This window comes from Salvia hispanica, unplaced genomic scaffold, assembly GCF_023119035.1.
Source record: "Salvia hispanica cultivar TCC Black 2014 unplaced genomic scaffold, UniMelb_Shisp_WGS_1.0 HiC_scaffold_650, whole genome shotgun sequence".
Taxonomy (NCBI): Eukaryota; Viridiplantae; Streptophyta; class Magnoliopsida; order Lamiales; family Lamiaceae; genus Salvia; species Salvia hispanica.
The window spans coordinates 1-72,089 of record NW_025952411.1 but is presented as its reverse complement, the minus strand read 5'-3'; the positions used below and the strand labels follow the sequence as shown (position 1 = coordinate 72,089).

At 34.6% G+C, this 72,089-nt stretch overlaps 1 protein-coding gene and 5 pseudogenes across 1 annotated transcript; 4 read left to right on the top strand and 2 right to left on the bottom strand.

Annotated features, from left to right (window-relative positions):
- Positions 1 to 29,028: 29,028 nt before the first annotated feature.
- Positions 29,029 to 36,267, top strand: LOC125199732 (annotated as a pseudogene).
- Positions 36,268 to 38,156: 1,889 nt separating this feature from the next.
- LOC125199731 lies at positions 38,157 to 43,813 on the top strand (annotated as a pseudogene).
- Positions 43,814 to 45,420: 1,607 nt separating this feature from the next.
- LOC125199734 lies at positions 45,421 to 48,008 on the top strand (annotated as a pseudogene).
- Positions 48,009 to 48,040: 32 nt separating this feature from the next.
- Positions 48,041 to 51,920, bottom strand: LOC125199733 (annotated as a pseudogene).
- Positions 51,921 to 61,032: 9,112 nt separating this feature from the next.
- Positions 61,033 to 65,704, top strand: LOC125199735 (annotated as a pseudogene).
- Positions 65,705 to 67,808: 2,104 nt separating this feature from the next.
- Positions 67,809 to 71,372, bottom strand: LOC125199728 (3-oxoacyl-[acyl-carrier-protein] synthase 3 A, chloroplastic-like). Its single transcript, XM_048097651.1, has 8 exons — positions 70,947 to 71,372; positions 70,165 to 70,313; positions 69,493 to 69,629; positions 69,293 to 69,398; positions 69,081 to 69,199; positions 68,653 to 68,717; positions 68,349 to 68,574; positions 67,809 to 68,247 (listed from the first exon to the last, which is right to left on the bottom strand). Exons 1-8 carry the CDS (start codon positions 71,126 to 71,128, stop codon positions 68,026 to 68,028), a joined length of 1,206 nt encoding a protein of 401 aa, XP_047953608.1. The 5' UTR covers positions 71,129 to 71,372; the 3' UTR covers positions 67,809 to 68,025.
- Positions 71,373 to 72,089: the final 717 nt, after the last annotated feature.

Sequence of the window (72,089 nt, the reverse complement as noted above, 5' to 3'; positions counted from 1 at the left end):
CCCAAAAGACGGCTCACGATCCCCATTGGTGTACACTAGCTCCGAGTAGAGACTCACTCCTAGTCATACCCGAATTCGATTATCCATAGATGGCAAAAGCCACAACAGATAGGTTCCATAGATAAAACAAAACACGGCATGACAAATATTCATTTTCACATAAAATATACTTAGGGCATTGCCCTTATTTAAAAAGAAAGCTCACCTTGTTCTCTTAAATCCTCAACTCGTCCTTTCCGTTCGCTTCAAATAGCTTGCAAAAATTCACCCTTTTTATGGAAGAACATAATATGCAAAAATTAGACTTTGCAAAAAGAACTTAATTTAAAAACGATGCATGCATCCTACGGTGTGTGCTCAAATTATTCTTCGTTCTTTCACAGAGTTGAACATATATATTCTCGCACAATCATCCAACGCCTACTCGAAATTATTTCATTAGCCCAGCAGAAGTTACTAAACACAAACTAGCTACAAAACGATTTTAAACAGAAACTTTCCAACCCTATTTGTTTAATCTAAGAGGCTCAACTCATGAAATTTAGATGGCCTAATAGATAAATGAAACTTGCAAAAGGAAAAGAAAGAAAAGTAATTAAAAGACTAAAGCTAAATCTCCCTGCCGCATGTATATACTCCCTATCCATTGCAAAACAATTAAAAGAAAGAAAAGTAATACGCAAACTCCCGGCCATCACAAACGCATTTGTCTCACTCTTTTCTTATACCTCACACCCCAAAATCTCTCTCCTACACTACGGCCGCGCTTCTTACCAAAATTCACGACGACTTCAGCGTCGCTGCTTCTGTCACGCCGTCTCCATCACGCTGCAATCCAGCCGCTGCCCGTGAGACCAATCGATGATGTCCGCCTCCCCTTTTCCCCTTTAATTCTTCTAAATATCTTTATTTAAATTCTATTTGTTCCTGGAGGGTTCATGTTGAATTAGTTTCAAACAAAAGGGCCAAAGATAATATATTGGGAGCAATTACAGATTATTCAAGGAATTATTCAACAAGTTTCAAGGATGAACTAAATTCTCGTGAAGGAACTACCGTGAATGATATGCCGGGAATTAGGGAAAAGAAAATACCTTTGCTGCAAGGAGGGAACTTAAAATTTGTAGGAAAACAACTTGATGAAACTCTCGGCTCTCCTCACTCCATCTATTTCTTCTCAACTTGTGGAAGGGTAGAAATCTGCAGTAGATTGGTGGCTTCTCTCTCAGATTTTTAGATGTGGTAGAATCGTGAATTCGTGGGATATGTGTAGGCAAACCGATAGATATGGTTGGCGGATAGATATAACAAATTTTATAAAGATTGTTTTGTTGGTTGGAGAGATTTTAGGGAGTGGAGATGTTGATGAAACCGTGAGAAGAAAAAATCGGTTCCAAATAAAATTGGGCTGCAAAGAAATAAAGACTTGGTTCTCGGCCTCAAAATGCATTCAAACTAATTTAATGAATTGGGCTTGCAAAAGAATTATTTTCTAAGTCTATATGTAAATTCATTTTCCATCGTCGAAAACACATGTCTCGCTCTTTGGTTTTCCATTCACATCTTTCTCATTGGTCGTAAGTCGAGTCCTTCAAACGTTTATAGAACTTGGGTTTTAATAAAATAAAAAAATTGTACAAAAGATGTCTTTGAGAACAAATAAACAGTAGAAAAAGTCGGGATGTTACGTATGGACGCGGACGTCCGTAGCGGACAAGGGAGATCCGCGGCATTCGCGGACGTCCGTCGCGACGGCAGCGAACGTCCGCCATTGCAGATACCGACGGACGTCCGCGGCGGACGTCCCGATGCGATTTTTAATTTTTTTTTTATTTTTTTTTACAAACTCTATATATACGGCTCGTTGAACTTCATTTCATTCTGCACCACTTGTGTTAACAAGTTTCTCTCTCTCACGTTTCTATTATTATTATGGCAAGTGGTAGTGGTGGTGGTGGTGGTGGTGGTAGTGGTGCGGTGGTAGCGGGCCGGTGACTAGCGCCGATCGTTAGGGACGGGCGCTGGGTCGTTACGTCTAGGGAGATAAATCGGTGTTACAGCGGCCATGAAGCAACAACAACATGGCGGTACCCCGACCCATCCGTCGTCGAACTACGCACTGACCGCATCGCTGCACACCATCGGCTGTACGCGGACTATTTTGCTCCGGAGCCACGGTATGGGGACAACTTATTCCCCGACGTTTTAGGATGAGTCATCCTATGTTTCTTCGTATAGTTAGCGCTTTAGAGCGTCGATACGAATATTTCAGATGAGAGAGGATGCGGTTGGTAAACCCGGCTACACGCCCATTCAAGTGCACGGCAATCAGAACGGGCATACGGAGGTGCGGCCGACATGTTCGACGAGTACCTCCACATCGGCGAGTCGATCGCCTGCAATGTCTGGAGTTTTTTTGTCAAGGCGTTAGGGAGATATTCGGGGATACCTCTTCGGAAGCCTACCCCCAAGACCCACAGATTTGATGACTATGCACGGAGTCGGATGGGTTTCCGAGAATGTTGGGCAAGATAGATCGTATGCATTGGGAATGGAAGAACCGCCCATCCGCTCGGAAAGTGGTTGTACACAACCGTTCAAGAGCAAGAATCCCACGATTGTCCCTAAGGCGGTAGCCGACTACTGGATGTGGATTTGGCATGCATATTTGATTAGCTCTGCAATGATATCAATGTCCTCGCAATGTCCCCCTTTTGAACGACCAAGAACTTGGTGTTGGTCCGTGTCGCTTGCCGCCAACGGCAACCAAGACAAACGGGTTACTATTTGCGTATGAGATTTATCCTATGTGGCCCGTCTTCGTGAAGACGATCGATGCGCCGATGTAAGATAGGAAGAATATATTGCGAGTCGTCGAGGCGCCGCGCAAGGATGTGGAGCGGGCATTTGGTGCTCCGAGTCGATGGAGGTATGGAAGGGTCCATCGCGGTCTGTGGTATACGGACGGATCGCTGATGTCATGTACGCATGTATTATCATGCACAACATGATTGTCAAAGATGAAGGTCCATCACCGATTCATCGGGCCAATGACGATGATGATGGGGCGGGCCCAAGCCACGTGTGGCCACCCCTAGTGGACGATGGGGTTACACCATGAAGGGGCCGAACGGTGCGTGCGCTTGCCGACATGCGCCAACGACAAGCCCATATTCAACTCCAACGATATAATTGAAGAGCTATGGTTGCGTCGGGTCATTGTTGATATGTCCACTTTGTTAATTTGTTTAAGTTGTTTGTTTTTTGTTGTTGTTGCTTTTTTTTTAAACTAATGAAATTATTTTTGCACTTTGTCGTCCGTATGTGATAGGAAATTTTAATTTCGTAAATTGTTTAATTCCATAAATTGTTTAATTTGGTGAATTTGTGAATTTTTTTATTGGAAAGTCCGCACGGGAAGTCCATGTGATGTACGCAATCTGCGATGGGATGTCCTTATGACGTGGCAGTCTTAGGAGGTTCTTATGACATGCAAGGAGGTGTTTTGAAAGTCCGTTAAGGGCAAGGGACATCCGCCCCCACCGGAGATGCTCTTACTTTACTATCAATAATTTAATTCACTAAACCCCACTACCTAAATTCTTGTGGCAAAATAGAAACGTATCGCTTAGGCTCGGGCGAGGGAGTATTATTCTTTTCTCGTCCCACAACATTGGTCATGTTTTGACTCGAAACGAAATTTTTAGAAATGTACAAGAATAGAAAATAAGTTTAAAATATTAATTTGGGAAAATGAGTCTTGTTTTTATATACTTATTATTTTTTATAATAAAAGGTGAATAAAAATAAATTAGTAAAATGTGGTCCACTATAAAAAGGTAATAACAATGAGATAGATGGATATCTATCTATACTACTTAAAAGTGACAGTTTGTTAAAATTACTATAACACCTTTTTGGAGGGAAAATGAGAAACTGATGTGTAATTATTTCTTTTAATTGTTATTGAGTTTTTTAATAAAATTGTGCAGATTCTAAACAAAAAGAAAAGGAAGACACGTCAGACATAGAGGCACAAAAATGATTGACAAAAATTGGTCCAATGAAACATTAGCTTCTAAGAAGATGGAACATTTGTATAAACACACCATTAACTGAATAGTGAATGTGCTTTTTTTGGACTGATTTTTTTTTTTTTTGTTTGTTGTTTGCAGAACGCGGGCTTTGGAATCAGGAAATAGTTGAGGGTGCGGGGCTGGGCGGGTGCCGATAGCTCCGAACATAGAGAAAGAGAGATGGAGGCTGAACATTTGTGTAGGATTTGTAGGATTTTAATTATAAATTTTATGACATATTGTTTGGGTTCAGTTGGCCTTTTTTGGGAGTAAAGTGGGTTTAGTGGGTTGGATCTAAGGGAGGTTTTTAGATTTAAAAATTTGTAATTGTAAATTTTTATTTAAATAGAATTTTAGTTTGGCTTTTGGGGTTCTATTATTATGTATTTTAAATTTTTATGTTCAATGGTTTTGTAAATATTTTTTTAAAAAATTAAATTTTTTTTTTATTAACTAATTAAATTTATATATAATTAGTATTGAAGTTAGACAATATAAGTTTAATATTAAATTTGTAATATTAAAAAATAAATATATTGAGGTAGACAAATGATAATATTTTGTTAGATTAATTATAAAAATAAACATAATATATTTAGAAGAAAAATGTTGTTGAAAACCATTTTGTTACGTATAAATATTTTTCTAAGTATATTATGAATTGAGGAAATACCCCATTTAAAATAATTTATTTTAGTAACAAGGTTTCGATATTCACTATGTGTTATTTAATCCCTTCCGGGAAGATGACAATTGTTTAGTCGGCACGGGGTTTTTTAGAGTTATTTTAAAAGGTTTTAATTAAAAGGAATTGGGGTAGTATTAAAGTAAAAATAAAGAAAGATGGATATTTTAATAGAGTGAGAAAAAATGGTTGAGTGTATTAATTGGAGAGAGAAAATTACCAAAAAAAAAAGTGTTTTTTTGGGACAAAAAAAAAAAACTTTCTTAAAGGGGGGGAAGGGAGTAGTATTATTTAAAATTATTTAATATTTCTTATTTCAATTCCAAATTATTAATTTAATTATATTTCATTGTCTTCGATCCTATCAATATTTTTTTTGTGTAGCTAATGTTGGTAGTTCCGTCAAAGTCTCATAGTTATAAGTGATGTTGTTCTTGATAACACAATTCATGTATTGTAAATAACATTAATTTACATTCGTCGACTTTAAATCAAGATGGAGGTATTTTTATTTATGTATCCAGATTCCTATCATGACATCTATTCCTGGAAGTCCTACATTAGTTGGTGTTCTCCGAAGACTCGAAAAGTACTCACTATGCAGAAAAATATACGGGCATATAATTTAATTTGGATTTTTCATCTTTGATTTTTAGTCGCACTTTTTCCTTTATTTGTATTATATATCTTATTTTAACTAACTCATTCTGTCAAAATCGTTAAAACCGTTTAAAAATTGATGGAATTAATAGTGTGTGACTAATTGTAATCCAAGTTGAAATGTTGAGGATGCAAAAATTTAAAAGATAAAGTATAGGACCAAAACCATGAAATGGAGTATATGTTCAAGCAGTTCAGCCTAGTCTTTATTTTATTTTACTCCACTCATATTATAAAATAAATTGTATAAAATCGTTTGTCGAATGTGAAAATATTTCATTTTAGAGTGGATTTGTGGTGCGTTCTTTTGGTTTAGCTGAGATACATTCTGGTTGAGTTTTTGAATAACTTAAAGTGTTCGGTACACCTAATTATGAATGTTGCTGAAAGTTGGTACTCATGTGATGATGCTAAGGAATATAGATCACTTGAATGGATTATGTAATGGCACAAGATTGCTAATCACACAATTAGGTGATTATGTTTTGGAGGCACAAGTGTTGGCGGCCATAATGGTGGGTATAAAGTTTTGATCACTCGAATATCTTTAATTTCTTCGATCCAAGGTTGCCTTGACTGTGTCGTATGCAATGACAATTAACAAAAGTCAAGGTTAATCTTTGGCTCATGTTGGGTAATTCTTACGAAAACTAGTCTTCAGTCATGGACAATTGTTTGTTGATATATCTAGAGTTACGAGTCATGCGGTCAAGAGAGGGAGAAAACCCAAAAAAGAGTGTTGTTTACAAACCCAAAATATGATGCAGATTCTAGACAGAGTTTGACACTTTTCATTTTTGTCATCAAAAATGTAGATTCTTATTTGTTGTACAAATATTTTTTTGTTGTTGTTTATAATATTACAAATATTTACTACCTCCGTCCCCTAAATTTTTACATACTTTGACCCAGATCGTTTTTAAGAAATGTAATGGAAAATTAGTTGAAAAAGTTGGTGGGATGTGGGTCCTACATTTAAATTATTGGTTTTATACAAATAAAATTTGAGTATAAATGAGTTAGTGTTAATATGTGGTCCACTACCAAAAATAGTAAAAGTGAAGTGTGTCAAATTTTAAGGATGGACCAAAATGGTAAATTGTGTCAAAATTTGGTGGACGGAGGTAGTATTTTAATTAGTTCTTATCTGTAAATATATTTTTATACTCATTTATTCTATTTTCTTTATTTTAAGTTAATATATCTTCATTTTTTAAAAATTTTTTTATTATGTGTATAGCACATACGTTAACACCGAAAAAAAATAAATAACAAACTTCCGGGGCAATATAATAATATTGAATTGTGTATATTGTTTTTTGAGCGGTTGACCCCCTTTTTAAATCTTTTTTTTTTTAATCTTTTTTAAGAAATTTTTTGGTCTTTCTTTTTTTCTAATATTTTCATTAGCTTGCAGATTTTATATTCACAACAATTTTATAAAAGAATTTATTTCAGTTTTTTGAATGAAACTGCTCTTATTTAAGAAATTGTTCTCCGTTCACCATTCCCTTTTAAAAAAAATTGTCATCTTTTTTGTTACTTGCATTGTTCCCATTTAAATGTCCAAGTCAACAATTTTTTTTGCACCACCCCCAAACCTAAAATCCCAATTGCACCCCGGGGTCTAATTTTTTTATGAGGGAAATTTTTGATGAGGAAATTTTTCTGATATTTTTTTTTATGAGAAGGAAATTTTTTATGATTTATGGTGATTCAATGTGAATATATTTATAGGAAAAAAAGTTGTTGTATGAAAAAAATTTAAAGGGATGAATGTGGGAATAAGAAAGGGCTGGGGAAAAAATATATATAACAAATCAATATGTATAACCGTATATACCGATTTAAAAAATAGTATTCCTTCCCCTAAATATTGCACTTTCCATTTTCGTCCATTCCACAAAAATATATGCATTCCATTTTAAAAAGTTATCAATTTAATAATTTAGGGTCTCACTATTCACTAACACTAACTACAAATCTCCTTCTCTTAATTTATCATACCATTCACCTCTTTCTCTTACTTTACTAATATTGGCTTAATTCTCGTGTCATCTCCATCATTTCATACTTTTTATGGACGTAGTGCGTATAATTGCATATTTTGGATTAAATCCATAAATATATCCATTAATTTTTAAATTATTTATAAATTTATTTATATTTTTTGGGTATAAAGTATACGAAACGCTACGTATAACCGTATAGTGTATGTAGTTTGGTATCTCAAAGTATACGATATATCAAAGTTCAGCACTTTATATATCGAAATAACGATACGGTCACGATAGTGATATTCCATACTAAAGTTTGTATACCACATTGATATATATCGAAACTTTCGATACTTGCATCTGCATTTAAATTCTACCATATCGATATTTTCAAGAATGCATGAAATTATTCTCTACATCATTAGTCCTTCTACTTTTACTTCTCTCTCAATTTTAACTATTTATTAATCGGCATCCGTCTCTCGAAAATTTGTCACTATTTTCTTTTTTCGTCTCGTCCGTAAAAAAATTAGTCACCTTCACTTTCACCATTTTTTGTAATGGGATCACGTATTTCACTAACTCATTCTCACTCACATTTTATTATAAAACTAATATTAAAAAATATATACCCACTAACCTTTTCAACCCACTATTCTATTATATTTCTTGGGAACCATGGCTGATCAAATCAAGCGACAAATTATAGGGACGGAGGGAGTATCATTTTTCTAAAATGAATGTTTAAAATGAAACACCTCTTACTAAAGTGAACAGAGAGAGTATTTAAACTATTAACCTTATTATACAATTATTATTTAATTTATATTAATATATTATATTTTAAAATAATAGAATGTCTCGTGCATCTTTTGGTGAAATACTACTAGTTAAACTAAAGCAATACACATATATTACTACTACGCTTGGTAAATTTTAATTTACGTAGTCAGACAAATTAAATGATCATATCTCTATGATGTTTAATTCTATGTCAAACATTTAGATGATTATTATTACGTGCAATACATGTACAATTTATCGAAGAGAAAAAAACATTGGTGGGCCTTGTTACTCTATATTTGCAAATAATAGTCAGTAGATTTGAAAAGTACATCCATTTTGTTAAGAAGCTTGGAAATGCGCTAGCATCTTGCAATGCATGGGTTGTCAGTAGGGTCACGTGGGCCTAACATGGCCCATTACACATTTTGCTTGTGAAATTTTTTAAGTCAAATTTCCATCAAAATTTGTAAATAAATCATTTAATAAAAAAATATCAATATAAATTTTACAAGTAAATGATGTCGGTTTAATGAGGTGTGTGTCACATTTAGTTTTGACGAATATTCCATTCGTGAAACATCATACAACAATATTTGATGTATTTATAATTCATACTTTTTAAAATTTATGTGTAAAACTAAAATACAACTTCGTGTATTTAAGTGCAAATAATCTTATTTTCGATTATCAAATAGTTAAAATCAAACTTTAGCATTTATAAAAAAAATTGAAACCATATTAGAGAAATTTTCAATAAAAAGTGGGAAATTAACTACAAAACGTCCCCGACTGCTGCATATCTCATAAACTCATTCCCTGACTTTAAACATATCACCAGCAGCCTTCCTGACTAAGGGTTAATATAAAAAACGGTCCTTTGGTGACCGTTTAAAGACGAAAACGCCCCTTTGAGGGGTTTGGGGGCTTTGGGCAATTTCCGTCTTTTTATACTTTTAACATTTTAAATCCGATATTATTTCGCTTACGTACTAATTTATTTCAAAATTATCATTCTTCTTCCCTTTTGTCATCTTTCACTTTGTTTCTTTATTTCAATATTAGATTTTTTACAAAATTAAATTTTAAATTTCTTTTAAATATCAAAAAATTTTTTTTAAATTGAAAAAATTTTTAAAAAAAAAAATTAATAGTATAAATAATATTTGATGTGTCTAATTTTTAATAAAAGACATAAACCCCTTTTAGTTTTAATCAATATTTAATATTTAATCAAAATAGATCATATAACCGATTTTTTTTAAATAAATATACATCTAATGTAAGATAATAAAATTTTCATATATTAATTTGAAAACAATCAAAATTACTAGAAAATTTCAACAAAAATACTCCTATATAAAATTTTAGTCAACTTCATAATTTCTATCACAAAAAAGATATGATAGGTTTATATTTAATCAATAAGATATGACAACCCCTTTATTTTTAAATCAATATTTAATAGCTTTAATCATAAATAGATCATATAACACGATTTATTTTGAAATAAATATACATCTAATGTAAGACTAATATAATTTTCATATATTAATTTGAAAACATTCAAAACTACTAAAAAAATTTCAACAAAAATACCCCTATATAAATATTTTAGTCCTTATAATTTTCTTCACGCAATTATAACCCAAACAAGTAAATAGAAAATTTTTTTTTCCATCATGATTAATACCCTCCGTCCAGGAAGATGACCCCTTTCTTGGGCGGCACGGGATTTTATGCAACTTTATTTTGTGTGTTAAATGGAGAGAAAAAAAGGGAAAAGGATAAAGGAGATAAAGGGGTTTCCCTTTTAAGAATGGTATCTTTTGGGAAAAACCCAAAAGGGAAATGGGGCATCTTTAATGGGGCAGGGGGTATTATTTTTTCAATTAAATTTAACATTATATTAAATAACAAAAAATTTAAAAGTTTTAATCAATAGTCCATGAATTAATAGTTTTAATTAAAAAATTTATTGATATTTAAAAATCAAAATTTAAAAATTTAAAATTTAAAATTTAATTTTATAAATTAAATCTAATATTGAAATAAAGAAACAAAGGTAGGATGACAAAAGGGAGAATGATAATTTTGAAATAATATCGATTTAGTACATAACTGAAATAATATCGATTTAAAATGTTAAAAGTGTAAAAAGATCAAATTGTCAAAACTCTCCAAAACCCCTAAAAAGGGGCATTTTCGCCTCAAAAAAAAGGTAAAGGCCCTTTTGATTTTAAACCCCTTTACCGGGACTCTTTGGTGATATTTTTAAAGTCCAGGGATCATTTTTATGAGATAACCCATAGTCCAAGGACCATTTTTGTAGTTCACTCGAAAAGTGGAACCAAGTCTTAACCAAAATCAAAACAAACAAAATATAGCCACTAAATTCCAGACTTTTATTGCGGATTTGCGTAGTAATTTTTGTAATATTTACTTGTGCAGGGTCGGGAGAAAATATATAGTTTGGGATTGGGGGCCCGGGTTGATAATTTTTTTCTATTCTTCAAATTTACTTATTTTCAAAATCCTAAATTTATTTTCAAAATTTTGAATATCATTAAATGCAAGGATTACCAAGGCAAAAAAGGGTTTAAACAGTTCTAGCTTATGCTAATAGCTTTTATTTTAAAAATTTGAAAACCCCTCTTAAAGATTGCCCTATCCCCGCGTACCCAACAAATTATAAACGTTTACACAAAAACCCATAGATTGTTGTATAGCGGGGGAATATTGGGCGAGAAAAAATAATGTTGTATACGGGTTGTATTTTTTTCCAAAAGTTTTTTGGAAATTAAAGGAATGGGTTTTTTTTAAAGAGTTTGTCTTTTTTAACGCACCCCTATATATATAAAAGGGATGTACAAAAAATGACAACACTTTTTATTATGACACCATACCACCATTCCCCAACCAAAAGGTTTAAAAGGGGACCATTGTCATCCTTTCCATGTAGCAACTAATTTCAATTAAAAAAAAAAAGAAAAAATAGGGTAAATGGTAATTTTGACATTGGTTATTCTCACCCCCCCAAATTTCCCTTTTCCCTTTTTCAACAAATTTTGTTTGGGTTTTTCCAAAAACGGTGATTTATTCCCCAAATTTTTTCCCGTTTTCACCCCCAAAATCAAAAGGGGATTTTTCAAGCGATCCAAATCTGGTGATGATATTTCCCCAAATTTCATTAATTCCATTTAATTTTCAACAATTTAATTCCAATTGCCCCCAAATTTTATTTTGGCCGGATTTTTGGGTTTCCCCAATTTGGTTCCATAACCCATCGAAGAAAGATTCCCTCTTCTTTCGGCCCCCATAAATTTTTACCACCGCAAATTCAGGCGACATGGCAAATGATTCGATTATCAGTTTTGATTTGGATGGGGTTTTTCCGAAGGGGAGCAATTATATGTTGTAGACGTTTTAAATTTTTTTTTTGTTCGATGATTATTTTGGGCAATTTTTTTTAGGTTCTATCTTTCTTTGATTAGAACTTGTTTAGTTGAGTATGTTCCCATTTGTGTTGAGATTACATGTTATTTGCTATGAATTGAGTGTTTTTTTTTTTATGAACCCCCTTTTTTTATTGTTAAAAAAATTGTTTTAGTTCGCTTTTGATTAAGTTCTTGTGGTCATATATTGTTTTTTACAAGATTGCTGCATTATATGGTACATGTTGCAGTCCACCATATGGTCAATTGCGGTTGGAAACAGTTCGCAAGCGATTGGTGTCCATGAGGAGAAGGTTGTGAAGTTGATGGCGAAACCATTGCGTCGGTGTGGAAAGTGCGGAGAAATGTGTCCCCGTGACTATAAATTTCGGCAGCCAAAAGGAATAAGAGAACACTTAGTTCGTTTTGAAGTACTTGAAGATTGTAGTCGTATTTGTTTTACCTTACAGTTGCAAGTTAAAGTCATGAATATTACATTGTTACCACGTAGTGTTTGCGTTAACATATTACATTATTGAATTTGTTCATGTTGTTGTAACTCGAAATGATTGCAAATTTGTTCTCACTATATTATTTACTATTGCTTTGTGGTGTGCGTATTATGTGAATTTACATTAGTACTTGCACGATACAATACAATTAATTGGTAATTTTATACTATTGGTCAAACACTGTATTCCTATTAATTGGTTATTGCATCCTAATGAATTCAATTTTGCAAGCGCTATAATTGCAGCGCAATGCTTCACATATTGTAGTACAAAATAGAAAATATTGTTGTTTATTCTTTGACTACCTTAAGCATCCCAAAAATTATAGAATTACGGATATCAAACAAGTCAGAAACAAAGAACATTCAAATTACATCACCCAAAATTGGCTACACCAAAATAAAACCGTCTTGTTTTAAGTAAGAGTAATCACCAAATCAAAACATCAGTCAAATCATCTACACAAAAAAACCCAAAAAAGAAACCAAACTCTATGTTTGAAGAAGAGAAAAGTTCAATAATTGGTTACTATTTGTGGTAGTTCGTGACCATCTTCTCAACATCTATTAGTCTTTCTCCTCTCAAGTACTTTGATGTAATACTCATGACATAGTCAATTACATGAATGCGTTGTTGTACAATATTGTTGTATTGTACGGTATTTGCCACAAAGCATTGGAAGGATTTTGATTTCTTGTTTGTTAGGTAGCATTTCCATTCGCTGACCTTCGTGCCCATATATGTCTCTATATGACATGAAATGCAAATCTCGTAACATAAACGCAAGATTTAGTTTAGTAGCAACACATAAGTTAGACACTTGAATATGGGTGCACTTCATATACAATACTAACAATCATTCAACCAATGATGCACATTACAAAACACACGATGTCGCAATATTGTAAATGATGCTATCGTAATATTTGGTGATAAACAATACGCAATATTGTAAATGATACACTCAATATATAACTAGCAATATCTGCAATATCGTATCACATATATAACCAGACAACTCGGTATAGTTTGGGCATGCAACGAAACAAATTGTAACAACACTATATATGAAACTAGAATTTTCCAAGATGCACATCACAATACACATAAATGGAAGATAGTGTATAATGATGCCTCGCAATATTTGGTGATAAACAATATGCAATTGTAAATGATGTACCGAATGTATAACTAGCAATACTGCAATATAAGTATATCAAATCAATAAAGCAATGCAGCGGAAATAATAAAGCAAGCAGCAAACAACAACCAACCAAACTACACTATTCTTATATTTGCAAAAGTGTTTTTAATCAAAGTATATTGTTCTTATGCAGATCATGTCACAAAGTACTGCAATATGGTATGAATTAGTATGCAACATTAGCTATGGTTGAGTTTTCCTACCTAAACCACCAGGTCCTTCCGACTTGACTTGACTCCAGATCCAGCTCAATTATCTCTATTCCACCATCTGAATTTTTGTTCACTTCCTTGTAAGCAATCGTTTATCAAATAGCAAGAATCGTATATCACATAACAAACAACACATAAACCAAAACAATTTTGAAAATCGTTGAACACAAATTTGAACTAAGATCGTTAATTAGGGTTTCGAAATCATGAACTACCAAAAACTTTGGAGATAACTACCAAAAATCAACAATCCACCAAGCGAAAACGCGATACAATTGTAGAACTCGCCGCGATACATAGAAAATTCGACAAAAAACTGAAAAAGAAAACTAAAAGCATAGAGAGGCGAATCGAAATTTTACTTAGGCGTAATCAAAGAAACGTAGTGCCTGAACGTACTTCACAATTTTCAAGCAAATCTCTTCGATTCGCCATCAAAATTCAGTTCTACGCACCGATCGTCGGTGAAATTAGAATTTCGACGATTTCTTCGAATCGCGCGCCATCAACTCAAGTCAACAATCACCAAGTTTTCCTTCGAATCGCCGGAAGTTGATTATTCAAGCATGTGAATGGAGAATCTGATGTGTTGGTTTTGAATGATGGAATGGATTTTGAGTAGTAAGGATGGAAAGCATCGCGATTGGTAATCGACTCAATTTCCAAATCGATTCGATTTCAATTTTAGGAATTGACAAATATACCCCCACTGATATTCAATATGTTAGACGCAATCCGTATTCTATTTCAACAATTCAACTTAAAGGCCCATCTTATAGATCTAAGGGCTAGGATTAGTTGTATGTTGTTACTCTAAACATGGTGGCACTCCTAATGCTCCTCTATATATATATCATTAATTCAAGTTCAATAATATAGAGGTATCGTGCATACGCATTACGGAAATTAGCTTAGATAATTGCGTATATAATGATATACTCGTGGTATTTAAATAAGTCTCCATGATTTAACATTTTCACTACTAATATATCGCACACAAATTATAAGGCCCAATGTTTTGTGGTTAAATAATTAATGCTCAAGGCCCACCACTTATGCTTGTTTGTAGAGGTGTCAGTGGACCGGCCGTCCTAGCGGACCGGGCCCAATGAGGCCGATGATATTAGGCTCCAGCCCACCCTCGCCCGGATAGGAACGGTTGTGCCGGGCCTTGTTTTGTTTTGATATATGAGCCCTGGCCTTAGCTCGTGCCCTACAGTGGGCCGGCCGATCCAAGCCAAGTGTATATATTTTTATAATAAAAGAGAAACAAATGATAGTCTTCATAATTTAATATGCAAAAATTACAAATTCATAAAGCTTAGCTAAATATACCATGTAGCTAAAATATATCATGTTAGATCTACCAATCTAACACTATTTATTATATACATATACGAATAAAAATTTAACTAATTCATTACTATAATTATGGAATTATTTTTGATAGAGATAAACCAATTAACAATTAATCTCTATAATTATGCAAATCTATTTTAATTCTATAATTCACAAATTTGTAAAGAGAGATTAGTTAACTTTTCACATATTAATCTTGAATTCATAAAATACAAGATATACTAAGTATAAGCATATGGGATAGAATTCATAAAATATATACTAAGTGTAATCCTATGGGATAGATTTAATACTAATTAGATAAGTGAGTTTGATGGGACTCCACGTCACGCATGAGCCAACCGTCATCACCAATTCCGACGAAGCTCCCACATGCGACGACGCGGAAGAAGACGTGCCACGCAAGGAAGTCGAGAAAAGAGTGGAAGGAAAGAAAGGTCCAAAAGGGAAGCTTCCAATCCATGATACTAGGCTATGTATCACACTAATAAGGAAGAGAATATCTAGTTTAGTTAATTATTAATGTTTCTTTATTTTGAACGATATCTTTTATGTTTAGAATAGATTTGTGTCAATCTTCTTGGGTTTTCTTCGATTCTTTCCGAGTCGTAAATCCGAATAGGATGGTATATATTATGAATTCCATAGATCAAGTATTGAGAATTAAAGTAATAAAAACACTTTTTCTCACTCCCGAAACCCTAGCACTTCAACTAGGTGTGTTTATCATATTTTCCGATCAATCTTCGTCGTACGCGTACGAGAGGTTCTATCGATGCAAAAGAGCACCGCACGACGGAGATTGGTCCCAAGCAACTTGTTTGGTGTTCAACCTTTGAATGCTAACGAGAGTGGTTCAAGCAACTTATTGGTAATGGGTGTATGAGCATGGATAACGGGCACAACGCTAAGTGATATGGACTGGTATTTTTGTGGATATAAAACCCGAATGATGTCTATTGACCAACTTATGGCGTCATCACTTTGTGGATATGGACGGTAGTGAGGCATTGAATATTACTTATGGCGTCATCACAACCGCAATATTGAGGACGACGAGTGTGACAAAGGGGCACTCTACACGTTCAAGCTCTTACCGAGGCTGATTTGCACCGATTCACTTTCTCGCTTTAGAATATCACCTCCCGGCGCGGAATACGAATTTTTGCAAAATATAGTGATTGATGTGGCAGCGGATTCTGGTGTTGCTCACGAGAAAATCGTGTCCACGCTGGAATCGGTGGACGAATATCCTGGCGCCACACGCGGCCCCAATTATGGAGTTGTTCGTCTTATTAATCGACACAATCGTAAGCATCGACAATATGGGGCACGTCCTACACTTTCCTATGTGAGTACTATGAAATCTTTCACAAATTAACAATATTTGTTTTGTTTTGGTGATCCCCGTTTCCCCGCGGAAGACTTAGGGGGAAACCCTATCATGCTTCAAAATTTGTGGGGCCCCGAAAGATTTCAAAAAGGCCCAAACGTTGTTCGCGGCAATTGACCCATCATCACCGATTTATATGAAAAAAAGTGAATATACTTTAAAAAGGATGAGCATGGGGCTTATGTTTGTTTTTCAACAAGGTAAGAAGGGGGTTCGGGGTTCGGGAATTATTTAAACCCGTAATGGGGTTTTTCAAGTTTGGTTGTTTAAGGGCGTTTTCATTTTGACCCCTTTGGGTTTGGGGGGTGATTTTTTTCATGTTTATGCTACAACAAGTCAGTTATTTTTAAAATAGGCTTTATTTGGGGAGATTATTGCTTTCCCGGGTTTAACAATGAGCAAAAGTTGGAGTTACTTGGTTAGCTCCTTAAAAAGAATGTGCTATTTATGGGCTTGGAGGCTTTTTGGGGGGTTTTAAAACTAAATTTGGGGATTGTTTTTTTTTAAAAATTCTAGAGATGGATTTCAAGAAAAAGGGGGGGATATTTGGTTCATGGAAATGGGCTCAACTTTTGGGAGGATAATACCTCAAAATTTTAATTTTGGGGGTCCTTTTTCCCTTCTAAATGGGTGAATTCCAAGCAAGTTCTCCCCCCAAAATTTTAATGATTATGGCGAGGGGATATTATGGACTACTTCGGTGTTTTTGGGGTAGTGGGGGTACCGGACCCCAAGATTGTTCCAAGTTTTCCCGCCCACGCTTTTTTTCTCGGCCCCTATTCGATGGTATATTTTCCCGTTTTATCGAAAAGGGAAAAGATTACCCTTTTCCCCGGGATAGAGAAACAGCTGCATATTTGATCTTAATATGGTAGATGGTGTCGTTCTTTTTACCTCCTTTGATAAAAGGTAAACCAAAAATGTCTTTAGGTTGTTTTTGTGAGGAATTTCAATATCTGGAAAGGGAAATAGGGCCCCGAGGGTACCCGGGAAATTGAAGGAAAATGTGAAACCAAATTTGGGCCTGTGACCCCTTTTTCTAGGACACCCCGTAGCGGCGATGTTAGGAAATTTTTATGGACCTTTTGTTGTCATACGGGGAATGGGGCCGGTTTTTCGCCCGGTCCCCCGGCCTTTGGGAACCCCACATTTTTATACCTTCGCCGTGGACAAGGCGATTTTTATGGGAGGGGGTTGATAGGGACTCCCCGTCATGCGCCATCACCCAAATTACGGAAACCCCCTGCGCCTGGGATGGCCCGGAAGAAAAACGTGCCACGAAAGGGAAATCGAAAGAGTGGAAGGAAAAAAAGGCCCAAAAAGGGGAAACTTCCAAACCGGCCGGAGGATGTATCCTGTTTAAAAAAGGAAGAAATATCTAGTTTAGTTAATTATTAATGTTTTCTTTATTTTGAACGATATCTTTTATGTTTAGAATAGATTTGTGTCAATCTTCTTGGGTTTTCTTCTTGATTTTTTCCCCAGTCGAAAATGAATCAACGGGGGGAATTTCGATTATTATAGAATTCTCATAGATCAAATCTTGAAATTAAAGTAATAAAAAACACGTTTTCAAACCTTTATCGAAACCTAGCACTTCAACAGGTGTTTTATCATATTTTGATCAATCTCTTGCGTCTTTTTTTATCATAGAATCCTTTCTATCAGTCTCAGGGGGCGGGTTTTTAAAACAACCGGTGGGCGATTAAACTACTAAGGTTATTGATTAGTTTCTAATCTCGACTTAACAAAATTTTGTGTGTTAGCTAAGATATTAAAAAATGAGGCTCATTTTAAAAAAACTCGCCCATTTGGGCCCCGTGAAAAAAAAGCAATTTTTTTTTAATCAAGTAAAGTTGGTGTATTTGGAAAAATACCCTGGGAAAATTGAAATACGGCCCTTTTTTGCCTTCTTTCCCTGTCCGGTAAGATGACCTTTTTGGCCACACGGATTTAGGGTAATTGGTTAATGTGTTTAATTAGAGAGAAAAGGTGGTGGAAGTATTAAAAAAAAGAGAAAGAAATGTGAATATTTTAATAGGGGTGAGAAAAAGTGGTTGAGTGTATTAATTGGAGAGAAAGTTTCCAAAAAAAAAACTGTAAACTTTGGGTTTGGGGCAAACAAAAAAGGGAAAAAATGTCATCTTAAGCAAGGCGGGGGGAGTAATTAAGTAACTAATTTATAATCTAACAATTTTTTAATTTAATTGATCGGGAATAATGATCAAACAAATTTACTTTAAAAATCCAAAAAATCGGGAAAAATGAATATAGCTTAAATAATCATAAGACGATGTAATAATTAATTCGGATTACCCGGAAAAAGGCATCGGCCTTGGAGACGGCCAAACAAACTCGCCTTTTTCTACATTTCGTTATGTATATGTTATAAATAAATGTGAAATCAAAATTTAAGATGATAATCCAAAAAATCTATTAAATGTTTTAGCAATTTAGAACATGCTTTGGCGGGAATCTAAATGTTCAAATCAAAAATTGAAAGAAATAATCAAAGTTTCGAGCTCAATCTAACAAACCAAACTTGCCCTTATTTCAAATAATATTATGCACGATAAAAAGTGAGAAAAAAGAAAAGAGAGAGAAAAACGGAACAACTCATATGTTGGCTCTCTCCATACCTTTAGATGGTGTTCGGTTAATAGATTAAAAAGGTGGGAGAAAGGATGGGACAAATTTAATCGCGGGGGTAGGGCAAGATAAATTGTTGCGAGATTTGTGAGAAATAAATACTATCAAGATGGGCCATGACTAATGTGACGGCGACGGAGCCGGCGCAAAGCTATCTTAGCAACCGAGACGACGGATTATTCGCCGAGAGAGATTAAGTTGGTGTAGTAGGGGCAGACGACCACTTAATCTCAAGTTTACTATACCCTTAACGAGAAAAAAAGAGAGAAACAAACAAAAACGAAAAAAATCATTCAAGAGGGTTCTTCACCTTAATCTCCAAGTTTTGTTGGCTCTCTCTTCAAAAAGACGACTCCTATGTTGTAACCTAAAATTGGAGGTTAGATAACATTATTCACATAAGAGAGAAAAATGCGGTGTAAAAGAGGTTTCTTATACCTCGGGAGGTGGAAGAAGGAAGAGAAAATGGAAAGAAGGATGGAAGAATGAAGAGAAGAGCTGATGGCTTCTAATGGAAGTAGGGGTAGGAAATTATACCAAAATCAGGAATCGGACTTACGTATCGAAAAAATACCGATAATACCAATTTTTCGGTATCACAGTAGTTTTGGTACGGTATCATATCGTCGAAAGATTCGTACGGTAATGGTATTAGATTTCCTATCTGTTGTATGCTGGTATATCTTAGGTATATGCTACCGCATATCTGCGGCATACGTACTTTGGTATACCACGGTATACGGTATACCGATTGATTATTATATATGTAAACATACATATATATGTTATATTTGTACTAAAATTTATAAAGAATAGTTGTATGAACAAGATTTGATTGTGATGAAGTTTAATTGCTTTGGATTTTTTGAATTAGTTGAACAACTAGAATATTTTTGAATATTAGAGCCATGTAAGCGTCGCTTGTTAGGATTGTCGGCGTCGGCAACATTAGTGTGATATTGTTCGATTTAGATTAACCCCAGTTTGTTTTGGTTCCTCCGAGAAGGCCTCAAACTAAGTGGAATTGGACATGAATTATATACACCTTCCAATTTCCCCTCGTATTTCCGATGTGGAATAGGTTTGTACTCAACAAACCTCTCCCTCAAGCGAGACCACATCGAGACACATATATTACGGGCTCGACTCGGACTTGTCAAGATCGTTGGCCCACCTCGAACTTGGGTCTCTCGGACCGGACCCGACGAGTGAAAATATAACCGGTCATAGATCTAAATCTATCTTCTTAGCTTCAAGTACTTCTCCAATCTACTCCTCATTTCCACCTTCCACACATTGAGCTATAGGTTCCATGTCTTCATAAATCCTCTCTAGCATAATATTAGATAAAATCAATTAAAATTTTATATTAAATTATACACATAACAAACTCTACTTGTTCATGTGTTCCTATAATGCTGATGCACTCGGATCCGTTGTTGAGCCGGTAAACTTTTTGTTTTACCAATTGCTCGAAACTTAGTTATCTTTCCATATACCACTCGTTCGAACCGAGGGGCGATCTCATCAACGAAATGATAGTTATTAAGCTGTAGCTGGTTGACCAAATAAGATCATACTTAGCCATCGTCTTGGACGACAAGTTGATAAACCTCCCAAGTGATGGGAGTTCCTACGGTGCGTCCAAATCTACAATAAAATATAAAATAAATAATTATAAAATATAAATAATAATGTATAAAACTAAAAATTAAAAAATGTCACTTCAATACTGCGCATTGCAAGTCCATAGTACGGGTAAAAATGAGCCGACTCCATGCTTGGTCTCTTTCTCGATAAAAAACTTTAGATAGAGATACATCTTTGAAAAAGACCCAATCCTCCATTATATAATCAGCGTATTACGCAACCATCTAAAATTGTACGTGTGACTTTAAAAAACATGAAATTTTATAAGCTATTACTAATATTTAATTGAAAAAGTAACTTACCACATTAAATTTTCCCCATTCAGCAATTGGGGCTATTTTAGGTTTATCTCTTGCCATAGCATCCTTGAAATCTTGAGATTTTCATCTCGAAATCTTATGAACCTCGAGTTTGATTTTAGTCATAGACCATGAACATAAAACTTAACTTCGATTGTTCTATTGGGGAATCCGATGCTTGAATGAGGCAAACACAGGAGAATTGCAATTGCATAGGTGCGGTGGTGGGATAATATGTGTCTAAAAAGGATCCGTCGGATCTAGGGAATCATGTTTAGCGCGCAAGGAAGTACTGTCAGTGACAAATAAAAAAAGTTTTAATTTAACTATTTTAGACTTTAATTTAACTCTATTTTTTCAATTTAATCAAATAATGGAGTATCGAATTGCAGCCCTATATAAAGTGTTAACAACTCGGAAAACAAATATTATAATTAAAAAGAAAATCATACGATAGATGTCAATAGAGACCGAAATCAATAATCAACAACTAATAACAAAATGTCGATAACTTGTAGTACATGTTAATAACTAAAAAACAACTCGATTGTTGTTGACATGGCTTATGCGTGTAGTTGAAATGACTTAAATTGTTGTTGACATGTTTTCTATGTGTAGTTGACATGGCTTGTCGTGTAGTTGACATAGTATGTAACATAGTTGACATGGCTTGTACGTGTAGTTGACACGATATGTACGTAGTTGACATGACTTGTATGTGCCGTTGACACGATGTGCACCATAGTTGACATAATTATATTAGTTGTTGACATGTCTAGTATATATAGTTGACATGATTTTTTTATTGCAATTAACCTTAAAAACATGAATTGTAATTGTAATTACCCGTCTAGCGGGGAGCGACTGGGACGACCTCATCGTCGAGGAGCATTGAAATGACGACTCCAACTTGTATTGAAATGTCAACAACTTATAACCAAATGTCAACAACTTGTATAAAGTGTGTACAACTCGAAGAAAACAAATCTTAAAATTAAAAAGAAAATCATACAATAGATGTCAATTGAGACAAAATCAAATACCAACAACTAATAAGGAAATGTTAATAACTTGTAGTATATGTTAACAACTAAAAAACAACTCTGATCGTTGTTGACATGACTTGTATGTTTAGTTGACATGACTTATAATGTTGTTGACATGTTTTCTACGTGTAGTTGACATGGTTTGTGCCTGTAGTTGACATAGTATGTAACATAGTTGCCATGACTTATGCGATGTAATTGACACGATATGATCGTAGTTGACATGACTTGTATGTGCCGTTGACACGATGTGCACCATAGTTGACATAATTATATTAGTTGTTGGCATGGCTAGTATATATAGTTGACATGATTTTTAATTGTAATTAACCTTAAAAACATGAATTGTAATTGTAATTACCCGTCTAGGCGGGCTGGGGCAGCTGGACGACCTCATCGTCGAGGAGCACGGAGGAAGCTGACTCAACTTGTATTGAAATGTCGGCAACTTATAACAAATGTCAACATCTTGTATAAAGTGTGTACAACTCGAGAAGACAAATCTTAAAATTAAAAAAGAAAATCATACAATAGATGTCGATAGAGAGCAAAATCAAATATCAACAACTAATAATAAAATGTAAACAACTAAAAAAAAACTCGATTGTTAAAAAAGAACAATTATGTCTACTTTACGCCACAACTTGGCATTATGATCGTCACTTTATGACACTTTCCACAAGCCTATGAAGTTTATTTGTTTTTTTCAATTGCTTTCTCTATGCTCGACTTAATCACCTTTTCTTGTCACTTGCACCTCCTTTGTACTAACCACATTTGGAGCATGTGCGAGTTATTTCTTCAAGTACATCAATACCATATATATTCTTGATTGAATCATTTTTATCAAGCTGATGAAGATCTGTAGTGTCATCGAGTAAAAATTTGAGGACCAATACGCCCGAAGCAAATTATCCAAGCAATCGAGATGATTTTTATTCTTAAAAGCGCATTGATATAGACCAAAGTAACGTCCATGACACACTTTACCAATATGTAGTTTGTCATCTTCGTTAGAACACTGCAAACTTATAACATGTCAATATCTGTATAAATTATATGAACAGTAAATCGTAACATGTCAACATACTATAGTTTATGTCAACAAAAGCTGAAATATACAAAACAAGAGTGTTTTTGTTAGATACATTTTCGAGATAAAAAATCCCATGTCAACAACCTATACAACATATGCCAAATAAAGCTGAAATATAGGAAATAATTCATATACCTTTGTCGGGCAGCACTTTCATCACTCGTGAGACCATGAGCTGCCTTCAACAATTCACTTTTCAGCCACCGGTTACCAACATACTTCTACGGAATATTGTTGACATCTTTGTTTTTGAGGAGGAAGGAAAGGTGGCTGCATAGATAACCACACCTTACAAATAGTTTACACTCACAATCATATGACTCGATCTCTATCTCATGTATAGCTTGTGAAGGTCTTCTTTCTAGCATCGAAACTTTAAATACCTCGATGTTCTCCAAAGTGGACATGCTAATCATCGACAACTCTTATCGAGCCTCGAGAAATCAATTCTTGTAGCACTCTAAATATCCTATCCGTGTATATGAGATCTCAATTGCTTCTCAAATGCTAAATCGGTGGCATATTTTGGAAAGATTATAGAATCATAATAGTCAAGCCTTTCGGTTTGATTCCTTTGAGCATTAATGATATTATTATGCGAAGAGTGAAGTCAGCAAAATTAAACAACATCATAAAACCTTACCTAGATATTAATGTTATCTTATTTTCAGCCTGAAAATTTAATCTCAATATTAGTTATCATGGTATATCAAATCCACGCTATAATACGAGTCTATACCATATATTACCATTAAGCTTGGCTTTAATTTATCGTAGTCAGAACTAATTAAATGATCTTACTGTAATTTATAAGTACAATAGTACAACTTGGTGGGCCTGTTACTTCTTATTTATAAATTATAGTCAGTAGATTTGAAAACATTGTGTTCATCCATTTTGTTATCATATTATGAAAACTTGGAAATGTGCCCAGCATCTTGCAATGCATAGGTTGTCAGTAGGGTAACGTAGGCCTAACATAACCCATTGTATTAATTTTCTTGTAAATGTACTAAAACTAAATTCACAAGTAAATATATTTAAAACAAAGATAGCAATGCTTAAATTTCATCACATTGCAGTATTGCACAATATATTTCATCATAAAATAGCATGCCATGCCTTTAAATTCATGAATTTAATTTCGATTTCTGAACATCCGTGACCAAAAGCAAAATATGCCAAAGCTCGCGTATAAATTTTACAAGTAATGATGTCGGTTTAATGAGGTGTGTGTCAAGTATTTAAGTGCAAATAATTTTATTTTCAATTATCAAGTAGTAGTCAAAATCAAACTTTGGCATTTATCAATCATTTTTATTTTCAAACCATATTAGAGAAATTTTGAACAAAAAGTGGAATTGAAGTTTTAAACCAAAACTGAATACGAAACATATATGCCACTAAAAAGGAAAAGTATTAGTTGTATTGTCCAAAAGAAAGGGAACAAATATTATATCGATATTCAAGGAATTACAATATAGTTTCCTAATGACAATTGAATATAGTACTAATATATGATTCATAATAACAATATAATAACAGTGGGTTTACCATGTACCCAATTTCGCACGCCCCTCTATTGTTATTTATTAAATCAAATCAATAAAACATAGAACTTTCCGTATTTCCCTCCATCGTAATTAAATGTTGAAACATTAATGTGATATGATTATTTGAACTAAATGAAGGCATATAATTCTGTGAATCGACGCATAAAGGTTTTGCATCCTTCCGTCCGGAATTAATTGTACATAGATTAGTTGTAACATGATTCTGGAATTAATTGTAACATGATTCTGGAATTAAAAGTAGACTTTCAACTAAAAAAATACTACTCCCTCCGTTTATTAGTAATATGGGCGTTTTTGATTTCGTCGTTGTAGTAATAGAGTCGTTTTTTTAGTAAAAGTCAACACATTTTTCAGCGCCTTTTCTCTCTTACTTTTTTATCTCATCTCTCTCACTTTTTATTTTTACTTTATTCTCTCTTTACTTAACTACCTAACACAATTTTTCTTAATACTGTCTTGAAAAGTTTTGCTCCATCACTATGGAGCGGAGGGAGTACTAAATTGTGTTAATCGATGGATAAAGGTTTTGCATATTATTTAAATCAATTTAGTACTCTTTCTCTGTAGGAGTAAATGTAGAAAGATTAGTGTAGTAATATGATTTAACTTTTAACTAAATTAAAATTAATAATTATGCGAATCGACACAAAAAGGTTTGCATATTATTTCCAAATTAATTTAATTTAAATTATTCATATTGTTATTTCCAAATTAATTTAATTTAAATTATTCATATTGGACGACACATATATTCAGATCAATTTAATTTAAGTTATTTAATGTCCATATATTATAGTTTTGTCTTCAATTTCAAATTGTTGTGTTTTAATACTAGTATTAATAATGGTTTATTAAGACATATATTCAGTTTTTACATTTAATTTCAACTTTAGTTAATTAAGAACTGAATATTGTATTTGATAATTTTGCAAACGGTATATATAACTTTTTTAACTTCAAGTTTGGTTATAAGTATTGATTACTGGAGTATTAAGTATAATAACTTTATTTTAAAATATACTCAAATTTTGACACTATTTAGCTATATTTAATTTTCTATTTTTCGATGAATCAAGTGCATGTAGTACTTATTTTATTTCTTCTCATTCATGTTTAAATATGGTGTCATTGTATAAAATACGTTCCACACTTTTTTAATTATGTCGAAATTAAGGCACTTTACTTTACTACACTCAAAGTACAAAAACTTAATTTTTTTTTTTTTGGTTTCAAGTCTATGGACCACTCTAAAAGAAGCAAGAGTAGATACTTAATTATTTAAAGTCGACACGAGCATAAATATATTTTTTCTATTAATTTTTATACTACTTAGACTTAGATTAAGATAAATAGATCAATTTTTTGAATGGGAAATGGATTTACCATCCCAATTAGTACTATGGTTTGTAATAAATTTGCATTTAGAAGAAAAACACCAAACATCATTTCCCTTAAACACTACTTATAAATTGTAATTAAGCAACTAAGCACATTTTTAAAAAATGAGTTATGACTTAAATGTTGAGTAATTTGATGGGTTGGAAAGCCAAACTTATCCATAAATCCATCCCAATTGGGATCAACAACTTTTTCGTGTTTTTTCCCTTTTTTCTTCAATATTCCGGAATTCTTGTAATAAAAAATTTTTAAAATACTTGAGGATTCTTTTTTTTTTTAATCCCAGTTTCAATAAAATTGCAAAAGGGCCCTTTTTAGGCCTGTTTATTGGAACCCTTTAAACCTCATAAATCATAAATTCCCCTTCTATCTTTCTCTTTTTTATCACAAAAATTCCCCTTTTCCCTCGGAATTCTTTTTTTTTCTTTCAGTATTCTTGAGGACCCATTTTTTTGGGGGTTTTTTGGGCTTTAGTTGATTTTTTAGATTGGTTTGTTAGTATTCGTTTCAAGTTGGCTCTTCAAATTCTAAACAGAGATAAAAAAAGGAAATTAAAAAGCTTAAGGGGAATCTCTTTTTTTCCTCTACTTAATTTGGCGGTTTCGGTAAGTTATTTGATGTCTGAATGAATGTGGGCTTTTTTAATTGATAAAAAAAATTGAGTTTTGGTAAGGGGAAGCTCTGCGTGATGGTTTTAAATAATGATGCATTGGGACTGGTATTTGATGTTTTTGGTGTCCGAAATCCAAAATGTTAGCTGTTTTGTTTGCTGAATCGAAAAGGGAAAAAAGGTTTGTCTTTACTCATTGGGGCATAAATTCATGATTCAGTGAGTCCCAAAAAATTGGGGGAACCCCGAGAAAGTGGGGGGGAAAGCATTCGTCTGGTACCAACTCAATTTTTTTTTTTTTTTGTGTTGTCTTTTTTGGGGGAGTGCAGAAGAATTGATTTAGTTTAGTTTGCATCCTCCAAATTGGTTTGGGGGATGAACGTTGTAGCTAAAAATATGGTGTATGGAATTTTTAAGTTGTCGACTTATATGATGCGAAAGCACAGAAGCATAGGTAAAGGGGTTTAGTTGATTATGGATTTGTCAGCATCCCCCAAAGGAAAGCACCGTTAGTTAGCCTAGGGAAAAAACTGTCTTTCAATGTCGGATGTAAGTGTTGTAACTTATGGTGTTGAACACTTATTGAACAGAAAGAACCCGGTTTTAAATTTTGAATCCCTGCTTGGAAAAAGACAGTGTTTGAGGAGAGTACCCTATTCTCGGCGATGCAAAGGGCTTAAAGTTTTGGAGAAAGTGCATTAGTTTGCCCAATAGATTTTGGATTGAACCCCCAAATCTCTGGCCTTTAGATACTTTCAAAGTGAAAAAATTATTGATTCCTATTTTGTTGGGGGTGACCTTTGAACTTATTTTCATGTTTTCCCAAAAAGGCTCTTTGGTTAGCATGAAAGATTTGGATGGGATCTTATTCGGTATATTTCTGATGGCGATTTTCCCATATCTTTTTATTTTTAAAGCTAGTTGCTTTGCCTATGTTATTACTATTTTGCTAATAGTTTAATTATTAAAAATTTAAATTCAGAATAATCATGTGCTTTATGTTTTGCTATTCCCAGCACTTCTCATGTTCTTTTTTGATCAGGCTTCCCCAGTAGTTGGTTCTCTAATGCGAGAAAAATCTTTTTAGAAGGAAAACTTGGCGTTTTTCATTTTTCTTGGTTGCCAAACCTTGTAATGCTTTTAAAATTCTGCCACTTTGGCTTTTCTGTTCCTATTTTAGCGGACCAAAAGATTTTAAAATTTTCCAGGTTGATTTTGTGAATCTACACTTATACTAGTTGCAGGAACAATATGGCTTTTCAATGAAAAACTTAGATTTCCCTTTCCCCGGGGTGCCGGACAAAAAGGGTTTTCCCCATGTTAATTTTCTTCCCCTTAAAATACTTATATTGTTTTTAAAACCCTTAAATTAACAATATGCCCTAGTCTAAATTTCCCTGTTAAGTTTTCTTCTGTTGAATATCGTATCAAGGCTCTGTACTCGGTTTTTTTTCCTTAACTTGTCTAGTGGTATGAGAATGGGAATTGAAATTTTTACCCTGTTTCGTCCCAAAATCTTACCGGGAAATTTTCCCGGGGAGTTTCCCTATTGATTTTGAAGGTTTTTGGTTCCTTATCTCACCTCAGAATACCTTAGGGGGTTTTTGCATCTCAATTATTTTTATTATCTCAATCCCCATGTCTGTATGCCTGATTGCTCATCTAATTTTTTTGGGGTTAAGTGTTTAGCTAATTTTTCTTCATGCCCCAATTGGGACCCCTTTTTCTTTTTTTCTTAATTATTATTTTCGAATGTTGAGTTATGTTTCTTCATGCCCCTTTAAGATCCCAAAATCCTGTTTTCTTTAATTTTAAAAAACAAAATATTTCGTGTGTTGCTTCTGGGAAATAACATTTTTATTTAATTTTTCCCTTGTTTTTAACCCGAAACCTAAAACCCCATGCATATGCATTGGACTCAAAAAAAAATTCTATGTTAGATGATGCTACTTCAGTTTTTATCGGGGTTTAATCTTTAAGCTCCTGTAATTGTGATTATCCCCCAAAAGCATCTATTTTTTTCCCGACCTGTTTTTCCCTTTCCAGAAACAGCCTTAAAAACTGGTCCCTACCCACGATATTCTTTTTCCAAAAGGGCCCCAAATCAGGTAAAGTCTTTATTCTATTCTCCTTTACCTCCATTACGGCCTTTTTCCCGGCTATATTTTCTGATTCTTTAAGTATTTTCATCTGCAGGATGAACCCCATTTTACAGCGATCAAAACTATCGAGCTAGATCCCCACTGGGTGGGCTGCTGCTAATCGGGGTGCAAGGTCAGAAACAAGAAGTTCCTTTCTTATTTAAAATCCTAATCCTCAAGAAGGTGGGTCGCCTAAAAGGCGGCCCCCCAAAAAAGGGGGCCCGAAGAACCCCAAAGCCCGTCTGTTTGTATGCAAGGAAAACACGTTGTTCATGTGAAAGAGGTCCCCCCATCCTCATCAGCTTATAATCACTAACGACTTTTCTTCTTAGTACGTACATATGCATCATTTTTTTCTTTTGTGATTGAACAGGTGCCTTTTGCTCGATCCTCATCCCCCCAAGGGCCCTTTTTTCATTCTTGATAAAAAAGTCTAAAATATATCAATTTAATGGCTCTAACTCTTGCTTTCCCAAGAGGGGCTAAAAGCTCTGGAAGTTGTTCAGTACATTAAAGTCTTATCATGATGGAAAATGTGAAATAGAAATTTTTATCTTAACTATCCACTAATTGGTTTTTTCCATAACTGAGTTGAAAAGGGAATCCATATTAAATTTTTTTTTGACTGCAGATGCCCCGGGGAAATTGATGGCTGATGCTGATACTGGAAAATTTTTGGGGATTCTTTGGTGGCTTTGCTCCACTCCCAAAAGAAATCCTCCTCCCAAAACCCCAAAGTAACAATGCAGCTCCATCTAAGCTATTGGGGGAAATTTAAATTTTCCTCTAATAGCTGTCAATTTTTAATATTTGTCATCTTTAGGAAATTTTTTATTTGAAAGTCTATGAAAATAAGCAATCTCCCTTGCAACCATAAATTTTTATCATTGTGTTATGTCAAGGATCGAAAAAAAGGAAAAAACTATGGGGGCTGATACCTGGACAAAAATTTACTGGACACATATTATTGTTTTATATCCTTGATTGTGGTAGTGAAATCTTTGTTTGGAGGGGGAAGAAATACTTCTCTTGATAAAAGGAAAGCTGAAAATAATGTTGGAAGAAAGGGCCCAAACTTCTTGGCTTTTTTGGTTTTCATCTGGACTTGTAATCCCCCAACATTTTTATATCCACTTCGGGAATTACTGAATAGTAAAAGATAGAAAAAAAATTCAGTCCCGTGTGATTGGGGTTTGAGACAGTGATTTTTAGCTAAAAGGGGTTTAACTCAGGCCCCCCCCAACAGGGGTCCCTTGTCAAAAAGATGGTAAAAAGGAAAGTTGCGGGTCAGTGATGTGCATTTCTTAATAGTTAGTACAGAGTATTTGGGTCCTCTTCGTTGGGTTGCTTAACATCATCAAAATTCCCGAATATTTTTCCTTTTTTATTTTTTAGGCCTTTTCATTTGGTTCAATTTTTTTCGTCCCAACACTTCTAAACCCCCAAGGGATTAACGTGAAGGGTCTCCCCAAGGCAGAAAGCCCAAAGGGGAAGGGAAACCCCAACCTCATATAGACTGCACCGGGGAAATTTTCAGGTGATTTGCAAACAGACGGCGGGTAAAATTGTCACAATGATCTTTTTCTTGGGTTCAGTGCTTTGAATAATTTGTTACTTTACCCTTCCCGATTTTTTAGGTTTGGCGTGTGAAGGTGAAAAAAAAACTCTTCTCTCAGCTTCTGATCCTTTCCCAAATTCTACAGTGGAGATTGCTATATTTTCCAATATTCTTATCCTGGTGAAGAAAGAAAAAAATAATTTGGCACCTGGATCGGGGAAACTCAGTGTAAAAGGGGGCATTCATATGGAAAAATATACCAATATCCCCATTATATTATTTGGTTTTAACCTTTGGAAGTATGTATTTATTAATAAAATTACTGATAATGCAAATCTTGCTCTGTAGGAAGATAGGGCATCCCCGCGACTTCCCGGCAACCAAAAATGGGGGGGCTCTCAAATTCCCACCCCCAGGCACATTACCTTTTCTTAATAATTCTATTATGATTTTTCTCGTCCCAAAGCTACTTTCTGTCTCCAACCTGTAATTAATTAATTTTGTGCTTCACTAGGCTGCATCTATGAAGGAAGTGAAACCCAAACCAGTTCTTTGCGATATTTCAGATCTTTATCGTCTTTAAAGGGCTGGGGGTTCATCACCATAAACACAGGGGAAATTATAGTACCTTTTATCCAAATTTTTTCTTTGTGACGTGAAATAATTTTATCTTCCCTTTACCAGGGGGTCTTATTGGGGGTACCCAAAATTTTCCCCGGGGAAAAGGAACCCCGATGATACATACAAGGAGGAAGGACTGCATTATTTCGGGTTCAGGGAAGTGGACCTGAAAATATGCAATCAATTCAAGTCGAACCAGTAAATCCCGGGGGCCCCACTTTTTTTTCATGTGCTTTTTTCAGTTTCTCCTCTTCTTTATCCCTGGCCTGGGGAAATTTTTTATTTTTTTACTGATTTTTGGTGGCTTCTTCAGAAATTCCTCCTACTGCCCCATCCATAAACGGGCCCCCCTGTGTTTACATGGTGGGAGTCTCCAAAAACCCAAACCCCGGAACTTTGAAAGGCAGCTGGATCTTATAAAGGTTTGAAACTTGCATAAGAATGTTTTTTTTCAGTTGCAAGAAATTTTTTTTGGGTTTTTTTTTATTAGGGGAAAAAACCCTTTTAAAATACCCGTCCCAAAATGCCCGAAGGAAGGTGCTGAGTCAAAAAAAGTTTTGGGACTTTTTAAAAGGGGGAAAATCAGAATACCCCGGGGGAAAACTTGCTAGAGAAGCAGAGAGCGATCCTCATCTATTCTCGTGCAAACCCTTTACGGGGGATCTGTTGGATTTTACAACCGTGTTTATTTTTGGGCCTTGTGAATCCATCCCCTTTTTTTTTGTTTTCCCCTTTTCATGATTTTTGGCCCAATGTCCCGGAGATCTCAAGGTACACAAAAATTTCATGGCTATATAGAGGGAAAAAAAGAATTGAAATTTGACTAGTATTTTGATGTGTTAATGAGAAACCCTGGATATATGATCGATCACAAACTATGTTGCAGGTGACGGAGGTGTACAACTTTGGCCAGGGATCTGATGGCCAAAATTATTCATTCCCCGAAAATGTCCGATACTTAAGTTTGGGTTTTGGGGGAAAAAGTGGAAACCCCGAAAAAAAAGTTAAATGCTTTTAATTCCAGATGTAAGCTGTTACTCGATCATTATGAAGTTTGGATCTTTCTTCTCGGGGTTTTACTGAAAACCATTGATACTTTATTACTTCCTGAAATTTGTGGAGCGTGATTTTCTTCATGAGACATTATCACTTCAAATAAATGTATATTGTTATGGAAGGAGGGGAACCCCCATTTTTTAACGTTTTTTTCTTGGGACTCCTCAAAATCTGCAGTATGTTATCCCGCTTTATGTAGACACCTTAGTTCGAATTTTCTCTTGCCTTTCACTCACTTAACTTGTATGGTTACAGATGCCCCGGGGAATTCTTTCCAAAAAAGTTTAGAATCCTTGAAACCCGGGGGCGCTCCGCTGTTGGATGTAAGCAGTTTTTCCCCCTCCTTTGGTCTTTTTTGCTAATGATGGTTTTTAAACTATTTAATAGTATTTAAGAGACAAATTTTTTTTTCTTCCCCTCCCCAGAAACCCAAAAAGGAGAACTCGGTCTCTACGGGGGGTCTGCTGCACCAGAGAAATCACAGCGTTCAAAAACATTATTTTTGCCCCCAGAGAGTTCGTTCGAGGCAGATCTCCGCCCTTCAATGCTCTGGCTGCGGGAAATTTTTAGAACGCCAATGCCCAAAAAAATTCCCCTCCCTCCCAAAGGTAAAAAAAGGTTTCCCAAATCTGTGACACCTGATTCTGGGCGCCCCAGATTCATTTAGCTGCCCCAGGGTTGAGTTTGAACAACCGCCCCCCTGCTCGTCAAGTCTTATTACCTCGTTCCCCAAAAAGGTCTCCCTTTTAGAATTTTTTAAAAATCATTTTTGCTTTTTTTTCTCCCGAGATGTTGGTTGAAATGTTTCTTCCTTGGCATTGAAGGGGAGGGCCCCCCAAGGGACCTAAATTTTAAGAGGCCCTTCAAGGCAGAACTCAAGTAGAACAAGGGCCCAAAAAACTAAAAACCAGAACCCATACAGGAAGATGTGAAAGGGAAAATTTAAGCTGAAAGGGAGGAAGGACTCCCTGTGTATCCCTATGAGCGTCTCAAAGGCGTGGCCCATCCTGTCTCCGACATTGATCTGACAAAGCGAGAAGGGATGCTAGAGATGAAAATAATACAGGCTAATCCATCACAAACTTTTTTTAGGGAGTCTGTTGACAATTTGAAAAAAAAAAAAAAACCTACCCCGTCTTTGAAAAATGAAACTTTTTAAACATGGGTTTTTGCCAAATTTGGGAAAGTAAAAGAAAAAAATTGGGCAAAGTAAGAAAGGATCAGAAAAGTAGTGGGAAAAGGTTTTCCCGGGTTGTGGGGGCCACTTTCTAAATTAGAAAATTTACAAAAATTTCTATTTTTTTAAAGGGGCGAACCAAAATGGAAATAGGTTTTTTTTTAGGGGGAAGGAGAGCTTTCCCATTGGTGTAAAAAAAAAAATGAAACCCACTTATCCCCCAATCAGTTTTAGGATGAAACTCTGTGGTAATAGTCAAACAATTTTAAAAAAATTTGTCATTTACTTACTCGTCTCCTTCCACAAAACCCTATCATCTTAGGCCCAGTTCAAAGAAACAGTTTGGGGTGTCCCCAAGGCCCTTTTTTCAAGCTTCTAAATGGAAAAAGGGGAAAAAGCTAAAGATGTCGCTCCATTTATTCTGAACACCCTCCCCCCACTTATATGGTTGCAAATTCTTACGGTTTTTTTTATCTCTCCCTTTGCTTTGCCAATGGGCTTGTTTCAGCCTTTCCCCAAAACTTAATATTTATAAGGGGTTTAGGGTTTCTAAGGGCGGCTCTGTCGTCTGGGTTCTTTTCCCTGCCTGATATGAATAGTTGGATTTTTTGTGTTTGTGATTTAATTTTTTTGATATTCTTTTTTGGGCCCAGGTTTGTTGTGAGCTTGCAGTTTTATTTTTTTTTTAAAGGGTTTTTATTTTTTTGGGGGTTTTTTTTGATTGTGTTTTTTATTATTTTCGGCCCTTTTTATTATAGGAAAGTGGTGGTTAGAAACCTTGCAAATGCAAAAGTTTTTTTAAATTTTTGGATATTTTTGTGACCAATTATGTCAAGTGTGTACCCGTTTTTATGTAAACCACAAATCACTGATTATTTTACTGCCCAATAAAATATGTGTGTTTTCGTTTATATCTGCGATTGAAGTTTATGTTACAGGTTTCTCTTCTCCATCTCCCTATCTGCGCCAACACTTGTGCTGCTTCCACTAACTAATCCATTATTCTATGGTTTCGCTCAATTAGCATGACTAATTATCATATTATTAATTATTCATTTAGAATTAAATTGTGAAACTCAATCTCATAAATCAAACATAAGGAGTACTATATAGTGATGAGATTGTGGTAAATTATTGGAAAAAGATATTTGATCATACTTATAACATGTTCTATAATTTATAGATTTTTTTTATATATTATACTACAACAAAAAATAAGATCACATGTGTATAACAAATATATTGTTGTATTTAATTGAAGAAACCATGTCATTTTTTTCATAAATATATTGATCCTTTAGGATCTACTTTGTAATTGTTTTGATTTATTTGTCTAAACATTTATAAATTCTTTGATTTGAAAATATTTGACTTTAATTTTTTTCCATTACTAGAAAAAAGATCGACATAAACCAAACTAACGATAAACGATGTTAATTTCAATTAAAAAGTTAGACCACACCTTCTTATTGTATATGTTCAATAATATTGAGTTTTCATAAATTAAATAAAAATTAGATAAAAGTTAAATAAACATGATATAAATATATTATAATGATAATGTGTAATCTATTTATTTTATTATTACTAGGTGCTTATATTTTGGAAGCAAAATACTTATAAATGATGGTGTTAGCAATATACTCCTGTTGATATGTCGATTATCCTAATGATACAAGATTACCTTTTAAGTTTCAACTACATCATTTTCAGTTATTGTATCTCATGTAATCTATCTATCATATATAAAAGGCAGTTTTGATCTTACTTTAAAATATTTATAAATTTTGGATATAAATTTAAATAACTATAAATTTTGGGAAAAATTCATGATTATCATTGCAGTTATTCATGATTATCATTGCAGTTACAGTCATGAAGGTTAATATGGTGTAGACTCTATCATTAAAATACAAGGTTATAATTCATAGTAGGAGTAACGTATATTTAAAGAATTACCATCATTACAAATTAAATACACAAAAGTCATAAGTTTATTGGATGTGAAAGTTTTATTTTATACTATTCCATATTTTATAATATACTATTAAGTATATATAATAAAGGTTTATTGAACAATTAACATTAAAAAATAGTAAATATTACATCGGATTTGTCTCCATGTTTAATTAATTCATAAACATGCGCACCATACTTGAATTGAGACAAAAGTAGTGCTATATTGTAGATCGTTAAGGAATGTTTATTAAGAATATTGACGGCCGCTACACTAATTCAAAAAATTTGTAAACATTTGTAAAAGTAATAAAATAGTGACTGCAACTATGTAATACAACTCATATGAATAGTTATATTATAATAATCCCAATAATTCATAGGAAACATAATTGATTGTTATTTGTAACGGCAATGTTTACGTTTATGATGATTTCTCAATATTTTATGTCTATAAATACGTAGCATTTTTTAAAATTATAATTCACTTCTTCATTCTTTCCTCATTGCATCACATTTTTTTTAAAAAATAAGGAATTCACCTTCCTTAACGATCTACAACATAGTACTATTTTGTCGATCATTCAAGTATGGTGCGTGCATGTTTACGAATTAATTAAACATGGAGACAAATCCAATGTAATGTCATTGGAATGCATTTTCCACGATCCCATCATGATCTAACACCTAGCAATACCAAATCAGTCATTAGAGTCCGATGTGTGCATCCGGTGATGTAACGGCTCCAAAATTGTTTTTCATTAATAGACCCTAATCCGAAAGGTTGGAAATTTAGTCAACAAAATATTTACTATTCATTTAATTTATAAAAATGAATTGTATTCAAAGAAGTCATATTCAACCTGAGAAGAATGCCAAAGAATACTAAATTTCTATAAATTTGACCATTTGGAGCAGTGAAATTCACTCACTCACCATGTTTCACATAGGTTTATATGGATAAAACTCTCCATTTCAGGAACTATAAATATTGGTATTTGGATCTAAAAATTCACCACTTACTACTTTATTTTTCATGGATAGGCGTCGTAGTTCCAGTTGCTGAGTTCTTGCAAGAGGAAGGGTCGTATCTTAAGAGAGGTCTTTCGAAGCAAGAGTGAGCTTCTCAACCATACAAAGTCTCTACCGAAAATGAAGATATTCCTAAGGGTGTGTATTATTTTTTTGTGTTTGTAGAATATATCCGGCTCGAGTTCTCAACCATAAAAAGCAAGAACTATACACACACAATTTTTTTGGAGAAGCTGCGGTTGAACTGAATCCACAACCGAATCAAATGGACCTTGCATAACACGGGTATGATACTAGTAATTGGATAAAATCGAAGTCAATATCAATCATATGTAGTGAATTAATAGCGAAATGGAAGTAATATAAACTAATTCAAGTACTCAATATAACAATACTAAAAGTCATAGTTATTAACAATACATTAGTACTATTATTTCATTTTGTCATTGTCGAAACGTCCATCAATAAACATCTCATTTGTTTTTTTATTTTTAGTAATGAACTCATTTCGTTTACTTTTATCTCATTTATATTTTATTAAAACTAGTAGTATTATAAAAGTTTGACTCATCTTCCACTATTATTTTCATTCAACTTTCATTAATTTTTTAAAATCCGTGTCAGTCGAGTTGAGTTTATTATTCATGGATGGAATATGTACTCATCGGTTACAATATAGTTCATCGTCACACATCGCACGGGGCCTAACTAATTCAATACAGGTACAATTAATTTACACACAATCTTCAAAAAATAAACTATATTAAACATTAAAGTTTTGTAATATAATACTCCATTCATATTTAAAAAATAGAAACATTTGAAATGGCGGATTTTAATGTATTGATAAGTATGTAAAAATTTGGGAAAAGTATAAGAGAGAAAAAAGAATAAAGTAAAAGAGAGGAAAGAAAAAATAGTAAAGTAAAGTTATGGTTTTGGGCCATTGTCCTAAAATAAAAATTATAAAGTTTATATTTTTAAGGAATGACCAAAAATGAAATAGGTTCTATTTTAAAAACCGGAGAGAGTATACTACCTCGTCCCCAAATTTTGACACACTTTTGCCCCGACAGTTTTAAAAATGTAATAGAAAGTGAATTGAAAAAGTGGTGGGGGGGGTCCTACTTTTAAAGCACTCCCTCCGTCCCGAAAATTTGTCATTTATTTTCATCCATCCTTAAAAATTAGTCACCTTTCACTTTTTTTCCATTTTTGGTAGTGGGTTATATTACTAACTCATTCTCACTCCATTTTATTATAAAACTAATATATAAAAGTAGGACCACGTCACTAACTTTTTCAACCACTTTCATTTCATTTTAAACCGTGTCGGTCAAATGGTGACAAATTATGGGCGGAGGGAGTATTAGTTTATAATAAAATGGAGTAGAATTTGTAATTAAATAGTTCACTACCAAAATTGGTAAAAAGTGAAGTGTGTCAAAATTTAAATCAAATAGTAACTGGGCAAAATTTGGGGACGGATGTAGTAAATTTTAAATATATTTTGTTTTAATATACTACCTAAAAAAAGTTTTTTTAAGAGTAATCCCCTCCCCCTTAAGAATAAAGCGCTTTTTTAAGTTTAAAAAAATTGGAGGTGAATTAAAAAGGTATAACGGGAAAATAAAAAAAGGTAGGGAAAAAAGAGAAAAAAAGTAAGAGAGGGGAAAGAGTTTAAAAAATGGATTTTAAAAAAGGGGAAAGTTTCATTCTTAAACACCAAAAAAACCAAAAATTTTCACAACTTTTGAGTAGTATTTTATTGGAGTTTTTTAAGGAGTATTTTATTGTTTATGCGCATATTGAATATGTACGGAGGAAAATTTCCGGCAGACTGAATGATTAAAATACAAAGTGTTGAAGTTGAACATGCAACCATCACAGATATTTTCCACTTCCCAAGTTGAGAAGAAATGGAGTCCATGTTAATTGTTTTTCCCGAAACCAACGCTCTCGTTTTCGTAGCTGAGTTATGGTCGTTTCCCTACTGGTACGTCAATTTCATCGTTTTTTAATTGACTCTTTTATTGGTTGGCGCCGGCCTCAGATGAAGGGGTTTTCATGACTTAAAATTCTCACTTTCCCCCCTTTTTTTTCAATGTTATGTGCTCTAATTTTGATTTACTATTGATTTCGTTACATTTCGTTAAAGGGGTATGGGCTTTTTCTTATCTTGTCCCCTTCTGAAACAAAAACAAATAAAAATAGTTTTCCCTTTTTTTTTTGGGAAACTGTGGATTTTTTTGCCAGAACTAGAATTTATTACTGCCTATAGAGTCACAATTACTATGGAAACTAAACTTTCAAATTCGGGTAGATTCAATAAGAAACTCTGATTTTGGCTACAATTACTATGTGAAGTTAATTGGTTTCCCCGTAGCAGGGAATAATTTAGTATGCAAAAATTTCAGCACTGTAGAAAGGCTTTATGCCCTACCCGAGATTATGTTTTCGGAGGCGAAATTTTATGCACCAACCTGTCAAAAATATAGCTCAAAAAAAGAATTACACTGAACCCAAAGGGGGATTCAAAGTATGTAGTAAACCCATGGCATTCTCTTGAATCCGAACCTTCTAAGAGCCCTTTTCCAACCAACAAACCTTTGAGCTTTCTACAGGTTTTGCGGCCTCATACGGTTATGGAACAGTTAGGTTACCGACTTGATTTATATTTTACTAGCCCCAAGGGTTTTTCCTTCAACCTGCTTTTTTTTTCGGGGTTTTCTAACTTTGCCCTGGCAGGCACTGAGCATCGTTTCAGTTCCCTCCTTGCTGTTGAAAAAGTATCAGATTTTTCTCCATTTTTTTGCTAGCTTGCTTGAGGTATGGTGTAGCCTTTGTAGTTAGTCATCAGTATAGCTAGTCTATATATTCTAACCAGTGCACTATGATGTATCTTGCAGGCTATCATTGCTGCTCTGTTGATGAATATTTATATTGTTGGCTTAAATCAAATATCTGATATAGAAATTGACAAGGTTGGCTTCCAAATATATCATGAAACCATGTCTGCATATAGAATATTTTTTTCCTTCCTTTTATCTGCCAATCCTGGCTTTTGATTTGACAAAAAGAAAATGAAAGAAGAAGTGATATCTAGATTCTATAGTGTTCACTATTTAACTCTATGGAATAAACCATGTGTTGTTTTGATTGGTAATATGGAGCGAAGGTATGATTTGAAGCAGCCTTGATTAAGTTACAAAGATTAAAGTAGCTATATTTACTTGGATAATATCCCATGTCTCTGTTACCTTCTTAGCTCCAAGGATAAGCTTCTTCTAGTTAAATGGGGGGATCTTTTTCTATCAAAGACTGTTCAAACCCAATCGAAGCTCTGGTACTCGTACTTTTATGGGGAAAAAATTTGATAATTGCTCAAATCTCAATAAAATTCGTTGGTATTTTCTGTCTTTTGGTTTTGAGCTCACTTGACGATGATCGGGACAAACTCTAGTTATATCATGTCAGCTATGCCCTTTTTAAGCTTAAAGGATCAGCTTCTTCTCTAAAGGACTGACAGTCATAGTAAATGGGAGGATCATTCTCTATCACGATTGTCAAAATCCCGAGGCTCATGTGCTTGTAGTTTATTAGGATAAAACCCATATTTGAGGCTCAAATCTCAAATAACATCTTTTTATTTTCTATTTCTAGTTTTTGAAGCTCACTATGTGATAATATTAAGTACAAACATGTTAAACTAAATCAATCCTTTTAGACCGAGAAGCTTGAACGGGTGTGATGCAAATTTGCAATGTGCTTTTTTCTAATGGTGAAAGTTCAATTAATTCTTTATTCCTCATCTTAAATAATGTTCGTCATGTTAGATGAAAACTTGACTTTTTCCCATGTCAGGTAAACAAACCATACCTTCTGTTGGCATCTGGAGAATATTCGCTCAAAACTGGTGTATTGATTGTATCCGTTTGGCACCTTGGTGCGTAAATAGATTAAATTTAGTTTGCTTATGTTTAGTACTTTCCGTCCATGAAAAAGAGGCCTTTATGAACGGAGAGTTTTATTTTAGAATTGGGAAAGTAAGAGAGTAGGGAAAAAAGTAAAGAGAAGGAAAAAATGGAATGTGGGGTCCATATTATTAGTAAAGAGAAGGGAAAAAGTAAGAGAGAAATTGTTGAAAACCTTTTTTGAATGTGCCCTATTTTTTAGACGGAGAGAGTATTATTTATGATCCAACATCTCGACAGACTAAAATTGCTGCTTTCCCATCCTCGAGCTTTTGGCTTGGATGGGTTGTTGGTTCATGGCCTTTAGTTTGGGCCCTCTTCATCAGTTTTATGCTAGGAACTGCGTATTCTATTGATGTAAGTTGGTTTTTAATGCACATTTTCCATTCACATGCTTTATAGTATTATGCATATCAGCATACACTCTTTGCAGATACCACTTTTGAGATGGAAAAGATTCGATGCGTTGTTGCGATGTGCATCTTTGTGCGAGCCGTGATCTTGCGATAAGTGCTAATTTCATGCATCGGCTATGTGATGAAAAATCACCATTTACCGGGTCTAACACATTGTTTAAGCTGGTGTGAAGGAATTCGCGTCCGTAGGAAGAACTAAGGCGTGGACAGCGAAGGAAGGAGGCGAAAAGTGAGCGAATCAAAGAAAATGGCTAGACGGGAGTCCGAGTCGAGGCAAAGAAGCTATTCACACAAAAGAGCCCCTTGACCCACTTCCACGCTATATAAGGAGGAGCATGCAACACACATGATATAGACGATATAAGATTTAGCTCACACACACACACACACACTTGGGAAATGGGAATCTGGGGTAGTATAGTGGTTTCATCTTCGGAAAATTTGTGCAACACCGTCCTCAAGGAGGGCAAGATACATATGTTACTTGTTGTTTATCTATGAATTTTATTTTACGTCATGATGGTGTTGATTCTGTGTTGATTTGTGTTGATTCTATGTTTTGAGGAGTTTGTTTTGGAGGTTGATTGTTATTCAATTTGTTGGATGTTTTGCATACTTGATCTAGGAAATATGAGTTGATCGTGGTTGTTGTTGTTGATCGTGGAGAATCGGCGAATCCGAGTTATGGAGATGATTTTGATCGAGTTTGTCTCGGATGCTTGGATCCGAGTGGATTAGCATCCAGTGCGGATCTCGAACATGGAACTGAATTGTGCATGGATTTTGAATTTCTGCGTTTTTGCTTTACTTCATCTAGGAGATGAGATCTAAGTTCCGTTGGGTTTCTCGGCGTTTTCCCACGTCCAGTTGTTGTGTCGCAGTTGCTAGCGTTGTTCTGTTTTCATCATATTTGCTTAAATTCGATGATGCTTTGCGTTTGTAGAGTTAGGCTTAGAGTTGGTTATTTTGCGCTTTTTGGTAGTACATTCTATTTCAGAAAATGGTCTCCACGCATGCATCGAGTCCGCCTAGCTAGATTAGGTAGCAATATTACTAGATCTAGGAAGTTTGTTGAGATAGTGATGATATAATGCCAATCGTGTTACGTGGTTACCGTTTCTTAGATCTAGATATAGTTAAATTTCTTTTCCTTTGTCTAGTATAAGTTCCTCAACCACAAGTTAGCGGCAGCAGCCATACCACCCAAAAGCCCTTTAAATGCATGATTTCGCTCCTCGTGGGATCGATCCCTACTTCCCTATACTAATTCTAGTATACGCGGTTGAGGGTTTTGAAGTGATATTCGTGTGTCCAACGCATCGAGATCTTTCATGTTCATGAGTTCCTAGACCTTGTGATCTAGTGGATTCTCCGGACCAGGAAGCTTGATATTCCTTATTGTGCACGCAGTTAAAAATATCTCAGTATCATCGTGCAAATAGCTTTCTATTTGCACATCCAGGTGATGATTTTGTTGCAGTTTTTCTTTTCATTATGTGATTCTTGATTTGAAAATATGAGCGAGTAATTAGTTTGTTGACTTCTGATATCATAAAGCCCCCTCCCCACTCCCCTGCTTGTTTTAACATCATGTATCTATGCTTGTCGCTTCTGTGTCGCATGTCCTTTGAGGGTTTTCAGTAGTGTAAACTTTTCATTCCCAACTTCTTCAAATTATGTTGTCTGAAAGGTCATTACTCAGTAAAATGTTTATCTGTATCTATTTCCCACTATCCATACTCCAAAGTAGGAATTTCAGCTCTAATTCTAAGGACTGAATATGAAATAGTTCCTTTTTTTACACTTGCTTAAATCTGTGGCCAAATTCAAATGGACGTTAAGCCTGCTATGCAAAAATTTGAAATGAATAGAAGGACTTGCACAAAATGATGGACTCTAGTTTCTTACCTCAACTCTGAGGAATAAGGATTAACACAATTTGTGCATTCTTGTGGGGTATTTCCGTATAATTAATTTGTATCAATCATTTCTTTAATTTTCATGCATTTAATGTCCTTTTCCTTTTCCAGACTTATGTGTTTGGATGACCAGGCACCCTAACAAAGCCTGTGATTTTTGCAACTGCATTCATGAGCTTCTTCTCCGTCATCATTGCGCTGTTTAAGGTGAATTTCTCTATGATACTGTTATCTAAGCTGCGAATTATATTGTGGTTCTTTCACATAAGAGCAAGCAACATATGCACGAAATTGTTCTAAATTTTCAAGTGTGGTTTCTCGATCAACAAATGAGACGATACCTGAAGTCTGAACTTATGCATAAGGCATATGTTAGGGAAACTTGTGTATTTCTGATGTGAAACAAGGTTGAATTGCTTTCTATTGGTGATCGCATGCGTGATATTTCTCTGCACTGAAATTTATCTCCCGACTTCCCTATTTCTGTGTATAGGATATACCCGATATTGTTGGGGACAAGATATATGGAATTCAATCATTTACAGTCCGACTTGCCCAAGAGAAGGTTAGTATATGGAATTGTTTCTCGTCCAACCATTAGATACGAGAATTTTCCAGGCTTAACTTTTTTTTGAGATCTCTGTGGTAGGTTTTCTGGATCTGTATTTCACTTCTTGAAATGGCATATGCCATTGCATTGTTTGTGAATTACATCTTGTTGCACGTGGAGCAAGTGGGTCACGGTAAGCCAACTTTTGCTAACGCTGTTCTTATTATGGGTCGATCATTTGATATGATAATCCAGGAACATGCCAATCTAGACTCAGACTGGTCAAAAGAATCGCAAATGACTACCTACTCATTGCTTTCCCATTGACATTGCTTTTAGGTCATTGGCCATACTGTGTTGGGTTATCTGCTGCGGAGCCGAGCAAAGTCTATTGATTTTAAGAGCAAGGCAGCAATAACATCCTTTTATATGTTCATATGGAAGGTAACCGATCCATTCCTTCTCTTTCTTTAGTGCAGAATGGGCTGACTACGCGCGCTAGCAACTAAACCAAAACCTTAAAATAAGAGTCCTAACGTAGAAAGCTTGATATTCGAGTGTGTTATCTAGTTTCAAAACTCAAGATCACACAATCCATGTTTTCGAGCTGTTGTTGAATTTTGTACGATTCTCACAAAACAGGAGTTGATGAGAGCAATTAGTTAAGCTACTATTTGTTTTTTACTCCTTCCTTCAATCTAAGCAGATATGTGACCTCTTCTTCTGCTTTGCAACTCTTTTATGCTGAGTATTTGCTCATTCCTCTGGTCCGGTGATCTTGGGGTCGTCTTTTATGGCGACAGCGGCATTGGCTGAGGCTTGGTAGACTTGATCTTCGTGTGGTTACTAGTCATAGAATATTCATAATTTACTCTGATGCCCTACTTCTCAATTAATTTTTTTTGGAATTGGAGGATATTTTCATACATATTTCAATTAGATCACCCCAAAGCAAAGATACCAAAACACCCAATGGCGATTTGAATCCTTTTTAAAACAAACACTGACTAATGACAAATAATATTGATGCATCGAAAAAAACAAACGATATGGGGGTTAGATATAACTATCCTTATTAAAATTGATGCAATGGTATACACAAACAATAAATTGCAAACTACCCAGTATAATTCACTTGAGACGACGAACTCCATGAAATTTTTTTTTTTTTCAAAAGGGAAAGAACGTTAAAAAAAGGAAAAAAAAGTTTTAAAAAACTTTCCCCCACACCCTTTATATTAGTTCCTACTGATCTACTGGTTATTTTTAATAATACTATTCCCTCGATTCAATAGTTTGTCAAAAAATCCAATAGTTTGTCAAAAATAAAGGGGTTATTCCGGGGTAATAGTAAAAAAAAATAAGGAATTTTTTCAAAAAACCCCTCCCCAAAATAAAACTAAGTATTGATATCAAAAATTCTATATTTTAGATACTATTAAACCCCAAACCCTAAATGCTAACTACTATCAAATCATAAAATTTTATTTTTTAGCTACTCATAAACATATAAAAAAAAATTATAGTTAAAAACAATAAAAAAAAGAGTAAAAGTCGGTCGATTGAGTCTTAAGTTCTTAATCTTCTCCCTTGCTTGGACTTCCTATGATTGATCTTTGATAATATATGAATATAGACTAAAACACATAATTTTGATTTGCATTAAAAACAATTTAAAAGAACTCTTTAAAACAAGAAAAATTAGGTTTTTATAACTTACTTGATCTGGTTTCCGGTGGTAACTATAATTGTTGTGTACACAGAATGGTTATTGCAAGATTGAAAGGGGCCTGGGTGGGGGGGGGCCAATGTTATCTTGGTATACAATAAATTTCCCTCATGTGAAGTTATATGCTACATCTTCTTGTATGAGAACAAAAGGGAAACATCTCTACACTAGCAAAATTTTATCAAAATGCAAAATTTTTCGTTTGATTGGGACACATATACATGTGTAAAAAAATTTATTTTTAAACTCAGATTATAAATTTGAGTATGATGACGACGAACTAATGACCTATTCCGTGTCAGTTAAAAATGACAATATCACAGGCACATCACATCATCAAGATTGTAAAATGTAAATCATGCAACCTCATAAATTTATTTGTTTGAATTTGCAAATTTACATAATTGTTTGTATAATAATGGAAAGAAGATGCTACAATGAATTTGGAAACCTATCTATAGTAGCCAAAACATTTTAAACAATATTTTTCTGTTTATTTTGATATTCATGTTGGATGCATCTGGTCGCAACAGCACTTCAAAAAATGGAAAATTGTCTGTGTCACATCAAAAAATATTTACTTACTAGTACAAATAAGATTGAAATCAATTAGACTTGCCATATTTTATTAAGAATTTGACAGTTTCCTTTTTTCTTTACAAATTTCAAAATCTCATCACTGAAACAAAAGCCCTAAAATCGAACAAACCCTAACCCCTCTCTTCTCTCTGTGTTCCTACTCGATCCGCCACCATTAATCCCCAATGAAGAAGAGAAGTCGGGAGCCCAAACCCTTAATTCCAGCTCTCGCCGCCGCCACTGGCCCCACCCTCATCAAGCACTTGGCCTCGTGCAGCACCTCCGTCAGATCTCAATCTCTGCGTCTGCTTCAGTCATGGCTCGCCGCCCAATCGCAGCAGCTCTCCGACTCCGACGTCAAGAAGCTCTGGAAAGGCCTCTTTTACTGCCTCTGGCACGCCGACAAGACCCCCAATCAGGTTGCCCTAATCGATCGTCTCATTTCTCTCTTCCATTCGCTGCAGCCCGCCGTTTCATTGGAGTTTTTCCGCGGGTTTCTGGTCACGCTTCGCCGGGAATGGCCCGGAATTGACCGGCTGCGGTTGGATAAGTTCTACTTGCTCATACGCCGTTTTGTTAAAGCCTTGTTTGGTTTGATGAGGTTGAGGAAGTGGGATTTGGGTGTTTGAGGGAATATTTTGGGGTTCTTGAGAGTGATGCTTTGTTGGCGGATGATAACTTGCAGGGGAATGGGGTGAATTATCATCTGGCGTCTGTGTTTTTGGAGGAATTAGCGGCTCTTGGATTTCGGTGCAGAAGGAGGTGGTTGATGTGATTTTGGGGCCATTTTTGCGGTTTTGATGAGGGGAACTGATAAGATTTTGTTAGGGAAGGTGAAGAGTAACCTATTTGATGAGCTGGTAAAGGCGGGAACTGAACTTTTGTCGAAGAAGAAGTTGGGGGAGGGTTGCGATGAAAGCAAAGGGACTGCTTTGTTGGGTGTGGTTGCTTTGAAGATGTGTTTGTCTGGGAAACTTTATGAGGTTACTTGTCTGTCGATTGCATTCAGGGAAATAGGAAGGTTGTATTGGGGCTGCATGAGCAGTTTTGAAGCTGGAGAAGGAATTAGAATCATCTGGTATTGAAATTTGTATACCTGAATACAACGAAGATGATGATACAGAGGTTCCCCAGTTGATACCTGTTGATTTTGAGGATAATGTGGACGGAGGGTCTCAGGAAGGAACTACTGAGGATGTGGTTTGTGATGATCAGTTGGATAATGAAATGGAGAAGAAGAAGAGGAAGAGTAAGAAGGCTAAAAAGGGGAAAGATGGGGATGATAAGAAAAAGAAGAAAAAGAAACGAAAGGGTGTTGAGAATAAATTATCTGATGAAGCTGAACAAAATGGTGATTTGATTAGTGGCTCTGAGAATATGGAATTGGATAGTGGTTGGGCGATATTCTAAGCAATTGCATGGAGAATGAGTTGAATGAAACCGTGATACTGAATCTTCAGAAACAGTTTGAGAAAGTTGCTGCGGAAATGGATCCTGAAAGTGGTGATGATTCAGATTCATCCCCTGTTCCTGCAATTGCTAAGAAACCTAGTAAGAGAGCAAAGAGGGCAAAGGTGGAACACGAACAGGAGCTTGGTGATGTGAACACTAATGAAACTGCAGATAGTGGAGATCATGCTGATGGAAAGAGTGCGGAGAAGAGTTGCAAGAAGGTTAGGTTTTCCATGAAGAACAACTTGGTTTGGAAGCCACAGACTCCTCTGCCTCCGGAGAGTCTAAGGTTACCTCCATCAGTTACTCCTAGGGGTAGTGCATTGAAGAAGGGGTGCCCCCAGGACCCGTTGTGGAGATGCCACCTGCCAAGAAAAAGGCCAAGAAGAAGAAAGCTCAAAATAGATTGAAGGCGAGGCCATCAACCATGATCAAGAAGCGGAAGAGGGTGCAACCCAAATCAAGCTGATGGTGTTGCAGGTCGGGAGGATTATGTTCTTCAAGTGATTATTGCAATTTTGTTGATTTATTTGATTTGACAATTTTGGTTATTCAAATGCATTCTACTGGTTGATTTAAGTGATGGTATTGAAGATAAACTCCTAACTTATAATGACTATTTGCGTGCTCACCTCTGTTGTATTAGACTATTAAGTTCGTTGCACTAACAGTTGATCTTATAAGAACTCATAGCTTGCTTCCAGCATTACTGCTTCCATTCAATTTTTAGGTAATGGAGTATATACTTGGTTGATGTGCATTTTCTTGGTTGTATTCGATGTAAACATAACTGTTCTCAATGTTCATGAGCATGTTGCCGAATGATCAAAATGTTTACATGAAAAGTTTGTAATCAGAATAAGTATATCCATTGAGCCAATGTAAGGCGAAGGTCTTGAAATTGTTGTCGTCAATGCCTATCTTACCTACTCAGTCATCTTAACTTTGTAAACAACTTTCTTGAAATTTGTCATTTCTGCAGATTATTGTGACCAGCCTGTCTAACTTATGGGATTTCCATTCAGAGCTTCGCCCAGGAACTGAAATAGGAAAAAAAGATGATAAAATACCTAGTGTTTCAAGAAAACAGTGCCAAAACTATTTTAGAAGATGTATATGTTCTACTTGCTTTATATCACTTTGTTGGTTGATGACTGTATAACCTGTTGAGTTTAATACGAGTTTGGGTGAAAGTGAAATGCCTTTATTAACATGGAACGAAGAGTATTTCTGTAGTGCAATCTTAAATTTTCCAGCTGTGCTGAAAAGATATAGAATTTGTAGAGCACAAAAGTTATGATCATATCACAAGAAGCCAAGCTCTTATGTATCAAAATACTTTAATTCAATAATGGCTACTTTCAATGAAGAATGATGTCTAAGATATTTTCTAAAATTCAAAGAATAAAGCATCAATAAAAAATTCCCATGCTCATAATCCTTTGAAGCTCTTTATGTCTCTCTATGTCTCAGTGCCAAAGCTTCGAACAAAATCCAGCCGGGATTGTCAAACACCTCTTATTCGAAACCATATCAGAGAAAGAATCAACAAGCTGCCCGCAAGAGACTCGGGATCTTCAACAAACGTATCGATGAATACCTTCACAACGCGTGCCTCCTGTGGCGTTGCTCTCAGGCTGTACCATGTCAAGAATTTCTGGCGAAACCCCATCTCAATATGGCCCTCGCGCTCCAGCCAACGGATCACCTTCACGTAGTACTCAAAGTCCTTGTCTCCTATGCCACTGCATTCCTCATCTCTCCTCTCACCATTCCTTTTCCTTGATGTGCTCCCTGCTTGAGGCTCCGTGTCCCTCTCACCTCTCGTTTTGATGTCTTTCCAGCCAAATTTAGGCCAGCTGCCTCTGCCAGTGTCCTCTTTTGCATTCTCAAACCTGCAGGGAGTGATGGGCAGGCCGGCTTCCGAGCTGGGGACACATTCTAGGCCAGTCCGAGGAGGGGTGTTAGACCCATTGTCAGTGCTCGTGTCCTCAGCCATTTGCACATTTGAAGACTCCTTGTTGCTTTCTTTCACCAATGTGCCTGCCTCTTGTAGGCTGCAGCTGGTCTTTACCATACTGCACTCCTCGTGCAGCAGAGATATTATATCCCCAGCCATCGTCGTTGCCTCCTTCTGGCTCTGATCCGAGACGTTGCTGCAAGGGACAGTATTGTTTGTCTCGTCTTCAACAGAAGAGGGATTAGACAGACTGCTGCAGTTGGTGGTCACTGGGCTCTCACTCCTTTCCACTTCCAAGATTTTAGACTTTGGCACCTCGTCTTGAGTCTGAAACCGAAGTTCACAGAAGCCTGCCTCTTGATCCGTGTCAAGGGCAACAACCTTGAGAACATACTTCGTTGCAGAAGCTAGACCGGAAAGCAAGAACTTAGTGTTTGGTTTAAACAATCTGCAAGTAGGCTCTACAGGATAGTCCGCATCATCAGCTTTCCGATGCCACAAGGTGTATCCATCGACATCTCCCATATCTGAATCGTCCGGATTCAGAATCACCATGAGAGATGAAGCACGGATATCAGCGAACCTGACAAATTCTGGGCCAAGTACATAGCAACCTACTTTGTATAACCATGCATCAGATGGCAACTTGAAAGTATATGGGGGGGGGGGGGGGGAGAGAGAGGGAGAGAGAGAAAGTACCAGAAGACATATCAGAAGCTCTGTTAGACAGCATGAAGTCTAGAGACTCCAAAGCTGAAGCACAAAGTCTCTGAATTTCTGGGCCAGATGATAGCCGGTTCACAATCCCTCGAGCCTTCTTCACAGGTAGACCGGTTAGAGGGCCTACATCTTCTTCGAGCTTTTGCACTGCTTCGTCAATGATGCTGGATAGGTGCTGATAGTGTTTGGTACCAGCAAGAATCTTCTGGCTCAAGGAGAGCCTATAGCACAGTATGTCAACACGCCTCGTATCCCTTGCCAGTACCAGTTGCTTTCTCCAAGAACTGCATAATTTCTTCTTTGGTTTTAGAACTGTTACTCATAAACTAACCCACAAATTCAATTAAAACAGAGAACAGATGCCACGGAAGTTCATAAACGAAGATGCAGATGCCTTGTGAAAACCACAAGCAGACTACTCTTGGAGGAAAGATGACACTGCAAACGATTCTCAGGTAATATTGATATTATAGTGCTGCGTATTCAATCACATAGCACATACCAGCCAACCAAGAAAACGAATAAGAAGCAAGACTATACATTTACCTGAGCAAATCATTCACCTTTCCGCAAGATACACAACAGAAGCTCCCATCGAGCCCCTTATCCTGCCTATCCTGTGAGATGCCAGAACTCTCATGCCGTAAGGCGCATTCAAGATGGCACGACATGCCACAGGACAGACCACGAAATGGAGGGTCGCGTTGCAAATCAACCACAGGCTGGGGTCCTTGTTGTCATCATACTGATGACAAATGCAGCATGAACACCTCTTCAGAAGACATCATTGTGATTCATTTAGCATTTGCAGTCCCAGGCTCCTGTGATATCTTTTCACGCACGATTTTCATAAGATTCTCTATTAGTTTCGACTTTGTTAATCCGGTGTACTTCCTTTCTTTCCCGAGCTCTACACAGAGGACCTGCAGTATCTCTTGGCGGCTCCACGCCTGAAACATTTCGGATGCACCCTCTGCCTCTGGCCACTTCGAAACTTCATAGATTAGCTGTCTCTTCTGCTCCATACTTAAACTTCCTGCAGTTTGGTGAATGAAATATCAATGCTGGAGCCCCAAAGCAATAAGAGATAACTAGAAATTGATAATGAAAGACAATAAAAAAGTCAACCACTAAGTGCATCTGCTTTTCAGTCTCTTAATCTATTATCTATACATGAAATGTCTGACAACAGAAAACACAAGACGAAGATCAAAGAATGAAGGAACCGTAGAGTAATCAACAAGAAAGGCCCAAAGTTTATTCCTTGTGTTGCTCATTGAGACTATATACAATGTACTGTACCACATTTGCTTGATTCTCCAACACACCTCTCTTTCCAGATCCACCAAACATCACCACAGTATCGTGTTTACATGGATGTGAAGTCAAAGGATTCCAAATAGAGGGCAACAAACAATTAAGAAATTGATTATTCGAATACTAAAAGTTAGTACAAAATCATACCACAAGTAGTTTAGAAGCACCAAACCTCCATCTTTGACTATGCAATGCACCTCCACAAACTAAAAGTAGGTAACATAATATTTTAAGCAGAAAAGCATCAACTTGTCAAGTAGGAATCCAAGATTTATTCATCGATCTCAGTTAATCTAGCACACTCCAAAATAAAAATAAAAAACAGTGAAAAAATAACAGCTGGAAATTCGTTGGCTTCTTCATCTTCATCACCGATCACTTTCCGTTCTTATTATAAGCAACCTTGGAATTATTGAGAGATGGTGATAAAAGCCAAACACACACACGCAGTAGGTATAATTCATAAATATGTATTAGTTACATTATCTGACAATCAACGGGCAAGCTAATAATAGAAAAAAAAAAAAAAAAAAAAAAAAAAAAAAAAGAAAAAAAAAAAAAAAAGCAATAATGGAGTGCGTGATGTAGCATGCCTCTCTCTCTCTCTCAAGAAAAAATCGGAAATTCATGAAAACATTTATTCACGGTTGAAATCAGAGTGATGGAACAGATCGGCGGAGAATTGAATGGCTCATTATCTGTAATTATAGAGCAAAGTAGGCTTGGCATAAAAAGTATCGAAAATGCAAAGTGAAGCAATAGCGAATGAAGGGAGAGGAGGAAGAAGAGAAGGATCTATACCTTCCAAAGCAGAAGGCTCCATAGATATAGGCGTATAGCTTAGTTGTTGTTCAACAACACATTCCAAATCCTGAAAACAAAATCGTAGCAAACAAACTCGTGGATACGTTTACGCTCACGCAGCAATGCACAGGCCCCACTCGTAGAGAGAGAGAGAGAGAGAGAGAGGGAGATTGCAATTACCAAGGAAAGGAGAAAAAATGAAGAAAAGATGGGCTGTTAATGGGCTTTTAGCACCGAAACATCATTTATTGTAAGACTAATTTTGTATGCTGCAGAAAGAGAGAGAGAATCAGAGTCAGATAAATGGGAAGATGGAGAAGAGAGAGAGAAAAAGTGAGGTAAAAAATACTGAAATACTAATAATACGACAGGCTAAGCTAAGCAACAGAGGAAAAAAGCGGCTGACTGTATAAATTGGATTTCCCAATAATTATTTTTCTTATTTTACATTAGTATTTCATGCATAGAAAGTGTTGCTCAATATTATTTTCGAAGCAATGGGATTGAATGATTGAACAATTTCATTATAAACGAGTTGACCTAATTCTACGCGTATATATGAAGCTCAAATAAGTACTCTATAAAATAGTAGTAATGAATTTCAACACATATAATACTCATTAATAGGAATATTGGTATTAAAAACCATAAACAATGGATAAATTATGAGTAGTATTTTTATAATAAAATGGACTTACAGTAAATTATTAGAAGTGTAAGTACAATTTTTCCAACCAGGTTCAAATAGAAAAAATTTCGGCAACTTTTGATGCTACGTGGCTAACTGCGAAATCTATGTGGCTTAATATGAATTATACATGAAATATCGTCTTTTCGATCATAATTCTTGAGTTCGAAAGTCAATGTTATAGATATTCGAAACGTGTTCTATTGAGATAAGTATAAGTTTGTTTTTTAGGAAAAGATAAGTAGATTTTTTGAATGGCAAGCAAAACTACAATAGTTCATAATTTAGTAGAAAAATATTCTCTACTGTTTCTTGGTAAATTTCCAATCCTCGTAGCAAACACAAGCCACCAAATTACATCCGAATTTTCCTTTTGATTGTCTTTAAATTTAAGTTTACCAAACATCAACTAGATTTCAATTAATAGTAGTTACCTATATCATGTATTGCGATTTAAGAGAAATTAAGCTTGAATATTTATTAACCAGAGTTGCACATATTAATTGACATGGCCTCACTATTTGGAGCGTGCCACAAATGTTGCAATGATTTTTATTTTAGTTTTGTTTTTAGTGACTTTGCAATTATTTTGTTATGGTAATTCAATAGCACTTTATTTCTTATGTTATCTACAATTAATGGTGTGGGGGCAATTTATATTTGTTATCGAACTGTACTATTCAATCGGCTTAAGCATGGTTGACATGTCAATATGGAGGGTTTTTCCATTTCTCCATCCAAAATCTTGATGGGAAATTTTAAGCTATTTGACCTCATCGTATTTTTTACACTACTATATATGCATATTAAATTATGACATAGTTATTGATCCAATAATTTTATATAAGGTCTCAGACTTTGATAATCCCGTATTTGAAAATTAAAATCCACTCATAACTGATGCTTTTCACACACCTTTTCACATTTTTTTCATCTCACACACACGCACACACAGTGAATACAAAATTATAAAGTAGGAGTATATTATGTCACATAATTTTATTTTTGACATACACCCATTGGTTACTTTCAAAATTACTCGCAATATATCATATTATCAGTTAAATAATATAATATGTTATTATTTCAAAAATTCTTTTATATTATTCATCATCTATATTAAATTTCGTTACAAAATTCTCTAGTAATTATGGATATGTGAAAATATGAAAAAAATATTAAATACTACTCCATGTTAATATTCAAGGAATATTGTTATTAATAGTTAAAGAAGCGATATTGCCTTTTTCCAAACAATGTTAGCTCTTTCAAAACTACTGTACTATTTAAAACAGCCATTATATTTTATATGTATTTACAATTTCGATCACTCGTTATCTAATTAATCTATCATTATAATTCTACTGTCTATGTTGCAGCTTCTAGCAACGTCGACACCAAAAATACACGCACACAAATATTTCTCAATATTATCTACTATTCACAATGGACATGTGAAATTGAAGACCGATGATTTCTCAATATTTCATACTCCACATGCATTTTTGTTAGTTAGTGCATAAAAACGTGACACGTCACACAAATAAGTTTCTAATTCGTCATCGAGTTTCATTACTTATCCTCATTCTGGATACAAATAATTAACATCAGTGTTGACAAATAAATCACTAGTCGGCGCCCAATCACAACCTTTTGTCTTTAATTATTATAATTGTGTTGTATTTCCTGTGGTGTTTAAATCCATGATGATCCATCAATCATACCTCGGTAAGTTTGCTTGCATTGCAATGCATGTGTCCTCGCTTCTTTTCCTGCAATATCTTGTAAAATATTTCCAACTTATATTTATTTATCTTTTAAAATAGAAGAAAATATATGCGTCTCATATTTAGTTTCCTGCAATCTCGGACGTTGGCATAATATTTATGTGCATGGACAAAAAGTACTCGATTTGTCCATAAAAATATATTTTATTTAGCATTTTGAGATATATGTGATCTAAAGTATTCCATTATTTATTTATTTTTCTCTATTTTAGATAAGTGCACCACTATCATTCAATTAATTTATTATCTCATATTCTATTATAAATTCATTATATAAAAGTGTAGTCCACATTCAACTAACTCATTTCGTCATTTTTCTTCATAATTAAAGACAAACAATTTCTTAAAGTTTCCAGGTCATGAATATGACTAGAAATAATGGACGGAGGAATACTCGCGTACGTGTTAATTGAGTTATATTCAAGATTCATTGACATATGTTTCTTGAGTACTCCGTATTTTTTTGGGACAATGAAAATAATACGTTTGATATCTTTAATTTTATTTAAGTTCATGCTTTACCTATTTACTCACTCTAATTTTATTATCTTTTATTTTATTTCCTCTTCATTTAATTATTAAATTAATATTGATTTTTATTACTAGTTTTTATGCAAATATATATACTTTGGTTAGACACTTTTCATTTTGGATGAGTTAATTCATCGGTTTGGTTTGACATTATGGCAACCTTGGTAATAAACAATAATTCCATTTGCACTCTCAAGCTCCTACTCCATTTTAATAAATTTTTGGTTGATTAAGTGTTTTTATAATTTTTTATTTTATTAATTTCTTATATTGTACTAATGTATTTTAGTTTAAAGCCTAGTTGGTTGAAGGGAAAGTAAAGTTGATGAGGAAAATGAATCCTGGAATATGATTCCTAGTAACTTTACTTTCCGTGTTTAAAAAATATCAAGATTTTAAATTTATATTTAATTTAAACATCAAACTAAAAACATACTTATTATTTTTTATTTATAAAAAAGAATAATAATATAAAATTCTTAATAAACTATTAATTATAAATTATAATAATTATATTATTATATTTATTATTACAATAGATAGTTTAAATATGAATTATCTATCATAATATAAAATAATACATATAATCATAGTTTTGAAATATTATACTCATTTATTATAATAATAATAATAATAACAATAATAATAATAATAATAATAATAATTAGTGTCGAACGGTATCCGCGGTATCCGCACCCGATTTTGCGAAGTACCCAAACCCGAAAAATCCAAATTTTACCTACCCGAACCCGACCCGCAAGGCTAAACAGGTATCCGAATACCCGCATCGGATACCCAAACCCGCAGCTGCGGGTACCCGCACCCGTTGAGTGCATGTTGACTGCAATGAACCACTACAATATTTATATAGATTTTGTCTAATTAATTCTCTCATACATGACCGATGTGGGATTAGCATTGTGGGAGTCATATTCATTCCATACAAGTTCACGTTAATATTTAATTAAATATTGATAAAACTTTAGCTTTACTTATTTTCTTATTTCTTATTTCAATATGAATTAATTAATTAATATATGGACAAATAATGGTGTAAATAATTTCTTTATTTCTTTATGGGAGTATTTCTTATTTCAATATGAATGAATGAATGAATTAATTAACATATGAACAAATAATGGTGTAAATAATTTCTTTATTTTAGCACTATACTCCAGTAATCATAATTCCAAGTAGAAACCCTTTAATAAAAATAATTGTAAATATTCTATGCAAAGGAAATTTCATTAAAATATTGCCAAATAGATATATATATATATATATATATATATATATATTGCAAATTTTAAAGCTTAATAAGAAATATTCTTAATTAATTTGGTTTACTATGCCGAATTTTTTTTATTTATTTCATAATTCACATTAATGTTGGTTGATTGCTTTTATGATTTTTATCACAAAAATATGTATACGTATATGTATATATGTATGTAATCATAGAAGTGAACAATTGTTTGTGGTTAGAAAATTAAACCATCAATTTTTCTCGAAACGTTTTGTTTATAATCATCTCTTCCAATGAGTTTCATATTTGCATGAATTTTCAGTTGTCCCACATCGGAGATGGAATGGATGATTGTTTGAGTTTGTGTATTATAAGTATTATAGGGTGAGTGAATGCTAGACAATTGTGTAAATAAAAGGTACAAACATTAATGAAGTCGAGTATTGGGGTTATTCGGGTATACCGCTAACGGGTATACCCGATATCCGATATTTTCATGCATACAGTACCCAAAACCCCTGAACCCGTACCGATTTTTTCGGTAGCGGATATCCAAATCTGGTAGTCGGGTTCGGGATTACTCGATACCGCTACCCGTTTTGGGCACCCAAATAATAATATTTCCTTTATCCCGGGTAATTCGTGTCATTTGACCGGAACGGTTTAAGAATTATAAATAAAAGGAGATAAAAAGTAGGAATTGGCACCCACTTTATATATTATTTTTTAATAAAATGGGTAGGGAAAGAAATTAGTTAATCTAGGTCATACCCAAAAAGGGAAAAGTGAAGTGGAACAAATTATGTGGGAGTTTTTAAAATTGTAATGAAAAGTGAGTTAAAAAGTTAGTGGAATTGGGTCCTCCTTTATATATTAGTTTTATAATAAAATGTGGGTAGGAATGAGTTAGTGGAATATGAGGTCCTTTCCAAAATTGGTAAAAGTGAAGTGGGGCGGTTTAAATGGAAAATTGGACAATTATCCGGACGAGAGTAATAATTAGTATTATAATTATAATTATAATATTTAAGGATGTTATAAGTGAATAAATTTAATAAATGAAAATTACACTATAACTTTATTGATTTAATTATTAATTTATAAAAATAATAACTATTATTTATCATACATTTTATATTATATAATTATATTTTAAATATTTTATAAATTATTAATTATTATTATGGATTATTATAAAATAAGTTATAATTATGATAATTTTAATCATAGTTATTTATTTTCAAAATTAAGTAGTATGATTTATATTTTATATTATTTTTAAAACATTCTAAATAATAATAATAATAATAATAATAACTATACTATATTACATTATATATGTAAGAATCCTAAACTGAAAAAGAATAACTAAGAAAAGCTAAGATTAACCCTGGAAAATTGTACTAATTTTCCCTTTGTTCTCCAATTTGATTTTTTTTCCATTGATTAAAAACCTAAAACAAACACAAAATTTAAAATTTAAGGATACGATTCTTTCCGATTAATCCCAAAAAAAAATGCCTAAGAGGTTTATATTTTTTTATATAGTGGGATCTTTATTTAAAAAACTTCACTTGGGTCGGTTAATTAAATTTAATTTCTTTCTTTGATTTATTTTTAAATTCTTCAATTACAATAAAAATCATTGAAAAATAAAAAAATTTATTGATATTGCTCGCTATCAACTTATAAACTGTTTCTTTTTCAATGATTTTTGAAACAATATTCCAACTGAATTAAATTTAAAATAAATAATAAAGGAAAAAATTATTAAATAACAAAAGAAAAGTAATTCTAAAGTCTGTTAGATAAAAACCCAACCAAATTAAAAATAAAAATATCAAAATCTCTTAGATCAAAATACATTAATATAGGGTCCTATTTGAACAAAAAATTATAAAGGAACTCAATTTTGAACGGGGTATGGATCATATTTGGGGAGAAGGAAGAGTGTAGATAGATTTAAATTTAATACTAGTAGAAATTATGTATTTATGTTATATATATGTTGATACTACTACTCGATATAGAGTTTACATATTGTGTAGTAACATGGTATGATTTTTCTATATGGTAGGAAATCAATTTATTCAATCGATACAAATCAATTTTATACTGATATTATTTTGTTTTCTTTTATTTAATGATTCCGATCTTCATTCCTTTTCTAACATTTCCCTCAAATCAATGACGTATCTCCAAAACTTAAATTTGCATAGAATGTTAAAGGTGAAAATGATGATAAATGCTTGGTTATGATTTTGGGACTGGCTTTATCAGGTATTGGTGCTGAAATTTTAAAATGCTACGTGATAACTGGAAAATAAGTTGCTTAGAATTTTAAAGCTAATTTTGTCCAGTATTATTGATACTCTAGCATGGTTTCGCCAACACATATATTATAAATATAATTAAAAATAAAATAAATGGACTTTAAAATAACTGTTTGAACCTTTAATGATAAATACCATATGAAAAATAAATTTCCATCTTCTGAAATCAGCGAAAATGAGAATTATTTAAGGGCTTCGATCCTCTTCAGTGAATAGAAACAAAAATACGACCATATACTGCTTTTTCCTTTCTGGTTTTATTTTTATTTCCTTTTTACGGTTTTATTTTTTATAATTTAAGTAAGAGACAATAGTATTCTGTATGTCACTTTACAACAGAGGTGGACAGGAGTATACCAAAAAAGGCTTTTAAGAATCACTAAATATATTCACTGGTTAATTGAATTTCTGTTAAATTTTAATTTATTTATAATTCTTTCTGTGCTAGTGAATGTGCTATTTAATGGAGTAATATCGCGTAAATTTTTTAAATATATCAAATTACTGTACTTAAATCTTTATAATGTTACAGTTGAAGTACACGCAATAAATAATTCAGAATAAAAAAACAGTAGAAACATAAAATTTTTCAAAAGACAATGAAAATCAAGAGAAATATGAAAAAAAATCATGTCTAATTCCTGCAAAATTACACCACAATTTATTGTGCAAGGCTTGATCGAAACTCCAAATAATTTTAGATTTGAATGAACAAAATCAATAGATATACAGATCAAATTGTATATTTAAAAATTAATTTTATGATCGAGATGACTCCATAGATCTATACTTTAATCGGCATTAGTTGGCCAAGTTCCATAAAAACATAATTTTTTTATAGATATTGATTCCAAATGTATAAGTATACTGTAGAATCCCAAAATGATAAAATACAATGAAATGAAAAATACTATCCTAATTAAATGAAAAACAATTCAATATATAAAAAAGTAAGTAATTAATTTTTTATCTATGTTTCTGGCATTGTAATACGCCAAATTATATACTTTGGGCGTAGAGTTTGAAGGGTTACAAATTCGTTTTACAAAAAGACGAATACAAAATTTAATTATTTAACCAAAAATGTGTTAAAATTGATAAGAACTTAATATATAAAACTGAAATAGAATGGAACGATTAAATATACAAATTGTATGACGATGAGCTGTGAGCGTGTGTGTATTCGGCTTTGGAGAGGATTAACGAAGACCAATTTAGTTATGTACAGGGAAAAATTGTAGTACTACTTTATCTTTTATATAGACGTTTTAGTGAAGAAAAATGAAGGTAGTGGACTTCTTTTATTTCTTTATTTCTCAATAAATTTAATTATGAATATATATTGATCCACACTACTTGAATGAAATTACATGATTTCATGAAGTACTTATCATTTCTAACTAAACTACACTAAATTTTGATTAAACAATACGAGTACTATTAATTAAAATTAAGTCTACAAAAATACATTTTAGTCCACATAAAGTATTACTTTTACATTCTAGTCCACATAAAATAGAAAAAAAATTGGGAAAATATATTTTCATTTTTTAATTTTATATCATTTTATGGCTCAAAAATATAAAATGTATAATTTTCAATTAGTTTTAATACATTAATGTATACTCCTATCATACTTGAATATTTCAATGATAGTTTTTTACATTTTTTTGTAACAAAAGGTATTATTTTATTAGTTGTAATTTTATGTAAAAACTGAAAGCTACAGATAATAAACATATGCTAAAAAGTTTCCTTATCGCAATTTTTATTGTAAATATTATTAAACCACTACACTTACGTATATCAGAAACAATAATTTTTAAAAAAAATAAATATTGAATTTAATTAAGTGTTAGTATATAAATGAAATATGTCTTATTCTAATTAACATATTTACTAAAATAAAAATATAATTATTTTTACGTTAGTATGTTTTACTTTATCCTTATCTACTAAAAAAAAAAAAATATATATAAAATACTATGCCAATGGGAAATGTTTATATAATATAGTGAGAAGGGAGAAGCACATTTTTTAAAATTGTACACAAGATATGAGTTTTTATTTCTGTTGAATTATTTATAATTTGTAGAAGTATTCATTTAAGTGAATGTGAATAGCAAGGTTGTTAATACTAATTTAAGTAAGTAGACAGTATGTAGTAGTCATTCTGTAACACTTTCGTACAACAGAGAAATAGTAACATATGGAGTATATTAAAAGTGCTTTTAAGAAACCTATTTTAAATATATTCCTTGTAAAATTTAATTTCTTATTATACTCCTACTTACTGTAACAGAGAATAGAAGCTAGTTTAATGGAGTAATATTGCTAGTAATTTTTAAATATATCAAAGTAGTATACTTAAATTAAAAATAAAAAATCGATATACTAATAAAAAAAAATATATAGTATTTGTGCAAATAAATAAATAATTGACGAATTTAAGTTTAGAGTAGTACAGCATATAAAAAATGGAGTAAAGTATATTAATTAAATACGGAGTAAGAAAAAAGAGCAAGAATACGGGGTCGTATTTGAGGGTGAATTTTTTGGTGTCAATAAACTCCATTGAATAGCTAAAGCAGCTCTCATTCCATCTGTGGAAAACAGAGTCGCTCCCGACGACGTATCCCTATTATCTCTCCTAAATCGCCTAAACCGAGAGACTCTGAATTTATACTCCCACCACTCCATAATTAGAGATTTTTAATTCTTTGATTTTGTAATTTGATTGCATTTGTTTTGGTTGATTACGGAAATATAGTTCGGGAAAAACATGGACCTCGTCGCCGCTCGATTTCGTAGCGGCGATCTTAAATGGCGATACTGAGGGTGTGGCCGCGATGGTGCTCACTACTTCCGTCGCGGTGCTCACAGGCTGCATCGTGCTGCTTGCCTGCCGCCGCACCGCCGGATCGGCCGGGAAGAAGCAGCTGCCGCCGCCTAAGCTGGTCGTGCCCAAGCCGGAGGAAGCAGACGACGACAAGACCAAAGTTTCCGTCTTCTTCGGCACCAGACTGGCACAGCTGAAGGTTTTGCAAAGTAGGAAAATCGTGCATATTTTTTTGGATTTTAACTTTTATTTTGTGGATTTTTGCTGCATGATGTAAACGCTTTTCTATTGCCGGCAACTTTAACTGGTGCTACTTTTGGGAAACACTTAGATTTACTTTTGCCGGGCCCAATGATTATTTTAGTGTTGTGTTGTGGCATTTGTGGAGGAAGCCAAAGCTAGATATCCACAGGCAAAGTTTAAAAGTTATTGACTTGGTATGCTCTTGTTTTACTTTTCTATCTCCTATTTTTTTATTTCCTTGTTCTAGTAGTGCAGAATTCTGGTCTTGACTTTTTTGGATGGTGATAGGATGATTACGCTGCCGATGAAGACGAGTACGAGGAGAAGTTGAAGAAGGAGAGTTTAGCATTCTTCTTCCTCGCCTCGTAGGTTCCCTTAATATTTTAACTTGATTGCACAGTGACGGAAAACGTTAGGATCTCTTCTGTAAATTGTGATTTAAGTATTAATTTACTTGAGGTTTGGCTGGCTGCAGATATGGAGGCGGTGAGCCTACTGACAATCCCGGGAGGTTTTACAAATGGTTTACTGGGGTAGAGCGTCTTAGCAGTGAAGGATGGATTCACTTTCACGATACAATGTTGTATTGGGATTGATGTTGAGCATTGTTGTTGCAGTTAAAAGATAGGGAGGACTGGCTTAAATCTTCAGTATGGAGTGTTTGGTCTTGGGAATAGACAATCGGCATTTCAACAAGGTATATAACTGCTAGTGGCCAACATTTGTTCAGTTGCTAGTGTCGACCATCCTTAAGTTGTACAATCATGTATATGATGGACTTTTTATTTTTCGCTCTTTAATTGTTATTGACAGATTGCGATAGTGGTAGATGACCTTATCACGAGGCAAGGTATTCTGATTCTGAGAATGTTTTTTCATTTGGATAGTTAATGGTATAATATTTTTTATCATGCGAGACACTCGATTAACATTCATGACAATCTCAATTGGTAGATTTATCTCCTGCAAACTATGTTTGGCATTGTTAAGTATATTGAAGCGCTGTATTCCGTTTTTTTACATATTTTAAAAAGTGAAATATTGCCTGAATTCAGGAGGAAAGAAGCTTGTCCCAGTAGGCCTTGGAGATGATGATCAATGCATAGAAGATGACTTTACTGCATGGTAATTAGATCATATAAATTGTTGGAATGATTGGACCTGGACATCATTATGCATGTGTACGCATGTGTGTGTTTAAGATTCTTTGCTGATACAGGCGTGAATTAGTGTGGTCTGGTTGGATAAACTGCTCCACAATGAGGATGATGCAACGGTTTCCACTCCATACACCGCTGTGGTTTTGCAGTATCGTGTTGTGCTCCATGACAAACCAGATGAATCAGTTACGGATAATGGCTCACCAAATGGTTATGCCAATGGTAACACTGTTTATGATGCTCAACATCCCTGCAGGTACTTAAAGTTTGCTTCTGTTGTCTTTTCAAAATTTTCTGCTGTAATTTAAGGATTTTTCTTCTAATATCGTTTTGCATCTTTGTTCGTTAAGGGCAAATGTTGCTGTAAAGAAAGTTTGGAGTTTGACATATCAGGCACAGGACTTGTGTAAGTTTATACTACTATATTTGTTTAGTCTATACGATATTACGTTGCATATTGTAATTTCTTTTTTGGGATCAACTTGACTTTTAACTTAGTTCAAGATGAGGTAGTTTAATATTTCTTACGTACTTATTTATTCCACAGTTATGAAACAGGGGACCATGTTGGTGTCTACTGTGAGAATTTGCTTGAGAATGTCGAGGAAGCAGAAAAATTACTAAACCTGTCTCCACAAACATATTTTTCAGTTCATACCGATAACGAGGATGGCACACCACTCAGTGGAAGCTCCTTGCCACCTCCATTCCGCCCTTGCACTTTGCGAACAGCGCTAACCAAATATGCAGATCTTATGAGTATGCCCAAAAAGGTATATTGGTCACCCCTTTATTGTCCTATTTGCTAATGGATTTGAATTAAGCTCAAACATACACATGTTTTTCCAGTCTGTGCTAGTTGCATTAGCAGAATATGCTTCCGACCAAAGTGAAGCTGATCGGCTCCGGTATCTTGCATCTCCCGATGGAAAGGTTTTTGAATTGTTCATTCGGTTGACTATTACCTTGTTATTCTACCTTGTAAATTTTTATGTTCCCACATTTACAGGAGGAATATGCACAGTATGTAGTTGCAAGTCAAAGAAGCCTACTTGAGGTCATGTCTGATTTCCAGTCTGCCAAGCCTCCTCTAGGTGTTTTCTTTGCAGCAGTTGCTCCTCGCCTGCAGCCCAGATTTTATTCTATCTCATCCTCCCCGAAGTGAGTTCCATTTGATATTATTTTGATATAAAAGCTCAAGGCTTGCGCTGCAGTTCTAACTATATCAGCAATAGGCCGTCTTATGAGTTATAAACTGCTCAAATGAAATGTTCCTGGACATAGCGAAATTCTTCCTTGTGTGTTCTTTTCTTTGGATAATTTGTTTTATAAGTATCATCTTAGCTTCTCACCAACTTCTCAACTATCATTCAGAATTGCACCGACTAGAGTTCATGTAACTTGTGCTCTGGTTTACGACAAAACACCAACAGGACGAATCCACAAGGGTATATGCTCTACATGGATAAAGGTATTTTATTAAAGTTAAAATCTACTTCATAAAGTATATCTTCAGCAGCAGAGATGATAATAAGAAATGGATATTAGCTCTTCAAGTTTGGTTGAAAATAACTTTATTGATGAATGATGAATCGTCGTGACATTTCTAATAGCCATTCCAATCGTAATTTGTACCACTTGTTACATGAGCATACGTTCTACTGCCTCATACCTGACAATCTACCTCTTATCAGAATGCTATGCCTTTGGAGGAAAGCAGCGATTGCAGTTGGGCACCAATCTTTATTCGGAACTCTAACTTCAAACTCCCTGCTGATCCTAAACTACCGATAATAATGGTCGGCCCTGGTACCGGTTTGGCTCCGTTTAGGGGTTTCCTTCAGGTTTGTGTGAATGCATTTTGAGCTTAAACCTGCTTTTGAGGCCTAAATTCTGATTTTTCTAACTAGTGTTGTCCGGTATTTTCTACCAATATTTCAGGAAAGGTTAGCTCTAAAGGAATCTGGAGCTGAACTTGGTCCTGCAATTTTATTTTTTGGTTGCAGGAACCGTAAACTGGTCGGTTATCTACTCGGCTATTGTTAACCTCTTGTTCTTTTCTCAAAATGTTTGCCAACTAATAATTCTTTTTTACTTTCTGCAACCCTGCAGGATTTTATTTATGAAGATGAGCTGAACAGCTTTGTCAAAGCTGGAGTGATTTCTGAGCTCATAGTTGCATTTTCACGAGAGGGACCCACCAAGGAATACGTACAGCACAGAATGTCTCAAAGGGTATGCAGTCTTCGTCAAAAAATTGTCTCAAGTTTCACCCAACAATAAAACTTCAAGAGTTAAATTTCACTAACATCTAGGTTAAATCTACTGAATAATAGGCTTCAGACGTGTGGAAAATGATCTCCGATGGAGGCTATGTATACGTCTGTGGTGATGCCAAGGGAATGGCACGTGATGTACACCGAACTCTCCACACAATTGCACAAGAACAGGTTGGTTCCTCCTGAGACTTATGGTTCTGTATTTCTTGGTTATAATGTGGTCCTTGTGTTCCGTCCCTTTCTGTGGGCCGTGAGGTTGGAACTACTTTCATATCCTCTTTATACTTAGCATTTAATACGATTACCTTTCATATTCTTGATTGTGGCAGACACGCCAATGTTGTTCTTTTCATGCATACTCGTTTTGAGGTTGTGTGATATTGACAGCTAACTTAAGGAGTCAGGACTTGTTTTGAGGTTTTTTGGCCCTTTTGAATTTCTGATTTTTTAATTTTCTTTTTGGCTGGGGCATTCAAACTTTTGCTTGGCTATAGTCTATGTGCTAAAGTCGATTCATACAACTTGTTAATTTATCACATTAAGCTCAACTTCCCAAAAAGATCACCAGTGTTAAGCTTATTCATACTTACGTACTCGGTATTACAGGGTTCTCTGAGCAGCTCTGAAGCTGAGGGCAAGGTTAAAAATCTGCAAACGACAGGAAGGTACTTGCGGGATGTCTGGTGATGAGCCCCTCGCCGTGTATGTGTTGACTCGGGTAAAGAAACAAGGTCTTCATTACAGTATTGCTAATTTCTCAACTATAAAGGGAGGTAATCTGCACAGACAACTCCTTGCCTTCAGAAGATTGTTTCTACAAATTTTGTTTTTGTATGTTCTTTTTGTTTCTATTTTTGCCTCTTTAACGATTTCTTTTTTGTTTCGTATAACTAGTAGCTATAGTACAGATGTATGATATGCGATTAATGTCGACTCGATGTTAGATATAGTAACTCTTGATGAGCCACCAAGATGGCTTAGACCAAGGTTTTCTTTTTAATCTTCATTCATGTAGTATCATTTATATTTTTGGGTTAAAATGTTATCTTTCATTTTTCTTTCTTTTTTCTTGTTGATGATTGTATTTGTAACTGCATATAGTTGAAAGGGATCAAATGAAATAAAATACTAGATTTAATATTATTCTTTTCCCATTAAATCATTTTTATTGTCACTTTTTAAATGTCTATTATGAAATGTTTTATTTCACTTTTACTAATTTTTTCAGCAACTTTAATTTACATTTGTTAATGTTAGTGACAGGTGAAAGGGACATAATTGAGACATTTAGTGATGGATAGGAGAGTTATACAGAATGCTAAGATGCATCTACTTATTTTCGAGGATGTTATTCATGGTCCCATTAAAAATAAATAAATATTTCTGCGTCAATCAATGTAATTTGGTTTTTTACTTTTTTATGAAGTAGATGAGTCGATGACCACTCTTCTGTCAACCGAAAAGTAAGTGAACCAAACTTCAAGAAAAAAAATACTAGGAGTACTACTCATCACCTAAATATTTATCTGTAATAGACGTTACAGATAAATATTTTATTATATTACTCCCTCCGTCCTACAAAAGATGTCACATTTGTGGGACGGCACGAGATTTAGGAGGTTTTGTTTTGTGTGTTAAATGGAGAGAAAAATATTTATCTGTAATAGACGTTACATTTTATTAACTCTTTTCCTTTATATTATTATATTACTCCCTCCGTCCTACAAAAGATGTCACACTTGTGGGACGGCACGAGATTTTAGGAGGTTTTGTTTTGTGTGTTAAATGGAGAGAAAAATATATAATTTTTATATTCATGTGAGAGAGAACTTTTTTCAAAAAGGAAAATGTGACATCTTTGTGGGACAAACTAAAAAGGAAAGTGTGACATCTTTTATGAGACGGAGGGAGTATATTATAAAATTAATACATAAAAATAAGATTTATATATACCTAACTTTTTCAACTTATCCTTTACATTCTTTAAAATCTTGTCAGATCAAAGAAAGATATATATTGGGAGATAGAGAGAGTAGTATATACTCCATCCGTCCTAAGTTACTTGAGTTATATTCCATTTTGAATTATCCTAAGTTACTTGAGTCATTTTTTTTAGTTAAAAACAAAACATCTAATCTCACGTACTTTATTCTTTCTTTTACTTTACTCTCTCTGATATCTCTTACTTTATTTAACCCACTAAACACAACTTACTTAGATCACGTGCCAAAAAGAAAAACCTCAAATAACGTGAGACGGAGGGAGTACCAAATTTTGGATCGAGACTATGAAATACGTTAACATAATTTGCATACTATATACTCCCACTATAATGATATGAAACAATACTCTCTCCGTTCTGTAAATTTGTCATATTTTTGACTCAACATGAGTTTTAAGAAATGTAATGAAAGTGAGTTAAAAAAGTTAGTGTAACATAAATTGTACTTTTAGTCTTGTACACTCCTTTCGTTCAATAGTAGTAGAGTCATTTTTTCATTTTGGGTGTTCGATATCAGTAGAGTCATTTCCTTTTTAGTATAATATAACACATTTTCTCACTTTTAACTTTTCCCACTCGCTTATTTTATTATCTCTACTTTTTGCTTTCTCTTGCTTTATTTTTTTGTTTAATACATTACACACTTTTTTCTTAATCTCCGTACTGGAAAGAAATGCATTCACTACTATGATAATGAAACGGAGGGAGTAATATATTAGTTTTATAATAATATTGAGTAAGCTAGTAGAATATAGGATTATTTCCAAAATTGGTATAGTGAAATGTGATAAATTGTAGGATGAAAAAAAATGGAACTAGGTAACAAATTTTCTAGGAAAGTAGATATTTCAGTATGCTGTATTGAAATCCGATAGGTATTAAAGGTTGGTCATACAAATTATGTATAAAAACAGATTAATATTTAGTCGGTATAAATTTCGGCAAGATATGCGGTATGATAATTTTTATACATAGCATCCTGTTCCTTTCAGTTCAACCCATCTGTGGTTCCATATTTCAGCATTCAGTAGCAAAAATCACTTGGTATTATGGAACTATATGCCCACCAATATTTACAAAAAAAAAAAAAAAAAAGAGAAAATTTTGCCATAATCAGAAAAGATTATTACTGCTAATATACAGTAACAGTTATCACTGTTCAACAAATCAAATAACACTTGATCAACAAGACATTTCCTTCATTTCCATAGCTACTATCAAAGTGAGAGACAGAGAGCACGACTAAGGCAAAGGGCAACACGAGCTGCGAAAGAACATGCAAATGGAACTCAAAAAACCAGAAACGAGTGTGCCGATGATCATCCCCATCTAACGATAGCAGAGCCCCATGTAAGGCCAGCTCCAAAACCAGCAGTCGCAATGGTATCACCGGCTCGGACCTTCCCGCTTCTCACAGCCTCGTCCAACGCCAATGGAATCGAGGCAGCACTCGTGTTGCCATAGTTTGCCAAATTGGATATTACTCGCTCTTGGGGAACCTCCAGGCGCGTGGCTACTGCATCGATTATTCTCTGGTTCGCCTGCATTCACCCGTTTATTAGGCCACCTACCAACTGTTCGACATGGTATAGCTATGAATGTCTCGTTTACTTGATGCGGACTACGATAAACAGATTCATACCTGATGCAGAATTAGCCAGTCTATGTCTGACACAGCAAGACCTGCCTTCTCTAGGGCCAGTTCAATCGAATGTGGAACGACACGGACAGCAAAGCGGAAGACCTCTTTACCATTCATCTCGATGAACGAGTAAGAGGAGGAGCCTTTGGGCAGGAGGCCAAGAAGTGAACCGTTTGTGCTCAACTCAGGATCTGTTTTGTCTTCCTTCATGTTGGCTTTTAAGTGCCTGAAAAACACAAGCTACGCTCATTGCGCAACTGGAAAAACACGAAATTGGTTTCTGCAAAGGGCAGGTTTCACTTACCTCTGACCTTCACCATCACTGTGCATGTCGAAAGCAAATAAACCATCTTCTTCACTATCACATGACTGCAGAAAGACGACAGCAATATCATTTTGTCGAATCGAGAGATTATTTTGAGATTGCGAGCAAGAAAGACATGCATGACACACACACCAGCCAAACCTACACAACACATGCATATCTATTAATTGGTTCGATATCAAAAGTAGAGACGTTTATCAGATAGAGACAATCGACACTCTTATATTCTATTTAGTTGCAGAAAAAGGCTTGATAATTTAACTATGGTAGTTCCACGTACATTCACAAAATAAACTTGAACTTAATTTTTACAGAGATCAAGCAAATCCCGATCTTTTGAAATAATATGAAAACAAGTAAGAATATATGAAAAAAAAAAGATAAGAATATATGAAAAAGGGATTAACCTGTAGTAGAACAGCACCAGCAGCATCACCAAACAGGATACATGATCCTCTATCTTTCCAGTCAACGTAGCGGGATAGAGCATCAGCACCAATCACAAGAACATTATTGAAGCCACCCCCTGAATTATTAATACATAAAATTTTATTCGTGTTCACAAAAACTATAGCTAACAAATAAAATTTTCGTCTCTTTCTATATTAGTAGGATTTACCTCGAATATAGCAGGAAGCTGAAACTAGGCCCAACAAGAAGCCGCTGCAGGCAGCCGTGATATCATAAGCCAGCGGATTGTTACCACAGCCAAGCGCTTTTTGAATCTGGAAATAGGTAAAAGCAGAGGAAAATCATAGACAAAAGAACAAAGAAACTTACAAAGATTTCCATAGCATGGTATATTGCTGGAAACATTACCTGAGGAGCACTCCCAAACAAGTCTTCTGGAGTTGAAGTGCACAATAGCACAAGGTCAACGTCATTGGGTTCAACCTCAGCCATCTGGAGAGCTTTCTGCGCAGCCTCTGTAGCCAGAGCTGTCAAGCTGTCTTGTCCTGAAATAGAACTCAAAAAACATAAATCTTGTTTGATAGGTAAATGTGAAATCCACAATGCACAGAATAATATGAAAGGACTTTGCAACTACAGTAGGTACACTATCTGAGTTTCAATGTCATAATGCTAAATTCATGCTAGATTGCTAATAATCCTAGGAGGCACGGATGGCATGTAAATTCCAGAATGTTCATGCTGTCTAGACTCTAGAGACCACAAAGACACCATCGAGATCATGGATCATAATATAAAAAGGTGTCTGAATCTCGCATGCTAACTTGAGACACAGCACCTCAGCCTTCAAGATTTGTTTTTAAAGCGAAAATGAATGATAAGCATAGCATCTCAGCCTTCAAGATTCAAATGAGAAAGAAAATAAAAAGCAGCTTTAGAGTAGAAGAAAGTAAATGACAGAGATCCCCTTAATCACATCAGTGTTTTATTGTCCAGCCAAATCCAATGCTGTTAGTGATTTGATCTCAATATGCATGACTTTGTACAGGAGTGATTGAGCATTAAGTGGAAACAACTCACGAGAAAGTATTCTCCGATTTCTAATTCCAGTCCGGACAGATATCCATTCATCCGAAGTATCGACAATTTCTGAGAGATTATCATTGGATATTTGAATACTTGGTATTGCAGAGCCACATCCAACTAACTTGCACCCTTTGCTGACAAGTCTTTACAAAGAAGAATCCGCAAAATACATATGAGATATCAATTGAATTTGGAATAGTGAAAAAAGACAACTACAATACCATTATGCATAGTAAATACATTTTAAACGAAAAACAATACTACAGCACATTGCACATAAAAACTAAACTCATATCCACCAAGAGAGAATATGTATATCATAATCGACACAAGCAGCACAAATCAAGATTATTCCATAATTAGCTTTCAAAAATCAGATTGGCTTCTAAACCTCTTGAGATATCGTAGAACATGTTTTCAAATTAGGCTATGGCAGCAGACACCACATAAGACCCTACAAGAATCTCTCCTTTTCTCTCCAAAAAAGTTCATCTCTTATACATATTTATCTTTGCAACATTAGTTTCTTGGGTTATTTTCAATTAAATACTAACAAAAATGATCCAGATTCGAATCAGCCAAAACACTAACCCTACCTCATTCAAAGTTAGCACCAACAACTTCTCACTAACTAGAAACCACCAAATCTCTTCACTGAAGACTCACACTTCCCAAAATCATGAAGCTAAGAATCGAAATATTTGAGCAAATAAAGAAGAATACAAACCCACAAAAAGCAAGCATCAGAAATCTAATCTTTGGAAAGAATAAACTACCTGCGCGATAGGGGTTGAGCAGGGGAAAGCTTCTCTGCGCCCTGCGCCGCACTAAAACACAATGTTCGCCTCGAAACGCCGTCGTAGAACCAAAATGCAGATCGATAAATGCCTAATGGTGGAGAAAATCTCCTCTTCAAACTGGGAACTGTTGGAGCAACCAGCCCAGATGCATTCGCCATCAATTAATTTAATACCAAAAGAATTCGAACCCAAATAATAAAATTCAAGAGAGGACGATGAATCCCAGAAAGCAAATTCACTAATCTTTCGAAGAGGAGAAAAGAACCATGTCTCTATCTGTGTATCTATATCATCACATGCAACTGCATGCTGATTCAGTCATTTTCAAGATTGAATCTTTCGACAGTGCTGAATATTGAAATAGGATTTCTGACACTTAATACAGAGTGTTCATCGCATTTTGTAAAATTACTCTTTTGCTCAACCTCGTTATCGCCTTGATTATGCTGAAATTACTACTAACTTCTACACTTCTACTTGTCTTTGTCGTGTTTGCAGTGGAAATGGAAATGACTAATATACCCTTCACTAAATCAGCAGTGGCTCTGTCGCCAAAAGTATATGCGTCACTTTATAAATCAGCAAAAGCTGAGGGACTTGTCTGCAAAAACCATCGCCAGATTCATTCATCTAATCTCCGATCTGCCGACGCAAATATCGTCGGAAAATCACCTAAATCCAGCTCCGAAGACTCCTCCGCCACTCCAATCCTCACATTTCGAATTCAAGATTCTCTCCCCGGGAAAAACCAAAACCCCAACCCCCGATTCTTAGTCTCCCCCAATCTGAACCGATCGATCCACGGATGTCGTGTTTAGCCCTAGCTCTTCAACCAGTAAATGGCCCCGACATACTTCTCCAGACTCGGGAATGGTTTCCTCCTTCCCGCGCGCTCGTGGCTCTCTCCTCCTTCCGCGGCACCCGTCACTCTTTCGCCAAGCAATCCGCCGATTCATCGGCCGATTCGCTCGGCGACGACCCGCTGGCTGCCTCATCCGGTCAGGTGATTGTCGGCGCTGAGTCTCGTTATCGAGTTGTGTACCGTCTAGTTAATTCAATTTACGTGCTAGGTGTTACTACGATTGATGATTCGCATAATAATGTGTTTGAGTGCATCCA

Bases quoted from the DNA above. Each gene is read 5' to 3' on its own strand.
- LOC125199728 (XM_048097651.1), bottom strand. From the start codon at position 71,128: ATGGCGAATGCATCTGGGCTGGTTGCTCCAACAGTTCCCAGTTTGAAG. The intron at 69,630-70,164 runs GTGAGTTGTTTC...GTTCTATTTCAG, and splicing joins AAATCGGAGAATACTTTCTC to GACAAGACAGCTTGACAGCT. The intron at 69,200-69,292 runs GTAAATCCTACT...TTAATAATTCAG, and splicing joins AGCTTCCTGCTATATTCGAG to GGGGTGGCTTCAATAATGTT.